General features: G+C 49.4%; 1 non-coding gene across 1 annotated transcript; it reads left to right on the forward strand.

Annotated features, from left to right (window-relative positions):
* The first annotated feature begins 23,345 nt into the window (after window positions 1-23,345).
* Window positions 23,346-23,417, forward strand: Trnat-cgu (transfer RNA threonine (anticodon CGU)). The gene has a single exon. It is a non-coding gene; the product is annotated as a tRNA-Thr (tRNA).
* Window positions 23,418-72,089: the final 48,672 nt, after the last annotated feature.

A 72,089-nucleotide genomic window follows, 5' to 3' on the forward strand; every position in this document is an offset into this window, starting at 1 on the left:
TACACTTTTTTTCATGCATACTAGTTGTGCAGACGGCCCTGTAGCACAACGTGCCAACGATACCGTAATCTGCTGTCCGGCGTACATACTTCCCATTGGGCCCGCCAAGCGACCTCGCAATGAAAAGCGAATTCATTACTCGTCGACAGGATTTTTGGGCGCTCACCAGCCGCTGACATAGATCTCGCATCTTGACGCCTCCTGTGACGAGTGTCAGGTGCAATTGGGCGACCACGTGCATTACGGCGAAGTGGCGACAGAAAGAAATGCAGGGTGCGTTCAGAGGGTCAAATTCAAAAATTATTTTCTTCGACAAAACATAAGGTTCGCCGCTAGAGGTTCGATGACAGTGGACACACTTCTTATGAGCTCCGCCAGATTTCAATGATAGCGGCGAAAATACGCACTTCTGGAGAGTGAAATTATCACCAACGATCTAGGAAGGTCAGCGAGCCTCACAGACACCTACCGTTTATTCAGGTGAGCCATTTTTGGCCGCTAAAGCTACTTTTTGTCGGTGCCACGCCGACGGCAGTGCTAACCCCAACGCACGACTAGGAGACGCCGTTACTCCCGCCGCAACCGTGGTCGGAGCTCAAGCCTCAACGAGGGGAGTGCGCGTCCCCTGACTCGCCTCGCATCTTTACGTGATGGAGGTCGAACAAGTGGAAGGAGAAGACATCTCTGCAAACGAAATTCAAGAAGAACAAGGCTGGAAAACGATACATGCACGTAACAAGAAGAACCAGGCGTCCGACGCGGACATTAAACCAGACAGGCAAGGGGACGCCAAGTCAGCAGACGCGGAGGACCTTAAGACACGAACGTCTAGGAACATACAGAGGATGAACGCGGCACCCAAGAAGCCACACTTGCCAAAAGAAGACATCAAGGTCATTATCCGACCGAAGGACGGCTTTAACACAGCTAGATACAGCGTTGCCCAGATAGGCGACTGCATACTGAGAGCAACTGGGCTGAAGCCCGAAGAAGTGGTGAAGGACTCCATTCGCATCAACTAGAGGCAGAACATCGTTGTAGATACGCCCGTGCTCGAAAGAGCAGATAAATACTGTGCGATGAAGGACTTCCGCATGGGAGACAGAACATACGAAGTCACTGCGTACATGACGGCGCCGGAAAATACGTCGAAAGGAATCATCCGAGGCATACCGGACTACGATACCCCCGAAGACATTGAGAAAAGCCTAGTGAACGAAAGGAACCCCGTCATATGACACGCCAAGAGAATGGGTCGCACAAATCGCGCGATCATTGTGTTCCAGGGCACGTACGTACCGCGTTATGTGTACTACAGGAGTTGTGAGTACCGATGCGTACTGTAAAAGAAGGAATATGAAACGTGTTACGCGTGCGGAGGACTAGGACACAGATCAGACGTCTGCCCACAGCCGCAAATGAAAAGGTGCCGTGGATGTGGCAGCGCCGAGCCCCCCGCCGATCATCGGTGTGAGCCCAAGTGTCTCCTCTGCGGGAGGGACCATCCGACTGGCGACAGGAAATGCAAGGCCAGATTTAAGACCCCGTACTTGGTTAAGAAGCGACAATGGGAGAGAAAACTACAAAAAAACGCCTGGAGCGAACAACGACGCAAGGAGAACGAAAAGCGCGTCGACGACACCACAGCGTTGAACGACAGACGCGAGCATCGGTCTCGCTCGCGTTCCCGCTCCCGGTCGAGAACCCGCAAGCAGAGTGACTCATCCCAGCCGAGGGACAGTTCCGGATCCAGATCCCGGAGCGAGTCGACCTCCAGGACTGGCAACACACCGATGCAGAAAGAGGGAGGCCAGGCCGGCAGCGGACACCCCGGACCGTTCGAGGTGAGCTGGGCAGATACCGTCTCCGGCGGACGCGCGAAGGTCGAGGCTGCTCCCTCCAACGCCAATACCGAGACTAACAGAGAGTTAGCGCAGATTAAGCAAATGCTTATGCAGCTTACTAAGGACAACGCTAAACTTAGGGACGAGATTAATGCTCTTAAGGAAGAAAACGCTAGACTGAAAAACGCAGGCAAAGTCACCAAACACGTAGCACAAATCGCCGAAGTTACAGAAGAAATAATCGAAAGTGGGAAAGAGGAGATTGTACCCACAAAACGAAGGGCTATAGAAGTAGAGTGCAGTGAAAGGAGAACACATAGGCCAGAGAGTAAGACAAAAAGACTGCAGGAAGAGCTACAACTTCGAATGGAAGAAGGTAAGAAAGGACTTGAAAAGAAAATGGAGGACATGTTCCGTCAGATTACTAAATTAATGCAACAGCAGTTCGCCACAATGCAACAGCAGATACAGCAGCAGTTACGCACCATGCAATCGCGTGTGGGTGAGCTTGAAGCGAAGTTATCGATGGCAGTCAGTCTGCCTACCAGAGGCTCGCAAGCAAGCAGTTGCGGTCCCATTAAAACGACTGCAAAACCTTACAGCAGGCCTGCGGTAACAGAGACGACCGAGATCGCCGGAAAACCGTAATACCACCATGGATAGACACAACACATACACTATCTGGCAGTGGAATTGCAGAGGTTACACTAGGAAAAGATGTCATTTACAGCAATACCTGATCAACAAAGAAAATCCAGACATTATAATATTACAAGAAACTAACGGAAAGGCAAAATTATTGGGCTACAGGCCCTACTGTGACGCCACGGGGGAAGCATCGGCCGTTACTACACTGGTCAGACGAAGCCTAACGGCCGTCCAACACGATACAGAAATTAAGGGAATCGAGCACATTTTATTGGAAATCATACCGACTCGGAAGGTAGCTAGCAGCCTTTTTGTTCTCAACGTCTACAGCAGTCCGCGACGCAAACAAAAATTCCGCACGCTAATTCGGAAAACGATCGCCATAGCGGGCGAACGGGCGATCCGCGTTGCTGGGGACTTTTAACGCTCAACACACCGCGTGGGGCTACAAATTCGAAAATGTCAAGGGTAGGAACCTGTGGCTCGACGCGCAGCAAGAAGGGCTTACCCTCATTACCGACCCCTCCTTCCCAACGCGGCGAGGTAACAACGTTAGCGTAGACACCACACCAGACTTAACTTTTACGAAAAACATTGCCGATTCACATTGGACGAACACGCAGCAGGATCTGGGTAGTGATCATTTCATAATAGAGATTAAAGTCAGGGCGGGACCATGCAAGACTAGAGGTAAACAGCTCAAATTGGTCGAGTGGGACAAGTTCACAAACATTAGATAGTCGAAAGGATCGGAGGAAGCAATTAACAATATTAGCGAATGGACCGACTCGTTGAAGCGGGACATTGCCGCGGCGACGCGATTGATCCCGCCGGAGGCGGAACTCGAAGTCGTAGACAGCAGACTCTTACACATGTGGGAGCCAAGCGCAGTTCGCAAGAAAGATGGAAAAAGTCACAGTTTCGCCGCAAGGGCGAAGCAATGAATGCGATAGCAAGAAATTAGTGCTATACGAAGTGAGGCTCGCTAATGGATACTCTCAGTTTGAACAGCACTCCTGTTGCAAAGGCGGCCGAAGCAGCGAAGAAAACTAGCGTGCTTCAAGTGTCGAGCTGTGACACTTGGTAGTTCGCGCTCATCTTCTGTTTGTTCGTTTAGCGGCGTCCCTTGAGCTCGAGTGACTTTCGTACGCTCCGTAACATGAACGCGGACATCACGGTGAAAGCTTGAAACATTACTCTTCCCCTCACCACGAGAAAACCGCGCGAGCAGACAGCGGAAGGGAAAGGTTCTCTCTGCGCAAATATAGGAAGAAGCGAGCGAGCTCGCCGACGACTTTTAAATGCGGCCGTCGCGCTCCTAGCGCCCTCTCGCTGGTAATGAAGAAACGCTTATTATCGCCTGCCGTCTCTGAGTCCGTCCAGCGGTAAAGGGTGTGTATATAACGCTCGCCGTTAGCTACAAGGAGGACCTGCGTTTCGTGGCGTAGTGGATAGCGCCACTCGCTGCGGAGCAAGAGGTCCCTGGTTCGATTCCGCGCTTCGGAAGCATTATTCTGAACTATTTTTCTTTGGGGCTTATATATATATATATATATATATATATATATATATATATATATATATATATATACATACTTATACATATACGGTGCATGACGGCGGCGACGGCGACGGCAAAATCCAGCCGAGACTGTCCATATAATTGCTATCGCAATAAAAGGCAAAGGCACAACAGATCGCTTAGAAAGAAGATAGCAAAGCTAAACAGGGACATTGAGAGTCATGCACAGCATCTGTGCAAGCAACAGTGGGAAAGTACCTGCAGTAACACGGAGAACCAGCTAGGGTTCGCCAAGACGTGGAACTTGCTTAGGTACCTGCTAGATCCGGAGGTGACGAAAACCGCGTACAGACAGAAGGTCAACAGAATCATACATGCGTACAAAGGCTCCGAACAGGACATCTTAAGGGGTATTCAGACGGGGGAGAAATGCTCGGGGGAGACGGGGGGATTGCGGATCACGTGACCGCGACGTCACAGATTAACGAGTGGGCGTGACCCCCCCGCGCCTCCTCGGGAGAGACGGGGACCTTTTCCTCGAAAGGACAAACAATCCCCCAGCGGTGGGGGATATAGCGAAATTTCGGGCTCTTGTTTGGCCACGTTGTTGCACTTGCTCCTGCAGAGAGCGGCAGCGTCGTCTGTAGCTCGTCGTCAGCAGCTCGTCAAACGGGTGGTGCAAGCAAGGAGGTTAAAAAAAATTGCTGGAGGGGCGATTATTGCGCAAGAGTTAAGCCATGCCCACCAAAAGATGGCGGCTGCACCCGCCATCTTAGTAGGGGCACGATAAACCATAGGCGTTTGGCGAAGGAAAGCGCGCGTTTTCCCTCGCACGCGAGACGAGTTTAATATGGCAACTTTTACGGGTCAGATACTCCTCCAAGTGTGTCTTTGTGTTACTAGTTTTCTTAAATGAGCCTCAAAGTCTAGGCAAATTTTATTGGAGGTCAATCGCCAATATTCCTCTCGACGGGTTACTTTTGTCGGCAACAACGATCTTTTATTTTATAATTAACGTAGTATTTACACTAACAGATCAAAGCCTTTTGATCTCTAAGTAGGCACCACCAGAAAAGAGCATGTTTCCGAGCTCTTTGGTGGGCAAAAGCTGGCTTCACTTGTGCTGGCAAGGCGTTGCGATACCTTCCACTCCAGAAACTTTTTTTTAACCTCCTTGGGTGCAAGCCACCAGAGTAGTCTAGTAACACTGGTCTCCCCCTCCGTTCGCCTCGTCCGTGTGAGTGGGGGGCATTTGTGGAGACTTCTGCTCGCGAGCTGACGTCACTAGGCTCCGCCTTCATCCCCCGAGAATTTGTCCCCCGTCTGAATACCCCTTTACGGGAGATCGCGGAACGGTACATTAGTTTTGCCTAATCGGAAATGCATCCTGATTACGGAGGCGCAGTCAACGAAGACCTAGACAGACCGATCGGCGAGTCAGAGATCAGGGCAGTGTTACAGAAGATAAACACTCAATCGGCGCCCGGGTCCGACGGTATCACAAACAAAACACTCAGGAATCTCGACGATAAATCGATAAAGAAAATCACAGAGTACGTCAACGCGTGCTGGGCAACCGGGCGGCTACCACAACAATGAAAGACTGCGCATATCGTGCTGATACCGAAGCCGGGCAAGCGACTGCAGCTAGAGAACCTCAGACCGATCTCGCTGACTTCATGCCTGGGAAAGGTATTGGAGCACGTAGTCCTCACAAGGCTGACCAACTACCTCGATGACCGCGACCTGCTTCCCCACACGATGTTGGGGTTCAAGAGAAACCTCTCTACGCAGGACGCGATGCTACAGATAAAACACCAGGTGATTGATAGCCCAACCAGGACCACCAAGGCCATACTTGGCCTGGACCTGAAGAAGGCCTTTGATAACGTAACGCACGCAACCGTACTGGCCAAAATGCAGGAACGCGGCCTCGGCGAACGAACGTACAACTACGTTCGAGATTTTCTCACGAATAGAAAGGAAGGCCAAGCTCACTTTCGGGGAGCTTACTTCCGAGGAAATAGATTTGGGTAGCGCCGGTACATCACAGGGATCGGTCATATCGCCCATGCTTTTTAACATAGCGCTCGTGGGGTTGCCAGCCAAGCTACAAGAAATCGAAGGGCTCAATCACAGCCTTTACGCCGACGACATTACGTTGTGGGTTACGGAGGGCTGCGACGGGCACATAGAAGAGACGTTACAACGTGCGATCGAGACTGTTGAGCAATGCTTAAAGAACACCGGCCTGAGCTGCTCAGCGGAAAAATCAGAATATTTAGTTTACAAACCCACGCGAAGAGGCCGCAAGCCGAACGGCTCGACGAATGATAAGGATCCCAGTAGCGACATACGACTAAGCACGTCCGACGGGCGACCCGTGCCCAGGGTAGATAACATACGCGTTCTGGGCTTACACATCGCGGCAAACGGCCACAACGGCGAGACCATCAGAAAACTGGAAGGCGCGGTCGCTCATACCATCAGGTTACTGAGACGCATAGCCAACCGACACAGCGGGATGAAAGAGAGCAATATAATCAGGCTAGTTCAGGCCTTCGCATTGAGCCGAATAACGTACGTGGCACCCAACCTCAAGTGGCAGGTCGCGGAGAAGACAAAGATGGAAGGCTTAATCAGGAAGGCTTAGAAACAGGCAATAGGGCTACCGATCAACACGAGCACGAGTAGGTTACTAGATCTGGGTCTCTACAACACGCTGGGAGAATTGATAGAGGCACAGAACGTAGCGCAGTACGAACGCCTTTCCAAGAGCCCGATGGGCAGATACATACTAGAGAGGTTAGGAATAGGGTATCACGCTCAGCACGGTGTCAAAGTCGACGTACCAAGCAACGTCAGGGATAAATTGGTCGTTCTTCCCTTGCCTAAGAACATGCATCCCGAATACCACAGGGGTCGAGGGAAAAGAGAGCACAGGACATACAGAAGAAGTATGGCAACTGTAGAGATGCGGTGTTCGTGGACGCGGCCAGATACGCACGCAGGCGCGGCTTCGTGGCCGTGGTAATAGATCACGAGAACGCTTGCAAGACAAGCGTCAGGGTACGCACTGAGCACGTGGAGACAGCGGAGGAAGTGGCTATCGCGCTCGGCCGAAGTGGTAATTAGCGACTCCCAGACCGCAGTCCGCAACTTTGCCAACGGCCGCGTCTCACCCGAGGCGCTACGAATTCTGCTTGCGGGCACAACCGAGAATAGGGACGTTTAGATCTTATGGGCGCCCGCACACACCACTTCGCTTACGGACCGAGCCGCCACACCGCCGCCGCCTCGGTCGCGACGTCGGGCGTGGAGTGGGAGGATCGCCTCACTATTTTTAGAGGCATAACACAAAATTACAGCACTGTCGAAATTTGGGCTTGTTGGTGCATTGTGACGACTGAAAATAGCGCTAAGAAACGGGGACACAAGAAGAGGACACATGACACAGGCGACATCGTACATGTCATGTGGTGTTATTCTTTTGGCGATATAGGCGAGCGTGCGGTGGTAATAAACATTATGTTGGAAGTTAGCGCCTGTGTCCTCTTCTTGTGTCCCCGTTTCTTAGCGCTATTTTCAGTCGTCACAACATTACAGATTGGCCAGGTGCAAATTTCCGCCACCACACCAAAAACTGAACAAGAAGCAGGCGGTCACGTGGCGACAGCTGCAGACCAGAACGTTTCCGAGCCCAGTGATCTCTGTTACCCAGAGCTTTATTCTGCAAGATGCAAGTTTTGCGAGGCCAGGGCTACCCTGGAACACATGTTATGGGAGTGTGACAGAAGTGGGAATCCAGACGGAGACGCAGCCTCAAACCGAACGCGCTGGGAGACTGCACTGCTCAGCTTCGCCCTCGAGGACCAACTCTTGGCCGTCCAGTGGGCCGAGGCAGCCGCCAGAGCTCAAGGGCTCGTGGCCGACGCCTAGGGGGGGAATATTAGCCCAAACCCCCGAAGAACTCGCCGGACATTTTTTTCTTTAATAAATTTGCTCTCTCTCTAAAACATAAAATGATTTCATTAGACTTTCTTCATTACTTAGCATTTAAGTCTTCTATCAAACGCCGTATCATAAGGATTTTTACTTGGACCACACCAGTACAAAAAACACGGTCAAATATGCAATAAATCACATTTCCTCTGATTTCACAATTTTTTCCCAGAAGATTTGAAGTGTATTTCACCGCTAAATATTTTTGTACAAAAATGCAGTTTCTTGAAAACAGCGCCAGTATTAAGATTGCTTGGGAGCGTTTGAAGATTTTCGTTGTTTTTAAGAACACGTAGCTGGCAGCTAAACACAAAAATTTCGAAATTGTTAAATAGCAAAACTAAACAGAACTTCTGTCGTAGCGCAAGCGCTGTTTCGAAGCTCAATGCACAAAAATAGATTTTATATACCTTTTTTGATTACGCAGAGTTTACCAACTGCAACAAACTTTGAGGGGGCGACGGGGCGTCACGGTCTTGAAAAATTTTTCCAGCAAGAATGTTTTGCCGCAATACTCCATTGGGTATAGGAAATAGGCATAAATTTTATCAGCAAAATCTGCGATATATATATATATATATATATATATATATATATATATATATATATATATATATATATATATATATATATATATATATAGAGAGAGAGAGAGAGAGAGAGAGAGAGAGAGAGAGAGAAAGAGGTCGCCACCCTATGAGGGCCCGCTCTCCGATGAAGGGAGACTTTAAGCCCTGACCGCAACAAGTTTCCATGTCGTAGGAGCACGAGAGAACTGTGCGATCGTGCTTCGAAATGAGTATGATAAAGCAAAATATTTTATTCCTGTGAAACATTATGTTGAAACGAAGGAGTTGTGGAAAATTAGGGTAGCACAGTTGCCATATTTTCTAGTTTTGTTCCAATGCAATTTCATTCTTGTTTGTTGTCATTTGCATGAGTCAGCGGCTCAGGTTCGACACTCATGGGCAGCCTCTGACAAGCCGTTGGAAGCCTGGCTGTCAGTGAAAGAGGACGGCGAAATCTTAAATGCTCAATGACCTTGCAAGGCAGGCATGGGGCAGGCTTGTTCGCTCGTGACGTCTTTCGTGTTCTTGCATTGGTTGACGATGACTTTTGGCATACAAAGGTTCTCATCTCCGGGCTTCTTTCTTGAGTGGTTGTTGCAACCAGACATGGCACAGTTCACCATTGTTAGGGTGGCTTGCCACCCTACCATTGTCGCTCACAGAAACCCTGTACGGACGCGCCTTACATTCCGCGCGAGTACGTTCGTGCGACTGCTTGGCGGGCCGGCCGGGCGAGGGGGAGACCACAAAGATGAACGTGCAGCTTTTCCGACGCTGGCGCCATCTCAGGGGCCCCGCCCCTGTGCAAGCCTCCTATAAATGGCGCGTCCGGGAGCACGGCCGGGCTAGACCGCACGCGCGCTTCTAGCGCGTCTAGAAGCGCGCGTCTAGAAGCACGCATCGAGCCCGGCCGTGCCGGGAGCAACGTTTCTGGAACTACTTCAGTTTGAAAACTCGGCTCTGTTGCACGGCTCCGCCGCAAGCGGAGGCGGCGAGTGGCGCTGTAGTCGCGTCAGGCTTCAGCGAGGTGCGCCGGTGCGGCCGCTGCTACGGCTGCTACTGTATCGGCGCGCCGGATAAGACGCGTGCGTTGTATTGACGAACAGAGATTCCGGATTTTGTAATACGCAGCAAAAGAGATTACACCTATTACGCGTCCACAATGCCGACATGTTTTGTCCCGCGCTGCACCACGGCAATAGGACGAACAAATGACCGTGGCACTCTTGGGCTCAGCGTGGTCAGGCGGGATAAAATGCTGCCAGACAAATCGGAAGTTAATGAACAAACGTGCTGTAGAAGTTCTGATTGCTGGGCCAGTTCTTCAGACTAAACTTGAGAAAACCCGGAAAAGCAGACGCAAAGATTAGGTTAGAGCTAATTTGATGTTTTATCCTTTTCTTCTTTGTGACTTTGCTGAGAGCATAGTGCATGTGTTGGCTGTTTTGGTTCTTTGAGGCGAGTGTGGTTTTCAAGTATGCCAGTTGTAAGTCCAGTGTGGTGTTGTGAATCATTCCTTCGTGTGTACGTCTTTTTTCGCTGGTCTTTCAAATATCAATACTTACGAGCAGTTAATGAAAGCCAGGATCGAAATGGCTCGTTTTTCCTCAAACATCTTCAGATGTTGGTGTGTAATTATCGTAAATACTGAAGTAACCCGCAAACATTTACATTAAGCACGTCATTTATGAGCATTTTTCGACTTGCACTATTGTGCTGTATAAATGTACCACGTACTTATCACTTTCATTAACTGAATTTTTATGATCCTTTTCAGCTAAGTCCTAGTTCGGGAAAGCCGCAGTTGACAACAGGGGCTTGGCCAGAAGTTTAATTCCCGGGGGGAGGGGAGGGTAGAAATATTGACCACACCCCTGGCTACGGCAGTAATTTACAGTCAAGGTACATGTGAGTAATAATTGCGGGAAATGTTTATTCATTGGTTTATGGGGTTTAACGTCCCAACGCTACAGAGGCTATATGAGAAGCACCTTAGTGGAGGGCTCCCGATAACTTAATTCGACAACCTGGGGTTGCTTAACGGGCACCGGAATAGCACAGCACACGGGCACTTAGCATTTCGCCTCTATCGAAATCCGAACCAGGATCCAACCTGCGTCTTTCAGGTAATCAGCCGAACAGCTTTAACCGCCAGGAGCATAGCCAGAATTTTTTTCGGAGGACCGGTTCAATCGTGCTTTATGTATGCGCGTGTATATATACCCAAGCAAACCGGAAAAAATTCGGGGGTCTAAACCGTCCCCCAACGCCGGCTACGCTATTGTTAACCACTCTTATCGCGGCGACTTCATTGGGAGGAAAGGTGAAAAACTGTAGGTCATAACGAAGAACGTGCTTTTCGATGCAGTTAAGCGTACTATGACAAGGAAAAAAAACAACAAAATTAGTTGAAAGGGTGTCGTTTCAAAAGAGTAAAAATCTAATTAAGCTAGAACATAAAGGAGCAATTTTAATGTTTAATGCTTTAAAGAGAATAAAATTGTTTAAAATAAAGGAAGACAATGCACTAAAACTGGAAAATCATTTTTATGAAGGAATAAATTATACGCAACATTCGGCACTTAAGCGCGAATTGCGTCGTGTGAGCTGAGGCCACAATCGTACATGTTAAGGCCACTTTCGATCTGAGTTAGTCACACCGCGCGCATGCGCCGCGGCTCGGCCGCGAAGGCAGCGCCGCTTCTTAACGTGCAGCTCCTTTTACTTCGTAGGCAGCACAGAGCAGAGCGGGGATAGATAATAATATGCATACTCTAACTTTGAGGACGAGTTACGGCGCTCATGACAGCATCAGACTACGTGACTACGTTCAGCAAAGTGACCGCCTTCATATTCTAGCTACAAGGCTCTTCCGCTAGGCTGCGCGACATACCGGTTTTCGTTACTTTTAAGAACGATTAAAAAATATAAATCCAACTCACAACGCGAAAAGCATGCAGGAATCTGTCACTATATTTCACAGTCTTTTCATTTCTACCAGGATCTAATCACACGTTCTGCCCAGTTGTCGGTCCCTTTAAGGCCTAGCCTTGTCGGCGTCCGTCACGCCGCACAAAACCGAAACTGAACAACTGCACAACGAAAAACATCTTGACAAACGCTACGGGCAACGTACGAAAAATGTACGGTACCACCGAAACGTTTTCCGAGCTTCGCCCACTCGTCAGCATTCACTTCGTGGATGTGCGGCGATTTTTTCTTACTCGGGCGCTTTCTTGTGGAATGCTTCCATGTAGTCTCATTGTACGCCGTGAAATGGGGTAAGGAAACGCCCGGAATAACTTTGTTTAGCTGCGTTTCTGTAACCGACAATAAAGTACGAAAAGTTTACCGCCATCAATATGCGTCCGTCCAGGCCTTATTTCATTGTACGCCTTCTGGCATAGCAACGCAACGTAGACGTTGCTGCGCACTTCTGTGTAGTTTGTGATCTAAATGTTGTGCTAGATATTGCGCGATAGCAGCAAAACAGGTAGATATACTCGTATGCTGTTATTGTGCAAATGAATGATAGAAAAATACGAATAGATACTGCTGCAGGCGATGTCCCGAACTGCAATGAATCCGCCGGTTTGCAGCATTTACGCTAGCAGACGACGTTGTCAATACTAGTGTGTTGGTGTGGTTTTCACAAAATTTCTTTACTCTATACTATAGCAAATGCAGTCATTTTGTGCAGTGTGTGTGTGGACAAGGACAACTCTAAACGCAGCGGTGAAGACAGCGACCTGTCTACTAGAAAAAGGCGCAGTGGCGGCGCCTGGTGGCGTCTACACAAACGGGCACGCGCGCTCCTTCTCAGACGCGTCACTAGGAAATTATTCGATAGTCGGTGGCAAGCTAAGAATAAAAAGTAAACTGTACCGCTGTCCATTTGTATTATGCGCGTCCAACTACGGCCGCTCTTTACCTTGAAGTAACGGTTAAGCCGAACGAATAAAAAATGCAACAAGGCGCCGTTTGCGACGAGAGGCGAGGTGACGCTGCTCCGAGAACGGGAGCCGTCAATTCGATTTTCCTGTGGTGCTTGTTTCTTCCAGAAGAAGCTCTTTCCTGCTTTTATCCGCACGTACTCAGCAACGTCCTAGGCGGTCGTCATTCGATGCAGTAGAGGGTTGTGACTGCCGCCTTTGAAGTGCACCGAAGCGGCAGCAGCCCGGAGTGTTTTACAAGGAGATGCTGTGCAGCGCCTGGTCGCGATTATATCGCAGATACGTACGTTCAGAGGGTACAGTAAATGTTGTACAAATATAATTTGTGGGGTGTGAAATCGTGGCCACCTAACACCGAAAAATATTTCCGGAGTGGAAATAAAGGCTGTTTCTCATTGTCGTAGGGGTGACTCTACGACAATCAGAATGTCTGAACAGGCAAAAGTCGAAACCTGCACGAAAGACAAGGACTTCCTCGTCCGATATTTTTCCTCGTCCGATATTTTTCAGTTTTACATGTGTCTATATCCGCGCACTCATACAAACACACGCACGAACACACAGAAAATGAGATTACCCCCCCCCCCCCCGGGCCCGTAGCCTGGAATTTTTTTCGGGGGGGGCGGGGGGCACGGCTCTTGCTGAAAACCTTGACTATTTGAGAAAATCACCTATTTTCATTATTGATTTTTGGTAAAGGCGCATACTTCACCAAAATTTCGTGGGGCGGGGAGTCCGCGCCCCTAGCCCCCCCCCCAACTGCGGACCTCCCCCCTCCCCGAATATAATGCCCGGTCATGCTACTGCCTGCCAACAATGCTCTGCAGTATGTACGCGTGTAAAAAGTTTCCTCGTTCATTTTGCGTACCAAGGATCTCGGTTTGCTTTCACAATGTAATATTTTTTGCGATGCCACCATGTTCGATTTAATTGACCAAATTGCACGTTGCTTGACGTTTTGAAACAATACAAATGCGCATTATCATTTCGTACATTGCAAGGTTTTCGAAAACGTCACATAACGCGAAGTTGCAAAATTATTACGCACGGAATATGCTGTGCTCTTGGCTAGACCACATTTTTTCGTGTTAATGAACGCGCTAGAATTACTGAAATGATATGTGTGCGTCAGTTTTCGCGAAATCTGTGATACGCTTGCCAACCGCGAAAGATTATCGGCGAATAATTCGAGTTTATTGATACAGAAATGTTTGAATCGTACAACAAAATGTTGGACCCGTAAATTTCTCCGCGTTTCAGAGAGGTTATGTAACTCCGAGTTTTCTGCGTTTGAAATTCGTATTTTTGGAGCATTATCAATAGCCAAACTAGTGTGGTCTTAATGAAACGGACATGGAAAGGCGCAGGGCGAAGCGAGCGCGTTGTCATTGCCCAAAACTGACGCCTTGCGAAGCATGTCTGTACAGGTCTTTTCAAGTTCGTGAGCAATATAACGCGCACAAATAAAAGTAATTGTCCAATTAACGTTAGGTAACTGGAGGAAAGACCAAGTTCAGTGTTCGCGCAATTCTCATTCGGCTGTATGCAAAGGCTCATGCGAAGAAGCCCTTCGCGCTAGCAGACGACCCTGGCTCTCCTAGTGCAAAGCGCGACTGCAGCGCTGTGGTGGCGGGTGCGGCGACAGGCCGCCTCCTCCCTACGCGCGCTGCAAGGAGATAGGGAACTGAAAAAGTATCTATAAACGTTGGTGCTGACAAACTTCAGCCACGAATATAGGCACCTCAACATTGGTACGACGGTCGCCTGCATCGACGAATGTGTGGCCGCCAGCAATGCTTTCGCCCTCTTCGATGCTGCCGAACCTGCTTCGACGAATCGAGGTCCCGAACCAGATTTCGATGTCAACCCGAGCCTTTCGAATGTCAAGCAAGACCAGCTCAAAACCCTGCTCCTGCAATACAAAGACTGCTTTTCATCGTCGTCCAGACTTCGGCAGACACCGGTCGCAAGACATCGCATCATAACAGAAGAAAGTACCAGGCCACTTAGAGCCCGTACAGAGTTTCGACGCGAGAACCTGAGGCCATAAAGAAACAAGTCGACGAAATGCTACGCGACGACATCATCCAGCCTTCAAAGAGTCCGTGGGCGTCACCCGTGGTGTTAGTTGTTGTGTAGGGCAGGAGCGCGGCGTAACCCGCGGCGGGCCGACGGAGAGGCCGAACGACGGGAGGGCGCGCGGAGTGACGACGCAGAGACCAAGCTTCGGCGAGACTGACGGGAAACTGCTCTCCCGCGTTTGTTGCAGGCGGTTTTAAGGAGAGAGAAGAAAGGCTATTGGTCAGCGAGGCACGGGTCACATGACCGGCATGACCACGCCGGATTGGTGGTAGCACAGAGGCATGGCAGAGACCCAGCTCCCTCCAGTAGCATGAATAGAAAGCACAACAGCACTGGTGTCTCAGCATGGCACCAGGGGTCGCACGACACAACATCGTCCCGCCCTGGGAAGAATTGCATCACTATACAATTGTAACTGGTACATCAGGAACCACTAAAAAAATTCACATTCAAGTTCTCCTAAAGATGGCACCTGCAATACGCAGAAGTTCAGTCCTAGATGTACATATTACCACCTATGTTACACACACAAAAAAAAAGTCACTTCACCACGCCAACACAAGTGCCAGCTTGCACTATGCACGAAAAGTTCACACAAACACACTAGACCTCTGCGGCTATACTGCGGGCCTCTAAGGCAGTATAGCCCCAGAAGATGCGGACTACTTTAGTCTGTGATGTAGTCCTTCAAGTGGGCTGGGGGCTTACGCGTTCGCTGTGGGCGACGTGACCCACGCCCTCCAGGAAGACTTTGCGTGTGGCGGCTGTCGGGAGCCGACTTCGAAGACCTGTCCCCATCTCTCCAAGAACTTGGCGGATTGCTGCTGCCGTGAGCCGGTTTTGAAAACCCAGTCGCATTACTTCCCTCCCCCGTGTTGGAATTCGGTGCATTTACTGTAGGTGAGGAGGAATATCCAGGACTTTCCTCCTGAAGTCCCAACGGGTGATACTGGGTCTCAGGCAATTGAAGCTGCGCTTCAGCAGATGGAGAGTCGCACTGGACAGCATGGCCACCGCGATTGGCCTGCGCAGGGAACACCTGGTTGCTGATGTCCAATCTCAAATGCGGCCGTCGACCGCGGCCGCCAACGATGACGTCGTCGTCCTGAAGCCGGCGCAGCTCGCTGGCGTCCTGCTGCCGTAGCGCCAGAGGCAGCCGACGCAGCTTGGCAGACACCGGTATGATGTGCTGCCGCCTCTTGGCCCGGTCAGGCAGGTGCTCGAACCCCGGAGGTACACCTGCAGGAAGCTGCGAGGAAACTGGTGTAGCCAGACGACACGTCAACGTTGCGCCGTCGATCAGGAGTCCGAACTGCTGGATGGCGTCGAGCCCCAGTAGTGACGTGCCGTGTGCTGTCACGTAGAAGGTTACAAAGGCGTGCTTGCCACGGCGCTGCAAGTCCGTGCGGAAATAGCCCAGTGCCGGTATGCGATGCTTCGAAAAATCCTGCAGTTGGATGGACATTTGGAGCAGTCGGTGCTTCGAAGCGAAAAGCATGTCGAAGTCCTTCTTGGTCATTAACGATGCAGTGGCTCCGGTGTCCACCAGCAATGACATGTGGCTATGTCCTCCGACGATAACAGGGATGCGCAAGTCCCTTGGGCTAGTCGGCGCAGCTTGCACGGACAGGACTGTGGCAGTGCCGGAGGCACGGTCTTGAACGGGGGCAACTTCCTGTACCGACGCTCGTCGCTTACGGCAGACTGCCGCGAAATGCCCTTTGATGCAGCAAAATTGGCAAATTTTCTTTTTGGCCGGACAATTCCTTGAAGTCGCCAAATGCCCTAACTTGCCGCAGCGAAAACAAGGGCCGACTTGAGGCTTGGGCGCAAGCTGTTGTACTTGCTGGCAGCGAACGCAGCATTGTGCCAGCGCCGTCGAGCCCGCGGAGCCATCTCGGACCCGGCCACCCGTGCCGGGGGGGGGGGAAGCCGCCGCCATGTTGAGTGACATGCGGGACCAGCGAAGCAGCCGACCCGCCATTTTGAGCCGCTGCGACGCACTGAATGCTGCCGCCGTAACCGGAGTGCGAGTCGAGTAGCCGCTCGTTTTCTTCAAACGCTGCGTTGGCTTTCTGTAGCGCCTCCAAGTCGCGTCCAACTTCTTCGGCTTTCTGTAGCGTAAGGGCTTCCCCGTACGACAGTAGTTTGGCCCGTACATGTGCGTTGGCGACCCCATGAATTACTTGGTCCCGGACTCTGTCGTCGTACGTAGCTCCGAACTTGCATGACAGGGCCTTTTCTTTGAGCGCGGTGACGAAGTCAAGAAACGTTTCGCCTGGCAGTTGTTTGCGGCTCGTGAAAAGGTGCCGCTCGACTAGCACGTTCGTTGACTCGGCGAAAAGCCCGTCCAGGAATTGTAGCAACGTGTCGTACTCCGTCGTCGCCGCATCGGTCGACACCGTGCCCGAGTCCGCCGCCGTCGGTGTACTGGCCGTGTGCGTAGCATTTGGGCCGCCGTGTGCTTCGAGCTGCTCCTGCGCCGCGAATTATTTGCGCTGGCCCTCGATACCGAGCACGCTGATAAGTGCTGACGCGCGTCTTTCGTCCTCCCAGCCGCTTCCGCCGGCCGCCTTCAAGTGTACCTGGAAAATCTTTTTCCATAAATGCCAAGGAATGGAAGGCTTGCCGGGAACGTTGAGGAACGGAGGAAGGTTTGCAAAATGGGCCGCCATGTGTGCAGGAGGTAGGCAGTAGGCTCAAGCAGGAAGGTGGCGCCGTAGAGGGAGCCGGAGCGGGAACAAAGAAAAGTCAGGTCGACGCGCTTGTAGCGTGCAGGAAGCAGCACCGACGCGCAGCAGAAAAATGTGACCCGTAGCGTAGTGTCACGTACGTCGTGCTCTTCCTGGCGTCGCCTGTCGTAGTAGCGTAGCGGTTCAACTACCTCGTCGCCATGTGTTGTGTAGCGCAGGAGCGCGGCGTAACCCGCGGCGGGCCGACGGAGAGGCCGAACGACGGGAGGGCGCGCGGAGTGACGACGCAGAGACCAAGCTTCGGCGAGACTGACGGGAAACTGCTCTCCCGCGTTTATTGCAGGCGGTTTTAAGGAGAGAGAAGAAAGGCTATTGGTCAGCGAGGCACGGGTCACATGACCGGCATGACCACGCCGGATTGGTGGTAGCACAGAGGCATGGCAGAGACCCAGCTCCCCCCAGTAGCATGAATAGAAAGCACAACAGCACTGGTGTCTCAGCATGGCACCAGGGGTCGCACGACACAACATTAGTGAAGAAGGATGGGACCATACGTTTCTGCGTCGATTATCGTCGCCTGAACAAAATCACGAAAAAGGACGTGTACCCTCTTCCACGTATAGACGACACCCTAGATCGACTCCACTACGCGAAGTACTTTTCTTCGATGGATTCAAGACCGGCTACTGGCAAATCGAAGTCGACGAGAGAGACCGAGAAAAGACTGCTTTCATAACACTGGACGGCCTGTTCGAGTTCAAGGTCATGCCCTTCGGTCTTTGCTCGGCACCTGCGACTTTCCAACAAGTCATGGATACAGTATTAGCTGGCTTGAAGGTGCAAACTTGCCTTGTTTACTTGGACGACGTCGTTGTGTTTTCCTCGAACTTCGACGAACACTTCGAGCGCATTGAATTCGTACTTCAAACAATCAAGAAGCCCGGGCTCACCCTGAAGCCAGAAAAGTGCCGCTTCGCGTACGAGGAGCTCTTGTTTTTGGCTCACGTGATCAGCAAGACTGGAGTGCGCCCAGACCCGCACAAAACAGCTGCCATCGTCGCTTTCCCGCCGCCCACCGTCAAGAAGGCCGCGCGCCGATTTCTCGGCTTGTGCGCCTATTACAGACGCTTTGTCAAAGAGTTTTCACGGATCGCCTCGCCTCGCCGAGCCACTAACGCAGCTCACGAAGACCGGCGTCGAATTCAGGTGGCAAACAGCGCAAGTCGAAGCATTTCATGAACTGAAACGACGCCTGCAGACGCCTCCGATACTTGCGCATTTCGACGAATACGCCGATACGGAGATTCACAGCGATGCAACAGCGTAGGGCTCGGCGCCGTCCTTGTACAGCGGACGGACGGACTGGAAAGGGTTATCAGTTATGCTAGCCGGTCGTTATCTAAGGCAGAGGCCAACTATTCCACAACAGAAAAGGAGTGCCTCGCCATCATCTGGGCTACGTCAAAGTTTCGCCCCTACCTCTACGGTAGGCCCTTCAAAGTAGTGAGCGACCATCACGCCTTGTGTTGGCTAGCTAACTTGAAGGACCCTACAGGTTGCCTCGCACGGTGGAGCCTACGACTCCAAGAATTCGACATTACGGTCGTGTACAAGTCCGGAAGGAAACACTCCGACGCCGACTACGTCTCGTGCCCCCGTGGACCCACCACCGCCCGACGACCAGGATGATGACAGCTTCTTGGGAGCCATAAGTGCCGACGGCTTCGCCGAACGACAGCGAGCCGACCCAGAACTGAAGGGTCTAGTGGAATATCTGGAGGTATTCTTCGTGGACCATCGTTGTCCCAAAAGTATTCAGGCAAGGATTTGCATCATTTGCCTTGAAAAACAACGTCCTCGTAAACAAGAACATCTCTCCGGCCCGAGCCAGCTACCTCATCGTTGTACGTTCGGGACTGCGACCAGAAATTCTGCATGCCCTGCACGACGACCCGACGGCTGGACACCTTGGACTTTCCCGCACGCACGCACGAGTACAGGAAAAAAAACACGGCCGGAAGCGCACCACGACAGTGTCATGTAAATCATGTCGTACAATATGACATGCATTAAATGATAGTCATGTTACCACCTGTCATTTATGTTCGCCATACAATCCCGTCGCGTAATACCAGTTTTGGTGTATATGAAGCAAGCGAACTGGCCGCGAGCGCACCATGAGTATCGCATGTAAATCATGATTGCCATACATGACATGCACGTCATGGTTTTCATGTTACCACCTGTCACTTATGTTTGTCATACAGTCGCGTCGCGCAATACCAGTTTTGGTGTATATTAATCTAGCGAAACGGCCACGAGTGCGCCATGAGCATGGCATGCAAATCATGTCGTACATGTCATGCATGTCATGATTTTCATGTTACCACCTCTCATTTACGTTCGTCATAGAGTCACGTCGCGCAATACCAATTTCGGTGTATATCAAGCTAGCGGAGCGGCCAGAAATGCATCATGAGCGTGGCATGCAAATCATGACATACATGACATGCATGTCATGGTTTTCATGTTACGAACAGTTATTCATGTTCTTCATACAGTCACATCGCGCAATACCAATTTTGGTGTATATTATGCAGTGTAGTGAAACGGCCGCGAGTGCGCCATGAGCGTGGCATGTAAATCATGTCGTACGTGACATGCATGTCATGATTTTCATCTTACCACATGCCAGCTATGTTCGTCATACAGAAATGTCTCGTCATACCAGTTTTCGTATATATCCATTCATTTACACGGCCGCGAGCGCGCCGAGACCATGTCATGTAAATCATGCTGCACATGACGTGCGTGTCATGATTTGCATGTTAGGACCTGTGATTATGTTCGTAATGAACTCTTGTCACGCCATACCAATTTTGGCATATATGAAATCAACGGAACGGCCGCAAGAGCCCCAATGCCGTGGAATGTAAATCATGCTCTTCATGACATGCATGTCATGATTTTCATGTTATGACTTGTCATTTATGTTCGTGATAAGGTCATGTTATGCCACACTAATTTTGGTATACATCCGATTAACGAAACGGCCAGGAGAGCACAAAGTCATAGGCGGCTAGATAGATAGATAGATAGATAGATAGATAGATAGATAGATAGATAGATAGATAGATAGATAGATAGATAGATAGATAGATAGATAGATAGATAGATACGCTCAAAGTCGCAGAAGTTCGCTAAGAAATGCTTCGCATTTAATACTACTGGCCACGCCTTGCTGCCTACGTCGCCCACTACGTTAAGACTTGCTGAGATTCCAGCGACGGAAGACACCGCCGACTAGGCCAGCGGGACTTCTGCAGCCAATCGAGCCACCTCACGGGCCCTTTCCAGGAAATCGGGATGGACCTACTGGGGCCATTCCCGACGTCGACTTCCGGCAACAGGTGGATCGTCGTAGCAACTGACTACCTTACCCGCTATGCCGAGACGAAGGCCTTGCCCAAAGGCAGTGCCGCCGAGGTAGCCAAGTTCTTCGTAGAGAACATCGTCTTGCGTCATGGCGCCCCAGAGGTCCTCATCACAGACAGAGGTACTGCCTTTACTGCGGACCTAACTCAGGCGATTTTCAAATACAGTGAGACGATCCACCGCCGCACCACCGCCTACCACCCGCAGACCAACGGTCTCACCGAGCGTCTAAATAAGACCATCGCCGACATGCTGGCCATGTACGTCGACGTTGAGCACAAGACGTGGGACGCCGTCTTTCCGTACCTGACCTTCGCTTACAACACGGCCGTCGAAGAAACGACACAGATGACGCCGTACAAGTTGGTCTACGGAAGGAGCCCGGCGACGACGCTCGACGCCATGCTACCTAACGTCACCGACGAAGAAAATCTCGACGCCGCCGCTTACTTACAACGTGCCGAAGAAACTCGACAGCTTGCCCGCCTGCGCATCAAGACCCAGCAGCTCGCCAACAGCCGTCGCTACAATCTTCGACGACGCTTCGTGGAGTACCAGCCCAGCGACCGTGTCTGGGTATGGACGCCAATACGACGACGCGGACTGAGCGAGAAGCTTCTTCGACGATACTTCGGACCGTACAGGGTACTTCGACGTCTCGGCGCACTCGACTACGAGGTTGTCCCCGACGGCATCACGAACTCTCAGAGGCGCTGAGCTCAACCCGAGGTCGTGCATGTAGTGCGCCTTAAACCGTTCTATGCTCGTTAACGTACCTGAGGACTCTAATGTTTGCTTGCTTTATTAGTTTTCTTTAGTAGTGCATGTATTCATGTTCTGTTTTTAAGCATCGGGACGATGCTTTTTCAGAGGGGGGCAATGCCACGTGCGTTTCTTAATATCACTTTTGCTGTATTCGGTTTTCGCTCACAAAGACTGTCAGCAACGCTCAGCGCAAACGGCGCGTCATTGTTCGAGAAGCTTCGTGATTATTGTAGGTCGTTTTGTTAAGATTGCGCGCAAGACGCGAACACTCGAGCTTATTCTGGAGCTTGCGCAACAACAAGCGATAACGCTGGAATATTCGACGTCACATGTATAAATGCCGACGCACTTCACCACTTGTCAGTTGATCGACAGCCGATGCTCTGTTCGCCGCTATCAGTGCATACCCTGTGTATTGCTGTAAATTAACTTTCCGTTTCTTGGCCACAATTTCGGCCAAATAAAGAGTTTCATCTTGGACACGTCGCCTGCGGTCTTCGTCGACGTCACGACCACGTGACAATAAAAGCTGGTGTTTAACGTCCCAAAACCACGATATGATTATGAGGGACGCCGTAGTGGAGGGCTCCGGAAATTTCGACCACTTGGGGTTCTTTAACCTGCACCTGAATCTAAGTGCACGGCCCTCAGACATTTTCGCCTCCATCGAAAATGCAGCCGCCGTGGTCGGGATTCGATACCGTGACCTTCGGGACAGCAATACTGCTTAGCCTTGTCAGATGTAGAGGGTTCGCCCAACACTACGCTATGTAGCTGGGTGGTGTCACTGGTAATAGCCGATTGTAGAGGTGCTGCAATAACCTGCCGTCCTTGCGTCATCTGATTTGAAATAATTTGCACCAAACATTCAGGCAGGCTGGATATCAGTCTATCCATAGCCTTTTCCATAGCAGACTCAATTGCCTGTGATAGATTGGAATCTGTACTGGAATTGTGACGTGCTGCAATACCGGAATATCCAAAAGCCCTGTCTTTAACCATATATAAGTAGCTTCCCTTCGCGAACGGTGGCGGCGGTCAATAATTTATAGTATTTGAACTTCCTGAGCACGCGCAGAGCTCCCTCCACAGAGACAACCCTTTTTGGTGTTGCAGAACATTCGCTTGAGGAATGGTTCTCTCCGTAGGCGCGGCAGCGAAGGTTTGATATGCATCCTCCCGCACTTTGAGCAGTTTGAGCAGTTTTTTCACTGACGAGAAGGATCACCGGCCATAACTTTATTACTGACGCGCATGTTCCCACAAACGACAGACTCGATTGGTATCCTCTCGTCGTTAACAAGGCGATTGCATCGGCAAACGGAAATGACGCCTGCTCCAGAAATAGCGTCTCGACTCGACTTAACTTGGAGTCGACGCACAGTACGAGGCCTTGCGTACACGGAGGCGTGATGAAAGCACTCGCCGGGGTTGACGCAAACGAGGTACATTTAAGCAGGTTTTGAATACTGTGGTCCGGTGTCACGTAGCACGTGATCCTTTTTACGAGCTGGTCAAAGAACAAACGCGGGTTAAGGATATCATAGTTGAAATCAAGAAGAAGAAATGGATATGGGCCGGGCACGTAGCATGTCGGCAGGATAACCGGTGGTCATTAAGGGTAACTGACTGGATTCCAAGAGATGGCAAACGCGTGAGGGGGAGACAGAAAATTAGGTGGGTAGATGAGATTAAGAAGTTTGTAGGTATAACGCGGCAGCAGAAAGCACAGGACCGGGTTGATTGGCGGAACGTGGGAGAGGCCTTTGCCCTGCAGTGGGCGTAGACAGGCTGATGATGATATACCCCGTGAAGTGGACGGGAGGATGACCGCCGCCGTAGCTCAGTGGTAGAGCATCGGACTCGTTATTCGAAGGTCGCAGGTTCGGTCCCTGTCGGCGGCAAGTTATCTTTCACTCTAAGACAAAATCGACTATTTTGGGAGTGTTTCTGCCACATAACAACAATCATCATCCACCTCGAGTGCTTTCCTCGCGTTATCACCGCGGTCGCGGCACTTCCCGGTCACGAACGGCGCGCGCGTTATCAGCGTGACATAGCATTCTTGACAGGAAAGTGACGAGAGCTGGGTTTTCAAGAAAGGAAACGCGAGCAAGCCAGACGACGATTATTGTTGTGTGGCAGAAATACTCCCCAAATACTCGATTTTGTCTTAGAGTGTTTCGTCCACTTTACTTTCTTCACGCTTTATCCTAAATACAATGAAAAACATGCCCTATACTTTCTTTGGCATTATTGTCTGTTAGTTCTCATTAATATTGTGTCTAACAAGAAACGAGCCCTTGGAATATATTGGTTACATTTTAACACATTAAAAAAAAAAGCTTGACAAGTATTTGTTATTGTAGAGATTTAAAGTGCGATACGTTTAGTGGTTTGAATAAAAAAAATTCACCATCGCCCACTAAAGGGAACCATGCGGGGATGCGAAGGAACGCATGGGTCGACTTAAAGTTCCGTTTATCACGGGCACCTTGCCCGATATTAACGCGTCCTTGCATGTGGATCACACCATGGATTCAATGTAGTTGCTGTTGCTGTTACTGGTCCCGAACTCTTGTTGGAGCACGCCACGCGGGTTCATCGCGCGTCTGCAGAATGAGAGAGTGTAAGGGGAAGAGGCCACAGCGTCTTACCCAGCCCAATGCCACCTAGAATATTCTAGAGGGCGCTGCCCAGCCCCTTACACAGGCCCGAACGCGCTAGCACGTGCCAGCGCGTTCTGACTAGGATACAACGCGTTGGTTCATCGCGCGTCGGCAGAATCTCGTTCGCCGACGCCATCACATGATTGCTGGGAGAATGTAAGGGGGAGAGGCCACAGCATCTTACCCAGCCGCTTACGCAGACCCGAACGCGCTAGCGCGTGCCAGCACACGCGGCTTTGTCTGCGTTACGCCAAGCCACGACAGCATACGCCATCCCGAGCCCCTAAAGTGCTCTGCACGTATCATCATCAAGGCGGTCGAAGAACAAGACGAAGAAGACTTCTGCTTGGCGCGAGCGCGCGCTCAATATGTTACAGATGGCTATGGTAGGTTTTAGAAACCGGACGGTCGCCAATGGAACTGCGGACAAAGCCCAGCGCAAAAGCTGCTTCGCATCTAAAAACCGCATTAAATACGTCCCCGTGGCAATGTCCCAAAACTGAGGCGCCGAAGGTTAGCACATTTTCTGCAGTTAAACCTACATTGGAAAACGGAATAATTGCAAGTCTTTTTTCTAAGTATTGAGCATCTGCGACATGATAATACATAATGTTCAATAGTTTCTATTTCTTCGCAGAATGGAAGGAGTGCCAATATAGCCTGACCAGCTCTGTGTGAACATGAATTGAATGGGCGGACACGGCATCGAAATCTAGTAACTAGACAGTTATAGTTTAGCGTTAGCGTGATAGCGGGGGTTAAGGGAATAGCGTTACCGTGGCGCAAACGTTGGTTGCGGAAAGCGTGTTTTAGTTTAGCGGGATAGCGTTTACGTGCCCAAGCCGGGACGGTGGTGCCACCTAGCGAAGGGTGAATGCGTTAAAAATGTGAATGAAAAAAACCGAGAATGCTCGTCTGTATCCCCGCACGCAGCAATATTGCTCCTTTTTTTAGTGAAAATAAAAGTACATAAATATGAACTAAGCACCAAAAGCGAAAATTTTCTTGTTGCAGACTTGTTTACACCGATCTTCTAGATAGGCCTAGGGACGTTCGAAATGGGAAGCGATCTCAAAAACTCCGCTATGTTACTCGTATTACTCGGTCGCCGAAGCTACCTTAAGGCAAGCGGCCTTAAGCACAGCAAATGACTGTGCTAAAGCACAGTCATTTGCTGCGAACGAAGTGAATCTTTCAACAACTACGCCAAATTCAGTTCGAAGCGGGCGTCCGAAACCGCCGCCATGTTTCACGTACACTACGTCAACCACGCAAACACGGTAACGCTAAATCTGAAAAATAGCGTGCGTACGGTAAACGCTACGGGTCACGTACGGTACTGCGCATGCGCATTTCGGTCCCGCTATTCCGGTAAGCCCGCTATTCCGTTAAGCCCGCTAAACTATAACTGTCTATTATAACTGTCTAGACTGACTCTATTGGTGTTTCCATGGAAATTTGAGATGATGATATTCCGTCCATTTTGTTACTGTTTCCATATATCTGCATAAAGTGCTAATTTTCTATATCGGTTATGTATTCTACTTCTGGAAGTACCGAAATTAAGCGCCATCAAGCGATGCTCGTGCTAAGGAATCGGCCAGTTCATTTAACTGTAACCCACAGTGACCTGGAACCCTCGATAATTTTAGGAGCTTTAGCTGTGGCGGTACTAATATGCGGAAAGTCATTAGGGCTATTCATTGCCGAAGCTTCTTCTTGCCACCGTATACTCTGCAAAGTGCTCACCGTAAGTCTTCATCGTCGGCCACATGCAGCATCAACAAAGGTGGCTACCTCGCTTATCCGCAGAAAGACGAATAATGGCATAGTGGGTGGTGCTTGGCAAAAATTACGCATGCTTCAGATCGCATTGGGCAAGCATGTGCGCGCTTCCGGACACTGAGGTCAGTATTTTGGGTTCAAGCTCCAGCCCCAAATAATGTTTCGTTTTGTTTATTACTTCTTTGGGGCGCTGTGGGTGAGCAGGGTTTTTGTGTGAGCGCGTCACGTGTTTTTCCGCGGCGATGGGCTTTTTGGACCATGACGGCGTACATGACAGCGCGTGAAAAAGGGACAGAGTAGGAGAAAAGCGCCGACTGGTCTTTATTTTGCACAAGACCACGATGTGCACAAAAGGATAAAAGCAAGCGTAATCTACAGTCACGTGACCGGCCAGGTAATCACGCTCAAGCCGTGCTTACGCAGCTGTCGTCTACTTAGTGTATATCTTTTCCGCTTCTGTAATCTCTCGGGTTAGCTGCGACCCCGCCACTAGCGCACACTGATGGGGGCTGCAACCGCAGTTACGGCAACGAATGCCAAGGTTCCCCTGCACCCCACGTTATTTCGGCTTCAATCGATACAAGCTCCGCTTGAAGAGACGCGGCATTGCGTGCTACAATCGCACTGTGTGAATTGCATCACGAGTCACGAGTGGTGTCATTACAAAGCGCTCAGCCATAATCATCATAAGCAACAGACGCGCAATGGGTACTTCGCAAAACTTGGCAACTGTGCTTGCAGGGCGCTGGGAGAGCGGCGAATGTCAGCTCAGGCGTCCACCGAGATGGCAAACGAAGGCGGTGCTACTATTCCACCCTTGAGCATATGTATGCTGCGACATTTAAAAAATCTGTTGTTATTTTTTATAATCAGTATTAGCGTTTCGCCACCAGATCCAACCGACGATTTAGTGGGTACACGGCAATGAATTCGACGTCGTCAGCATCTTGGCAATGTTGTACGTTATAAAAAATAAGTTTGATGGTATGTTTTCATCTCTAGATTTTTGATTGGCCTGTTAGAAGACAACTTACTGCGATTGGGCATTCGTAATGCAACCACCACTGATGATTCAGTTTGTGATGACAGAACGGGGGTGGGTATTTTCTAAGAGTCTTTATTTTGGTTGTACATAGTACGCCTGCCGAATAATTAGTACTCCCATATACTCGGCAGTACTAATATAAATTATTTTAGCTCATCACTCACTCCATATTCAGATTTCTGAATACGTGGCAAGCGAGATGACTGACACACCTTTGATGTCCGTTATGCCAATTGCGGCTTATGTCACTGCGACTATAGGGAACGTGCACTGAGCTGGTGGCGCCGCTATGCGGGAGTGAACGAAACGAATTGGCGTGCTACGTGCAGCAGCCGCTGCACGAGCCGTGTCACGCCGTTGGAGGAGTTTTGCAATGTCGCGCATGAATTGCTGCGTCGTCAACTGCGCTAATAGATATAAGAAATGCGCTCCTGGAACAAAGTTCTTCCGTTTTCCGGGACGAGAAAGCCTCCTAGACCAGCGGGAACGGTGGATTCGCAGCGTACGGCGTGTGAAGTAAGTGATCCTGTGCATGGTCATGAAGTACACGTTGTAGCTAGTTCGCTGTGAATTTATGCTTCACACAAGTGGACCGGTATTTTTACAGTGCAAACGGAACCGAGTGGCTGCCGGCAAGGTTGTCTCGGGTCTGCAGTGTACATTTTGTTGGCGGAAAGTCATCGACGGATCCGGCTTCTCCCTCGTACGCTCCTGCTGTTTTTCCGCCGACGTGCTGCAAAACTTCGACGACAGCTGAAGTTTTGCTGACTCTTCACTGTTGACAAAAGCTACAACTGCTGCTGCGTGCTTGCAGTGGCTTTCAACACCACCCCTACAGTTGCAGTGAGCTCTGGTGATCAGCCTATAGTTGCATCAAGCTGGAAAAGAGAATACTCAAGTTACACCCGGCCTCTGGGCGGTGCAATTGAAAAAGCGTGTTTTTGGTGTTGATAGTCTAAAGTAATTAATGCTGAAAAGTACACATGCATATTACAGAGCGCGTGCACTTAAAGTTACGTACATCAGCCAAGAGTTATCTAGCAGTTCACGGCGATGACCATATTGTCAAATTACTGGACGTCGTCGCTTAGCTGTACGTGCGTTATTGTTACGCGGACCGCAGTTCAGACAATTTCATAGGCACATAAAGGAGAGCATCATTCAGTCATGCTCATTTGCAGGTAAAAAATGTTATTCGTACGCCCTACGTATAAGCAGACAGCGCAGTTCGTAAACGGGAACCGTAAGAAACAAGAGCCCGATGAGTGGCACAATGCATCGGGGACCGCGAGAATTACACCTGTATTGCATTTGCCCCTTGACAGCGCTGCGCATGCAAGCGGTGCCGCGCCACGCTGTTTTTATGCTACGTGACGGCTAAGATATCGCTTGCAATGATTACACGTAACAGATTTACCCAAGCACTCATGCAGCCCGAGCAACGTCCACAAACGGAACTGCAGTATAGAAAGCTTCGGAGGCGATCGTACGTACTACTTGCGCCGATCGCACTCGGTTGCCCTCAAGACAACATCTCGCTACAGCACATGTTTGACGTTAATGTCATTGTTTACTCAGTAATAAGCAGGTAAAATGATGAAAAAGCGTGCGCACAAACCTCGATGATGACGGCATATGCTTCCTGGTTCACGTTGGCCTGTTGCACGCATCTCCCTTCTATATTACTCTGTCCGACCGTGCTGTCTTCCGTCACGTCGAAAACGTGCCTGCTGCGGCATAATTTGTGCTCCTCCTCTTCGTTGGAGGCTCTAAAAAACCCTGCGCTGTTTGCGTTCTTGAAGCCGGCGCACTTTATAACACCAGTCGCCATCGCGCACACGCACGTCCACAAAACGCGGGCGCAGCAGGAGAGACGAGATTACATAGCACGACACTTGACAACTGAGTGGCCACTCGCGGCGCTGACGGCGCGCTGGCGCACTGCATTGTCGCGCCACCTGTAGGTGCCGCACGTTTCCCATAGGTTCAAGAGTCAATACCATAAAAAAATCCGGCAGATCCCACACACTGTGGGAATCGATGTAATGCGACGCAGCCAGCAAAGAGCTGCACACATCGCTTTGTTTGTCTTTGAGCGAAATGCAGTCATTCATGCCATGTCATCTAGTTCACCATATATCGCATATTTGCTATGCACGCATGCATGTACAATCTGGTTTATACCACGTCAATGAAACGTATATCCTGGTGTATACAATGCATGACCTGTCATTTATGTTCATCACGCACTCGTGTCGTGCCACACCAAATTTTGGTATATATCCCGTTAACAAAACGGCCGGAAGCGCACCACGACAGTGTCATGTAAATCATGTCGTACAATATAACATGCATGTCATCATAGTCATGTTACCACCTCTAATTTATGTTCGCCATACAGTCCCGTCGCGTAATACCAATTTTGGTGTATATGAAGCAAGCGAACCGGCCGCGAGCGCACCATGAGTATCGCATGCAAATCATGATTGCCATAGATGACATGCGCATCATGGTTTTCATGTTACCACCTGTCACTTATGTTTGTCATGCAGTCGCGTCGCACAATACCATTTTTGATGTATATCATGCTAGCGAAACGGCCGCGAATGCACCATGAGCGTGGTATGTAAATCATCACATATATGACATGCATGTCATGGTTTTCACGTTACCACCTGTTATCCATGTTCGTCATACAGTCGCGTCGCGCAATACCAATTTTGGTGTATATCATGCTAGCGAAAGGGCCGCGAATGCATCATGAGCGTGGCATGTAAATGTTGTCGTACATGACTTGCATGTCATGATTTTCATGTTACCACCTCTCATTTACGTTCGTCATACAGTCACAACGCGCAATACCAATTTTGGTGTATATTAATCTAGCGAAACGGCCGCGAATGCACCATGAGCGTGGTATGTAAATCATCACATATATGACATGCATGTCATGGTTTTCATGTTACCACCTCTCATCTACGTTCGTCATAGAGTCGCGTCGCGCAATACCAATTTCGGTGTATATCAAGCTAGCGGAGTGGCCGCGAATGCATCATGAGCGTGGCATGCAAATCATGACATACATGACATGCATGTCATGGTTTTCATGTTACGAACTGTTATTCATGTTGTTCATACAGTCACATCGCGCAATACCAATTTTGGTGTATATTATGCAGTCTAATGAAACGGCCGCGAGTGCGCCATGAGCGTGGCATGTAAATCATGTCGTACGTGACATGGATGTCATGATTTTCATCTTACCACATGTCAGTTATGTTCGTCATACAGAAATGTCTCGCCATACCAGTTTTCGTATATATCCATTCATTTACACGGCCGCGAGCGCGCCGAGACCATGTCATGTAAATCATGCTGCACATGACGTGCGTGTCATGATTTGCACGTTAGGACCTGTCATTATGTTCGTCATGAACTCTTGTCACGCAGGGGCGTAGCCAAGGGGGGGAGGGGGTTGGGGGGGTTCAAACCCCCCCGCCCGAAATTTTTCAATTTTGCTTGCGCATATATACACGCACACATACAAACGCACGCACGAACATACATAAAGTATGGTTGAACCCCCCTCCCCCCCCCCGAAAAAAATTGCTGGCTACGCCCCTGTTGTCACGCCATACCAATTTTGGCATATATGAAATTAACGGAATGGCCGCAAGAGCCCCAATGCCGTGGAATGTAAATCATGCTCTTCATGACATGCATATCATGATTTTCATGTTATGACTTGTCATTTATGTTCGTAATAAGGTCATGTGATGCCACACCAATTTTGGTATACATCCGATTAACGAAACGGCCAGGAGAGCACAAAGTCATAGGCGGCTAGATAGATAGATAGATAGATAGATAGATAGATAGATAGATAGATAGATAGATAGATAGATAGATAGATAGATAGATAGATAGATAGATAGATAGATAGATACGCTCAAACTCGCCGAAGTTATCTAAGAAATGCTTCGCATTTAAAAGATTTAGATATTTGCATCTCGCATGTAACAATGAATGATATCCCACTAGAAATATTTCTCACAAGATTACAATGCCTATCTTAGCGTTTAATTTTTATCAGTACGGTACTCGTCTGGTGTCATCTCCTCGTGTCATAACTATTGGCCTCGAGATCATGGAGTGGCGCCCTCTCGCGTGTGACGTCAGAGCGGGGACTCCGCTCTCAACCGCGCTGCAGCAGCCGCTGCTCCTGTATGCGGATCGTCTGCTTCAGGCGGGAACTTTGTCGAACGAACAGCCTCGCGACGGTCAACTAACGCCTGCAACGAATGTTTTCGAGTGTAATCTTAAACTTGTTTTAGTTGCGGCCGAATCGACAGGGCCAATATCCCCCGGATGGCCGACGTGTGCGCCGATACCACCGACCGCATTGCTGGCAAGAGAGTGAAACTATGTGTGAGTGTTCTCGCTCGTTATCTTGTTTCCGCCGTACGATACTAATTAGTTTGGGTTAGTTTGGGTGTTTCTTGCGATATTTCAGTAAGCGTGCCGTTCTCCAGCGTCTACAAGTATGTAGATAAAGCTTGTTAAAGGTCGCGGTGCCTCATCGAGGGCGAGGCGGTGTACGACGCAGGCCACGTTGTCGAATGCGCGGTCGAGGCCGTCAACGGAGATCGCATCACCGTCGCAGCTCTCGTCCTGCAAACAAGTGCGCAAGTGCCGCCTTGTTGCACACCCCCCTGCCGATGCCCATGATCGCAGTTCGTCCCGTATTGTTGGTTCAGTGAGAACGATATTACGTCGTAGTTCATATTAACACCGCACAGGGCCGTCGCATGGGTATTTGAATATAACAAATAGTTAATCGCTGATTATACCACGCACAGGGCCGCAGATATTAACGTGGCAAAGGCAAGCTGGGTCGAGTTTCACGCCACGCAGCCTAACGAAAAGCTTAAAGAGCTCCGCTTTTAAAAAAAGTGTCTGTACTGCCTCAGGTGAAAACTTTTAGAGAATGTGCACTAAACAGCGGCAACAGGTTTCGCTTATGAATTTATGATAAGCAGTCTGCTAGGCGCGCGCTTGCCTTCATAAGTAAAATACGTATGTACACCATCCAAATGCAGCCGTAGTCTCAGATATCCTGCGCCGCTCAGCTGAGCTCACGAGGCGCGCTTTCCTGCGAGGCGATTCGGAGGCCGTGTCGTCGGCTCCTTGTCTAGGGGCTTTCGCGGTTGTGGGACAGCACCGCACCTGGTGTAAGTCGCCTATGCTTATAGCCTGCGTGCAATAAACGGCTTAATCATTGGCGAGGCGCTTAAACACAGTCACAAGCTTACCTAAGAGTGAAGCGTACAGTGGGTAGCAGAAGTCACTGTCCACGAAGTGCTTGCTGCACACGGTCGATGGAGGCGTGGGGCGCTTTCCCATTCTGAGCTTGACTATCCACTTCTTCAGCTTCGGGTCCTTAGGATAGTTGTGAAGGTCTTTTTCACGAGCGGACGAAGTACACTGAGGCACAGAATAGTACTTCACCAATGCGCAGCACTCGCCGCGGAGACACGCGGCCGCAGTTCTAAGAAAGCAAGAGCTGTGGTTCTAAATGAACGTTAAAAGCAGTCCCACGGTTGTTCGAACAGCGTCAGTAGCCACCATACGCAAGATAACCAAGATTTACCACAACGGTGGTTTCAACACGGCGCTGGGCCTACGTAGCAGACGAAAGCGCGTGAATCCCCGCTCTGACGTCATACAGGCGCCGTTCGCAGCGCCGCCATCGGTCGTACACCAGGCCAATACGGAACCCATCGACCATTTTTTATAACCAGCAATCGAGCCAAAGGAAAAAAAAAAGTATTGGGAAAATGAGGAATCGCACTAAGTACACCTTCGGGGCTTCTTCATTGGGCAACAAGAACGCCTGCATGGTCATTTGCCGATTCCTGCGCCATTAGAGGATGACAGCTTGCTTATTAACTTGGATCATTGCTAGGTATACGTAATACCACCAACTTGTTGATCACATGTTCTAAGTTATTTTATTGACGCCAACCTTTCTTCCTACGAACGAAAGCATTTGGAAAACCTCTTCGACATGATTCTCATCCTTTTCTGAACCACAGGCCGTAGTGGGTATCGGCACCAAGGGCGGAGGAGCAAGCAAGCAAGTGAAGCCCATGAGACCGGCTCAAGGTACCGAACATTTAATTTTTCCTTCGATCCCGATGAAGCAGCATCTGCGTCGCTTAATGATGGCATGCTCGAAAAAAATGCAAGCTTTGATCCAATAGGTCGTTGATATGGATGGTGCACTTTGTGCAAGCGCCATTTCGCGTGGTATGCGAGGGCCAACCGACTAGCCTTACCGAGCGCAGTGAACACTTGAGTCGGCCATAGGTGCAGCGTCTACCATCTCGGAACTGGCAATGGGAAGACTCCACCTGCCAGGTTGGTGCCTCGATGCAACCTGCGCTTTGTAGGGTGCCGATTCGATGTGCTACAGTGTGTCTGCGCATCGAAACGACTACTGCGATGACGCCACCGAAGGGGCATTATGCAGGGAAATTATACTTTTACTGAACACAGCGGTCTCGTAACGCCATTGAAATAGATGCAGAAAACATGGTTTATCCCTGCGTCATAGGAATCGGTATAACACAAAAGTGTCCTCGCAGAAGTAGTTGAATGCTTATTATACAATGATGTACGAGAGCTTGGGCAATGTCTATTGGTGTTTGGGAGCCGTTTAACGTGGACGTACCCACATTGACTAGTGGTGGCACATCGCCATTCCAACGACTAACGTCCATGATCAGTGATTCAACCTTGTGGTAGCTGTAGTAGTTAACGGTGAGAGCGTAATCGGAGAAAGCGGTGTGACAGCCAGAAGAGCGTCGCTGAGAAGCCGGACCGCGCTTTTTCTTGGAACCGAGACAGGACCTCCTACAACAAATTAACGAATAGGAGATTGTACCCCATACCGCACAGCAACCTTACGAGAGCTGTCAGAATTGGGCCTGTTGGTTGCTCATCTTAAACACTTCGCAGCGCAGGAAACACAAAACGACACCAGACAACATACGAGCGCTACGCTTACGAGAGCGCAGGCCACAGTCCTCCGCTGGATTCAAACTAACCCACTCCTCAACGTTTAGCAGTCTTCACAGGCAGAGAGGTTGACTCAGTATGCAAGGATTGCGATAAAAATGTCATAGCAAACCAAAGTCACATCCTCTGGAAATGTGAGGGTCTTCGCCCATCCCTCAGATGCGACATGGGAGACCTTAATACGGTCCCCCGACGAAATGCTGCAAGACGCAGTCATTGCATGGGCAGAAGAGGTCGCCGCAGACAAGCGGCCAGCTCGAAACCCCTGAACTTTTGTTTTAGGAGCTTGCTCGCCAAGCTTCTTATGCTCGCGGCTTGTCCTCACACTGCGTGACCGTCGGTGGCGCACACCACGCTCGGCGCAGCTGCGCTCTCTCCGGTGATTTCAAGAATGCTCACTAGATGGCGCCGCCGCTCAAGGCGGCACACACCACGCTCGGCGCAAGCGCTAGTTAGGTGACTGCTCGAGGGCCGCACCTCTCGTTTGGCTCGCTTCCTTTCTCTTCGCCGGGAGCTTGAACACTCTTCGTTGCCGCTCCGCAGCATGAACGGCAGCAGCGCGACGGGCTCGCAACGCAGGAGCAGCTCGGGAAGATCTCGCCTTGGCGATAACCAGCCGACACATGATGTCACGTTACGCTCTCCGATGCGTATCGTACGACTGCAAACGTCCCACCGCCATCAGGGGCACCTGTATCGATGTTGCCTTCTCGAACTTTCCATTGTGTCCCATCATCGATGATCCCTTGGCAACATACTTTACTGATCATAAAGCAATCATCTTTAAAGGGAAACGAGTCCCCAAGCTCATCGAGGGACGCCCTTCTTGTGCTTTGTAAAAGAACATCTCTTGTGTATATGTAATGCATATAGTTCATCCATCATAAAGCAATCATCTTTAAACGGAAACCAGTCCCCGAACTCATCGAGGGACGCCCTTCTTGAACTTTGTAAAACAACATCTCTTGTGTATATATAATGTTTATAGTTCATCGAAATGTATATATACTTCATCAAAATGTATATAGAGCATCCAGCCTTACATTAATAAACATTGTGTATGTAATGCATGCATAACAACGTTGTCACGTCTATATATGATGGTAGAGGAATGTGCACGGAGCATTCGCGGTTACCCGATCATCTCCGAGCAAGCTCCTCTAACATCATTCACTTCGTGGATATGGCGGTGAATTTTTTGAGAAAGTTGTATCCTCCTCCTGGACGCAGAACTTTAGGGATCTAACAAGACCGAAAGCCGGTCATGTAGGCTCCCTACAGAACTTGGGCTAAGGTCGCTATCCCGCGGCTTGTTAACGAGTTAACAGAATACTGCGGTCGGACTAGAGGGAATCGCAACGCGCGTCGTGTCTCCCCTCTAGCCCGGCCGCGATTTCTGTCGGAGGACGCGGTTTTACAGCTAGGCCAGGTAGGCCAGCGTCGCAAAGCTATTTTTAATATGGATAGATGCTGTGAGCGAAGCCGAGGCTTGTGCTGAGGTTGCCCTCGCAGTGCGTTAAGGCGTTAACAAAATTGCACTTACCTTATTCGAAACGCCGAATGGGACGGACGCGTAGCAACGACGCGTTGAATGAGCTAATCGCGGAGACTACGATCATGGTGCGTTACTTCACATTACCGCTCCCAGAAGGCGACACCAACCCGCCGCCCAAGAGCTCTGCGACATGAAAGTTTGAGATATAAAAGGCGCGTTTGTGAAGCCTTCAGAGTGTGTGACAGTGGCGCAGTGGACAGCGTGCCCGCCATCTGTTGTCGTGGACCGAGAGTTCGTTGGTTCGAGTCCCGTTGAGTAAACTTTCTCGAAACTTTTCTTTTCCATTTGACTGCGCATTTTTCGATGTCATATCCGTGACAGAAATACGTCGCTGAAGTCTTGGTCGACCCCGGCATAGAACACTTTCGTGTTAAAAAAAACAACGTATGTCAGCTCCACTACTAGGAAGTGCGCAGCACGGGCACGCAGCGATTCCCGTTTGTAGACTTCCCACTGCTCCATTTACCAAAACGTCGATGACGCCGATTTTTGAGGTAAGCATGTAGGGTTTCCCCGGCACTAGTAGAATCTTGTTAGGGAGCTTCGCAAACTCGGTGTGCAACATGTGCGCTGCTTTTTGCTGCGCTTTATTGACTTCCTGCTCGTTGCGGCAGTTGGCAAACGCGTCGTCTGCAGCGAGTTCCGTCACGTTGTTTCCCCGATCAGATGTAGCCACGCAGCGCCGGCGAAGCGTAGGGCGAGGGGTGTTCGCTGGCTAGGCTCTCTCTTGCACGGCCCCGGAGTCAGCCGCAGGTTTCGGGAACGTCTATGGCGATTTTTAGTTACTCATTGCGATTACTTCTTGGTTATTTCTTTTAAGTATATTATTTTAGACCTTGTTCCCTCATTTTAACCTGGTTTTAAGCATTGCTAGCCTTGTTATGACCTGTATTGAGCGCTTTACTGCAAGCGTGATCACGCTGGATGGATGTCCGGACGACAACCCGGGCGCCTAAAGTGCTCCACACCTAATAAGCACCGCGAACCAGGGCTTAGTCTCCCTTGATCGGAGGGGGGGGGGGGCTCATAAAGCGGCGACCTACACACACACACACACACACAGATATATATATATATATATATATACATATATATATATATATATATATATATATATATATATATATATATATATATATATATATATATATATATATATATATATATATATGTGACGAACCACACGAGAACGGTGTGGTGCGGTAGTAGAGAGAGAGGAAGACGAAGTGTTTAATAAACATGGATCTTCGTACAGCCATCATGTCTCCTGCGTTACATATATATATATATATATATATATATATATATATATATATAGTGTAAGCACATGTAACGTACTTCATCGTTCTCACTTGTACATAGCCATCATCATTGCTATGCTTCTTCTGGGTGTTGTGTGCCGAGGCAGACACTGCGGATAAAACGGTTCTGCTGGCGTCATCTGGTCTGGTCGTTCTGCGTCTTTCACAATATATATATATATATATATATATATATATATATATATATATGTGTGTGTGTGTGTGTGTGTGTGTGTGTGTGTGTGTGTGTGTCTGTGTGTGTGAAGGGTTATTCTGGGCGAAAGTAAATTTCGTCACAACTCTCGCAGACCACAGAATTAGGTTTTGTTTGGCACAGTCACATTGTAGTGAAGCCAACTGTCTCTAAAATTGAACGAATGCTTATGAGTGTTACACAAAGAAATATATCATTCAGAGTCTATTTTGCGTGTTTGCTCAATGTGCCTATCCAATCAACCACTAAAAAGAGGGCATTTTAGAAATAATTTTTCAAAATTAACTTGGGATGGATAACGATATGCGAACTCAAAGCAAATAAGTCTAGCTGCACTGACAACCTCAGGCACGGCATAGCTATATTTTATTTTGCACGTTCTTGCCTAAAAAGTAGGCAAAATACATGCGTCTTTCGCACTGCAACATACTGGTAATACGCCACTAAACGAATGAAGATTGACTGTTGGCCTAAAAAGACGAAGGTCAACTTTCACTGATTGATGAACACGAAGCCTCACGCACAGATGCCTCTTTGAGAAGTGTGTTGTGCCAAGAAGCTCAGTCGAACATGGTGGTGACCCATGGTGAATCATAGTGTGCAGCGTCTCTAGCAATTGCATCGAGAAGTACGATGAAACCTCTTCCTTTTTTTGATGAAGCCGTATCAGCCGAATAATTGTGATTAAATCATTATTCAATATAATCGAGAGCTGTAATACACGTCCACAAAGCACTACAGCATAAAAAAAATCAACTCCAGTGCTTGTCAAATGGGTGCCGCAGTGCTACAGTTGACCTGCCGAGGGGGGCCGAGCCCCTCCTAAAAAATGGAGGGGGGGCCAGGCCCTTTGGGCCCTCCTGACTTTAAGCCCTGCCGCGAAAAATTAGTATTTGTAATTGCAGTAGATGAAGCTGCGTCATTTGAGATGCGTGCTTACTGTTTCGATTGCAGAATGGGAAATAAAAGTTCCGATCCGATCGGGAAAATGGGGGCTTCGCGTACCTGACCTACGATTAAGTGCGAATAATTTCTTAGCGAACCGAAGCCACTTTGACCATTTCTATCTTGTGGGAATAGAGCGCGTCCTCCCTTCTGGTTCCTCGTTCCGCAGCTAGCGCATGTGCTGGCCCCGCGCGGCTCGAGCGCAGAGAACCGCCGTTAATCGGCGACATGGCTAGCGTGGCTACGCCGCCAGGCCTTTTAGGGGCGAAGCTCCTTAAAGCGGCACCCGTTCGTCCCTCGTAGTTGTCGTAGTCGTAGTGCGTAACCAGTCGTAACGCTAGTACCAGATCTTGACCTCCAAGGTGGTGCCGGTGGGAGATTTTTCCTGTGCGTTGTTGAACAATAAAAAATTCGCAGCGTGCGCGTTAACTAAAAGCCGAATTCTTCTGTCTCTCATTCCCCATTAGCAGCCATTGGCATGTTCCAGTAGGAAACGTTAGTAGAAGTAGAAGTGTAAGTGTTAGCTAAAAGCAGACTTCTTCTGTCTCTCATTCCCATTAGCAGCCATTGTTTACCTCCAAGGTAGTGCCTGGTGAGATTTCTCCTGTGCGTGATTAAACAATAAAAATTTTGTTCAAAACGCCGTTGATTGACGAAATAAACCAACGAAAGACGCCAGATATTTTCTAAAAGCAAAACGAAAGAACGCCAGATGTTTCTAAAGCAAAACGAAAAGACGCCAGCTGCTTAACGAAAGACGCCAGATGTTTTCTAAAGCAATGGTTTTCTAAACAATGAAAATTCACAGCGTACATGTAAAATTAAAGTGAGATGCAAGTCGTGATAACTCATCGAACCTTTAGTATAAACGCGCCAGATCTCGCGTCGGTGATGATGTACTGGGCAGAATTCACGGAAGATTCACGGTTTACCGATGAACCTCCGCAGCTTCGCCCACTCATCATCATTCACTCCGTGGATATGCTGTGATTTTTTTTTTGCCTGGTGCTAGCCATGCGTCAGTCTTCCCCGCACGGCGCCATGTGTCCGGACATGTCCGGACAATGCTCACAGCACACGACGCTAGCCTACGTCACTGAGCTTTGCCTGTCCTCATTGGCCGCCAGTGACAACTCCCTCTCCCATGAGCTCGCTTCTTTCTGGCTCTGGCTTGCCGCGTCAGATGCTCTCAGGCCCGCACGAGAGGTTGACGCGCTGCTCTGGCAGGCGGCTTCCCATTCGTGCGCTCGACTACTGCCCTTTGTGTGATAGTCGTACCGCCGCTGGCAAGCGTACTAGACCGGTCTTGCAGAGTTTCTCTACACGGCCTGCAAGCCCGTGATTGTCGCACTGTGCTGCATATTGGGTTCAGAAACCCGTGTTTATCGACAACCTGCCTCTAGTGCCTTTTCTGCGCCGTGTCAGAGAGTCAACGAACCTGGCCGTAGCGCCTTTGTGCACTGCGGCAGTGGAGTCCCTTCCCGGGGTAAGCTTCTCGCAGACCTATCTCCACAATCTGTCTAACCGCCCTCGTCTTGAGGAACTCGTGGTCGTCTCCTTAGGTTGGTGAATATGAAAATTGGCATGAAAACGTGATTGTATAACGATTGCGATTCGCAGGTCATGACATGAATAACATGATTTCCCTGTTATGTAAGTCACGAAATCTTTCCGCCAGGCACATGCGGCTCATAACCAAAAACCACGGCCGGTGGAATGCGCATATGCGTCACAGGTGATTAACTGTCTGTGTCAATTGTCAACCAAGGAACGGCGAGAATAGACATAGGAAATCTTAACGCGAGCCTGTGTCAAAAAAATTCGGGCGTCGGCGGCGTTACGGGTGATCGAACACAGACATTCTGCGTGGTCGTCAAACCACAGAGCCACGCCAGAGCTTGAAAGTGCTTAGGAAAAGGACCCTATATAGGCGTCATGTCGCGCGAACGTCAAATATGGTTGGAGTGCTATTATAAGAATGTTGTAAACATTACATATTGCCACGCGCGTTTCTTTTTATATTTTTATGTAACCGTTTCGTTACAGGCATAACCGTTGCCTTGCGCAAACCTCACCAGAGTGTCTCGGAATCTCCCGATAAGCTTGAGTGCGCAACGAGAACAGTTTACTCTGGAACTAATGCGACCACCAACGATAAGGCTGGAATCCTCTAGGGGAGACGCAGGCGGCGCCGACCAGTGCAGACGCGAGAAGATCGGCTACCGTTTCTGTAAATGTTTTCGTTTGGATTTTTGTGCTTGCTGTGGTCAAGCTGCATTTCATTCGATGCCGTTTCTTCTGAGGATCACGTGGATACCGGACTTCTTTCATTGAGTGGTCCTTTTGCCGAATAGCAACTTTTCGTGTGGAACGCTGCTCGGCTAACCCAACCGGGCTCAGCGTCGACGGCGAGGCGTGGGAGGGAGCCCGAGATGGTGGAAGGAGAGGACATCTCTCACGAAGAAGCGAATCGCCAGGGTTGGACGACAGCACTGGGCAGGAACAAGAAAGCTCGTGCAGCAACGCATCAAATGTCGGCTTTAAAGGAGACCGCCGCACGACAGCCCCGCAAAGTGCAATGACGCGCCTCGCAGCTGCATCGATGCTCCCTCCGTTGCCGAGGGGACCACATACGAATTATCGTCAGGCCGAGGGATGGACTTGACGCCAGAAAAGTAAGCCAAATTAGGCTCGCACAGGCTATTGCCATGGCGGCTGCTTTTGCCCCGCCAGAGACCGAGGAGGACATCGTTTCCCCAAACATCGTCCAGAACATTCTCGTAGTTTCCACACCCGAGAAGAAGAACGCAACCGCCTACGCGGCGATCCAACAGATTCGGAGGACCACATACCACGGTGGACAGAATGTGCAAAGAACGCTTTCAAGTTCCTTACGTCGTGCGACGGAGAAGGTGACGGCGCGCTTTTGGCGCCGCCGTCTTCTCCGTCGCACGACGTAAGGATGTAAGAGCACGACGTAATGTCTCAGCAAACGGTGATGTTATGTTTGGGTTCAGGATTCGCTCCAGGAAGAATGACGCAGCACGCAGGGGGACAAGCACACGCAAGACGTCTTTACACACTCAAAAGGACTGAACGAATATAGAAAACAGTTACATGCGACATGATGGCTGCTACGCGAAACAGTCAAGCCGTGGCGTACAGCTTGCCGTCGGAGCCGATGAAGTTGCCGAGTTGAAGGCGTCGTGCGTAGACCGCGTCGATGCCGTAGCTCGGTGCTGGTCTGGCCGCGTGAAGTCACGGGGTCTACTCCGCGGCCGTTGATGCCGGAACTCTGCGCCCAAGGGACCCGCTCCACTGTTGACGGCCTCTGCCTATGCGTGGTCGTGGGCCGAACCCTGAGTGTGCCCGTCTGCACACGGCGTCGAGGCTTGGCCCGGCCTCGTACACGGTCCCTGGCTCGATCTTCCCGTAGCGGGAACGCTCCGTTACGTCGAGGCACCAGGATGTAGGACTGTGGTTTCTCCCATGGACCGGACGCCCAGCGAAGGAGATCCCAGCCTTGGAATGCGACTCTCGAGCACGGCCCACGTACTGCTCACGCTGTCCCGAGGCACGCCGCGTACACGATCGCCGTCCTCTTCGCCACCGCACGGCACATACGCGATTCGCCCCCGCACGGCGCACACATTCAACGGGCCACAAAAGTGGTAACACAAGTCGCCACCGCACGGCGCACTGTTTTGTTTTTGCCTATTGGAAACCCGCGCGCACCATATATTATTACACAAACAACTGGCCGAGGAGGACGGGTCAAGGGATTCCAGCGTGGCAAGTGCTCTCAGGCGGGGCCGTTCTGTCACGCCAACTGGCCGCCGGCGCTGCCGCTCGGCTGCGCTCGCACCAGAGGGCGCTCTTGCTCCCCGGTGCGAATCCAAGAAGTACCTACCTGGGCGGAACGAGCCAAGCCGAAGCCAGCGGCGCCGCCACCAGAGGTAACGTAGGTACCATTGCCAGAGCATAGGGAAGACCCCAGGGTAGCTAAGTTGATCCAAGATAATGCTTGCCTTAAGAGAGATTCAACAGCTGAGGGCTGACCTTGAGTCGTTCCGCAAATCTTACTCCTCGCAGGGTGAGGACAGCAGATGCCCCCACCAGGGGACGCGCAGGCGCGCTCGGGTAAACTTAGGACCTCACCCACCCCAAGAGGAGTGGGACGTTATGGAGTCCGTTATGGGCCCTTAGGGTACTTGAATAAATAAATAACTAAATAAATAAATCAGCAAGGCTCTGGAAAGCATGCAGCAATCGATTAAACAACTGGCTGATAGTATGACTACCTATGGGGTGTCGTCTCTTGAAAGTACACAGGCATCGCTAGCTATGGGTAGCTCGCCTCCGAAAGGCCCGAACACTGCCCGAACAGGACACAGTCGCCTGCAGGCGCGGTAACAGTCAACCCGACAAGGGATTGGCTAACTCAGAACTGTAATCATGGCGGGCAACATTAATGAACTGGTCGTGTGGCAGTGGAACTGTGCTAGTTTCAAAAGGCGCAGGGCTCCACTGCTGCACTTTGTTGCTTCTCAGGCGGTCAAACCGCACATAATTATGTTACAGCAAACTCTCGGTGATGCGCTAACTTTTACGGGCTATCGAGTCGTCTCGGTGACCGAGCAAGGGAAGCAGGGTTTGGCAACCTTGGCCGCAAAAAAAATGCTCCTTTCATGAACACAAACTTCAGCTTGGCAAAACCAAGGCTGAGGGGATTATGCTCCAAATAATCCCCAACAGCTGGCTCAGAAACAGCGTATTCCTCCTAAATGTTTACAGCTCGCCGTCGGATACCGGCAGGAGTTCGCTTCGATCATGGCAATAGCGATGGCTCTCTGGCCAGGGGCCCCCCGTCGTGGTAGCGCGAGACTTTAATGCTCCGCACGACGCTTGGGGCTACCCTAGGCAATCCCGCAACGGCAACAGTCTCCTAAAGGCTGTATCGGACTGTTGTCTGGAATTGCCCGACGAGAACTGGCACATTGGTGGTCCGTGACACAACTCAGGACTTGCCGTTCGTCAAGAACGTCGCCGGAGCGGGGTGGCGGAATTTACAAGAGAATCTTCGCAGCGACCACATCATAGTGGCTATTACCCTAGCAGATAATGCAGCTCCCCTCAGGGAATTTAAAGTAACGGACTAAGATGCCTTTCGTAAATTGCGGAAGGAGGAACAAGATGAGTACGACAGCTTAGACAGACTCTTTGCAAGGCTCAAGGAGGATGCTAATGCTGCGACCAAGGTTGTCAGAACGGATCTGAGAGTTGATCGGATGGATGCACGTCTCCCGCATCTCTTAGAGGCCAATAATTCCATCCTGGCCCGATGGAGGACGCAAAGGCTCAGTCGCGAGATCGAAGCCTACTTTATTCAACTGTACAAACAGCAGTGGAATGAAGTATCTTCTTCGGTTGACGGACAGATGAGAGTGAGGGGGGGCAAATGGAACCTCCTCAAACTATTACTTGATGGGTGAAAGTCCAAGGGAAATCAGAGATTGGATATTGAAAGAATCGGGCGTAGCCAGAAATTTTTTTTCGAGGGCGGGGGTTTAGTCATACTTTATATGTGTTCGTCCGTGCGTTTATACGTGTGCGTGTATATATACGCAAGCAAAATTGAAAATTTTCCGGGGGGGGGGTTGGAACCCCCCCCCTGACCCCCCCCTCTGGCTACGCCCCTGAGCAAAATCGTTCGCAACCAGAAAGCGAAGGGGGTGTCGGCAAAGGCCCTCCTGCAGAGGTTAGCGGACAGCTATCTTCCGCTGGGCCCTTTCGGCGATGCGGACTATCCGCGTTACAGGGGTGGAACGGTGGAGGGGATGGAGGCACCTTTCACTGAACCACAGATTTTGGAGGTCCTCCACGAGCTCAACGGGCGCTCTGTATTGGGCCCAGATGGAATCTCAAATAAGCTCTTACGTAACTTGAACGGCAAATCCACCGAGAAGCTCACCGAGGAGCTCACCGAGGAAGTCAACGAAATCTGGGAGACATGGCTCGTCCCCGAATCCTGGAAGACGGCTTCGGTAGCGCTCATCCCAAAGCCAGGCAAACCTCTAGCGCCGGAGAACATGCGACACAGCTCGCTTAGTGCTGCGTGGGCAAGGTGGCCGATTCACCATCGGTTATACCAGTGCATAGAAAGCAAATAGCTATTTTCACACAATATGGTAGGATTCAGACCTGCACTATCTACACAGGACGTCATGCTCCTTATTAAGAGACAAATTATTGACAACAACATCAAGGATACTAGAAGCATACTAGCTCTAGACCTGGCCAAAGCTTTTGATAATATCTCGCACAAGTTTGTGCTTGAGGCGATTTCGGATATGGGTCTGGGACGACGCATACATTTTCAGGCATACGTTAGCTCCTTTCTCAGAGATCGCAGGGCTACCATTAAGATCGGTCAAATCAAATTCGCGGAGTTTACCTTAGGAGCGAGAGGCACCCCACAGGGGGAAGTAATCTCTCTTCTACTCTTGAATATTGCCATGAAGGGCCTCTCGGAACGACTCGCTACGGTTCGCGGGGTTAACCATGCTCTCTACGCGGACGATGTCACCGTGTGGTGCTTGGGAGGGTCTGACGCCGGGGTAGAGTAGGCGCTTCAAGAGGCCATCAGGACTCCATCATGGTCCTCGGATTCCTGCTGGAGTCCAAGGGGGGCAACTCACGGACTATAGCCCACATAGCCTCCAAGACGGAGAACATGCTTAGGCTCATAATGAGGGTCTCGAATCGCAGGGGTGGGCTGAGCGAGAGCAATCTCCTTCGGCGCTATCATGCATTTCTCATGAGCCACATTAGTTATGTCGCTTCGGCGTTGCACTGGTCCAAAAGTGAAGAGACAAAAATTGATACACTAATGCGCCAAAGCATAAAGCGAGTTTTTGGCTTGCCTACGCACACCAGCACCGAGAAGCTTCCACAAGTGGGCATGCATAACTCCCTCTCGGAGGTGATCGAGGCCGAGCAGATGACTCAGGCCGTGCGACTATCGTCCTCGCGGGCTGGTAAGCGCATATCCATAGGCTGCGGTCCTACGGAGACTCGTAAAGTGACTCTACCACCCTCGATCAGAGGCACGTTTGCGGTAGCTCCACTTCCAAGCAATGTCCAGCCACAATACAATGTAGCGCGCCGCATAGCTCGTGCCCGTCCTTTATTAAAATCTGTTGCAAACAGTCCGGATCCCGCGACCTTTCTAGATGCAGCCCGGTACGGGCTGCATCTCGTACAGGCGTTCGGATCGCTTCGGAGTGGTGTCGGTCGATCATAGTGGCACACTTCTATGCTCTGCGTCGGTTAGAAAGGTTTAGGCAACAGTGGCTCAGCAAATCGCCATAGGAATGAAGGCCCCATCGCGTCTAAATGTCTTTACAGACTCGCGTTCCGCAGCTAGGGCTTTCGCCTCGGGCTCGATCTCGCGGGAGGCAGCGGCCATCCTCGGCTACGAGGGGGCTGCCGGGTTTCATACCATAACATGGTTCCCGGCCCCCCCAACGCCAATGAGTTTGCCCGTGACCGTGCGTGAGCTCTCGCTCACCGCGGCGGTCCCGGCGGACAGGGACTGGCTACTCACTTTCCACGAGATCATGACTCATTATCGTCTCTCTCGAAGGGCTTTTCCACTTCCTAAACTTACTCGACCGCAATCATCGGCCTTCAGAATGCTCCAAACGGCGTCTTTCCATACGAGGGACAGGTTCAATCACTTCTCGCCCAACATCGGAGTGCATTGTCCGGACTGCAGAGAGGCGCCTTGCTCATTACCTCATATGCTCTGGCAATGTCCTGCGTTACGTGATGCGGAGTTCAACAAAGAACAGGGCTGGAAGGACCCAATGGGCAACCAATAACTTTGGGACGTCTATCGGACCACTTTACCGGACATTACGTACATCCGGCGGATGCACGACAAATACCGTGGGACGTTCAACGGGACGTCCGCAGGACTATATGGCGCAAAGGAATTGAACATCCCGAGTTAATCCCACCGGGCGTCAAAACCGGATATTCGGACGTGCTTGGACGTATGCAAATTCAGTAAAAATCTTACTCGACGTCCAGAAAATGTCCGTAGAATGACCCATATGCTGGACACAGTGAGGCTTTTGGTCATTATCACGTGCAGAGCTGGACTTTCTGTGTATTTTTGGCACCTTCAGGATATCACATCCTGAAGGTGCCCAAAAATCCACAGAAAGTACAGCTCTGGACGTGATAATGACCAAAAGCCTCACTATATCCAGCGGGGCACCAATGGGCTCATTGTAAATACAGCTCAAAAATCGAGACGCAGACAATTAAAGTAAGGACACAAACAAGCGTTTCTTTGTGTCCTTACTTTTCTTCTACACACCACTTATATCCAATTTCCATGTAGAATTCACATCGGTTTACTACTGAACAAATAATAAATCTGAACATGCAGAGGATGAACACGTACTTCATAAATGACGTTTAGTGTATGGCGCACAAATAAGCATGCTTATCAGAAACAATAAATTATCCAATGATCTTGTAAAAGCGGCTTTATTAATGAATAAAGCGCACCGAATGTGGCACAAAATACGACAGAAGGTGACCGCACAAGGTGAAGCTGATTGACGCGCTGATTGACGCAGCAGCAACATAAATTCAAGTTCTGCAAGAATGCACTCCAGGTCCCGTCAAAGAAACTGCGCTGGCTTTCACACAAGCTGGCGTGGTCTCGGGCCTCATGTCTTGTACAAACAGCGGTGAAGAAAAGCTGCATACAAGAAGAAGCAAGTAAGCTAGGTATAATTTACAACAAATAATTGAGCATCAAGTCATTCTAAAGACAGATTTCCAATTACAGATGTGCACAAATGCTGTCATGTATTTATTAACGACAATCATAACTACTCACAAAGCGAGGCACCTGTTGTAGAATCGTTGCACTATTTGTCAGCGACAGGCCGGCATGGTTGTAAGCAAGCAAGCAAGCAAGCAAACACTCGCTCGCACGCATACACCCACCCACACACGAGCTGTATGTAACCCGCAGAAGAACAAGATAACCGACCTGGAATAGGGCGAGTAAGTCTGGCTTACGATTCGCAACGGCGCGTCCTCCGTATATAGTTTCGCGTTCGACCAAGATTCAACCACCAGCAAAGAACTGTCAAAAGTTCTAGCAGTACTGACGAAAAGTCAGGCACACTTAATTTCACTTACCGAAAGAAGTAGGTTATCCGAATAGCTGCTTGCTAGCTGCAACGAAGGTGGCGAGCAGATCAGGCCATTGTTGTAACGGACCGTCGGCGAAAACACACAGTAGAGCTTGTTTCACGAATCACTGATGGAAAATATGCGGCAAATGGCATGAGCACAGTTACTTCATGCCAGATAACAGCCATTGAACCGTACAGAAAAGCCGGCACGCTACACAAAATGCGAAACGATGACAGCCGAGCTGCTGCCAACGCAAAACGACGCGACGACGCCGACGACGCCAACGGTGTCTCCGCAGTCGCCGGTGCACAGCACGATCGCGAAGGACACGTTTCAACATGAGTGCCGCCGAAGCTGATTGCACGGTGCGCCGCATGGTGCGCCGGGTGCGCTGCGTGCGTGCCTGCGTTTTGCCGGTTTTACTACTGTTGTCAGTCGCTGCTGTGCGAGCGTGCTGTTAGAGGCATCGTTGTGAAACAAATTATTTTGGGGGTATGGTTGTCTGCGTCATTTGTTTGAGTAAAACCGACGGTAACCGCTCTTTTGACATGCCGTTTTTGTATATTGGCCCTTCTCGAGAAAACATTCGAAGAATCATTGAGATAGTCGTTCTGCACTCGTACTTTCAGACAAAATGTCTGAAAAATGTCTCGAACTAGGCGTTATGAACTTCTTTGGCAAAATAGACTCTGGGTATGCCGTAGCTGTTGAAAATGCTAATAAAGAGTATGCAAGCATATTTGAGGGGCGAATTAATGCTATATTTAAAAAATGCATATATTTTTGGTCTTCTCGTAAACTAAGACGTTTTTTAGAGGTTTGGTGTTTCGTGGGAAGAAACTGCAGTCACGTTTACGTATGTGCGTCACCCATTCACCTTTCTCCTAAGCACGTAAATAATCGCGAGAAATGCCACGAATGCAATGCATACATGCTCGCACAATTATCCATGAATTATTTCCTCAATCACATATTTTCCGAAAGATAAAAATTAGCGGCGGTTTCCATATGTTGCAAAATCAGTTTCACGCATTGTCAGATGAACTAGCGTGTAGCGGTTTGCATCCAAATTAACAGCTTTGAAATGTCCGCACGGCCACCTCCTGTCGACGTCCTCTTGATATCCACGCCTGGATTATTGAAAACGTCCACGTGCTATATATTCTTGGACGTCTGTCGGAAGACCTTTTTTGGACATCCAAAACGCGACGTCCGCTGCACGCTCCGTGAACCGCCGTTCTGGGACGCGGACGTTAGGCTCTTCTTCGGACGTCGCCAGGATATTCGTTGTCCATTGGGGAAGCCCTTAACAGCGGCGACCGCTCGGTTCAACTTCGGGCTGTACAAAGGGCCTGCGAAAGGGCCACGGTCTTCCGGTCCCTATGGCCCGTGATTGCTATGCATTCCCCCAAAAGGGGGCGCCACGACGCAGTTCCTCAGGACCTGAATAAAGTTCTCTGTTTGTCGGTCCGTCCGTCCGTCCGTGCGTCTGTCTGTCTGTCTGTCTGTCTGTCTGTCTGTCTGTCTGTCTGTCTGTCTGTCTGTCTGTCTGGAATCTTCGATTTTATCACATTACTCGTTGGTCGACGACTGTTTTCGCCGCTGTCAGTGTACAGTGTGAATCGCTAGTACCTTGATTTTTCATTTTCCGGACACGAGTACTCTAAATGAAGAGTTCCGCATTTCGGCGAACGAGCTTTTCCGACTGTGGAAACAAAAAAAGAAGGCTTGCGCTCCGATCGCTGTGAGCCATCGTCTTCGTCGCGAATGCGCGTTTGTGTCATCGTCAATGTTAATGACGAGAACGTGTCGGCGCTGCAGTAGGAATTCGTCAGAGTGGTCGAGGCGTTTCCAGGCAGGGACGGCATCAACAGGTATTTCGAACACGCCCACCCGAACGGCTAGCAAAGCAAGTCCGGCGCACTTCTTGGAAGCAAGCGATCACGCCGCGGCCTTGGGAGGACATTAGAGGATTTTAGTCTGTCCGGCACACCGCTATACGCAAAATGCTTTGCGTGTACCGGAATACCGGGTGTGAACAACGCATGCGCACGCCCGGCAAACATGGCCGCGCCGCCGAAAGCGATTGCCGTCCGCTTCGAATCTATCAAGGGGGCGTCGCGCGCGCTGTCGCTCGTTATTTCCGAACTGATGCTTTTATTTGCTTTATATTCACGTCCTTAAGCTTCGACAGCAAAGTATTCGTGCCGATTCGGCACCGTCTTGGAGAGCCATACTCAAATAATCAACGTGTAGGCTTAGCGAGTGACAATCCCATAATCTCGAAGGACATACATTATGTGTGTTAGTTGTTTTTCTCCTCCATAGCTGGCGCCACTTGACGTAGCGGCAGCTACGGCACACGCTATCCGGTATTAGGGCGTTACCGGAATACCGGACAGACTAAAATCCTCTATTGAATCTACCGCGGGCACAACGTTGGTGGGAAACGTTGGCGGGAAACGCCATGCCGCGCACAAGGCGCGCGAAAAAGCGGGCGTAAGGCGGCGCTGCTCGTGAGCACGGAATAAAAGAAAATTATGTGTTCAACCAGGGCAACACGGGTGTCGGTCTCTTCTTTGTCGCTATAGTGATAATTAGTTGAGTACTTGTCGATTTACAAGTATAACTATAATTAATTATCATTACCAAAAATTAGTAGTGGCTGCTCAAGTGTACTAGGAAATATGTACTACGTTTGCTTCGCGTAACGACGTTCCTCTTTTTTTTAGATATCTGCGTGATACTTGGGGCACCCTGTATAGGGACGTCACAAGAACACAGGTGGCTCCTCCAGTGGGCGGTAAATAATGCTGACTACGAAATGAGAAGCAGCGTATGCGAGCTTTCTGGTCAGATGACTGTGAATCGGCATAATCGTATAACAGGCATATGCTACAAGTATACGCCACCACGGGGATGATTTTGTGCACAACGAAGCAAAGGACGCTTTTAGTATATGTGGCATTTCTTTTTCACGATTAAGTGTGAAATCTTTTGCTGCAATTTTCGCGTTGAATAACGGATCTGACAACATCGGTACACGAAAGACGCTTTCATTGACTTTCTGCATTGTGCGCTTAGTCTAATCCCGTACTGCCACGTATACGGCTGCAAGCCGCGCTACCCACGTTCACTTTTGCGCGAGCCTTCTTGAGTTGTCAAAGTGTGCCTGAACACTCGACACGTGTTTTCGCTAGCCGGTTTCACGCCACACTTACTAAATATGGCAGACTGTAAGCACAATGGGCTGTCGTTAAGTCGTGTGGCAATGAATTTCACACATTCCATCATCCCAAACAGTGCTTTCCCAGTGATGGAACTTGTGTGAAAAGCGTTCCAGTTCAACTTATTTGATTTCATTAGAAAGCCAAGCTATAAAAAGCACTAAGTTGTGTGAGTTTTTGGTGCTGCCGACTCAGCTATTTACGGAACAGGAACGATATTGCAAGCAGCGAGCGTGCGTACGCATGAGCTGCAGATATGTGAAAAAATTGTTCCCGTGGCAATGCACTTTCGCATGTATCTGCAACCCGCTGTGGTGGTCTGCTTATGATGCTGACCAGCGGGATCGAAACCCGGCCGCAGTGGAGGCGAAATTATGTGCACGTTAAAGAACCTTGTAAATTTCCGAAGCCCTACACTAGGCACACCCCATGACCATATCGTGTTTTTGGGACGTGGAACCCACACAGTTATTATTACACGCGTATTTGCATGTATACAATTCGAGGGGAGCTAGAAGGCGTCAATGCACTCACGGCTTCCGATGTCGCTGGAAAGTTTTTCCTTCGGCTCAGAATAACGACGCTTTTCACATCACCGCCTACTTACAGGCGAATGGAAAGAAACTGTTTTCATCACGCTCTGACCTTAGTGGCTACAACAAGATGCTAGAATGGCTCTTTATCTGCCAGCGGTTGTTGGTTGGTTGACCTAGAGGACTATAGGTTGAACCCCATAGTTCCCAACAGTCAATCTTACGCGGTAACATGAATAATGGTCTCAAATAACAGCCGGGAGCGAAACTTGAGGCTAAATAGCGTTCATATAAGCGCCATTTTTTTAAAATAGGCATTTATAGGCATATGTAAGCATTGAGGCACGAACGCCAAAAATAGGCATTTATAGGCACTATAAAAGCCCTTCTTAACCTCTAATTCATGCTCATATATCAAAATGGCGCGATAGGAGCGCAAGGAACAAAATAGGCATTTGCCTAAAATCCGGTCTCTAGTGATTAGGCAGAAGATGAATCGAGCACGTTGCGCATGCGTTGGCGAGAAGTGGATTTATATTAGCTTGTATTCCTCAAGGAATAAACAGTTGCAAGTGAGCGCCCGTCCTGCCTATGTGTTTCTTCGTATCTCAGTGGGGTCCTGGTTTTGGCTAGAAATTGACTATTGATTCCAGAAGAAATGAAATGCCTTAACAGTTATCTTTCGCGTAGGCCCCCACTCGTGCCGGATTGATAGGTTCGCCTATTACCTGGGCATGCGAGCCTTCTTTCTTTTCCGCCACTTTGCGCATCTTGTGTTGTTAGTCGGCGTTTGTGGTGTTGTGACTTTTCTTGTGTCCGTGTTTGCACGCCTTGTCTTTTAAAATGAATACTCCCCAACTAGCTCAGCTCTCTGTTATTGTTATTCTGAAGATCTAAAATAGAATTCGCCGAACTAACGGAGCTGATCAACAAGATTAAAGTCAGTGACAGGAGGAACTACAACGCCGAAGCGACAGATGTAGCAGTAAAGAAAGGCACCAGCATCAGAACGTCAAAAAGGAGACTCTGCTTAGGAAGGAATAAAATGCGCGCTCTGAAAGACAAGCAGGGAAATATTATCAACAATTTCATTAACATAACTCAGGTGGCAGAGGAATTGTACTGTGAGCTGTATAGTTCGAAAATATGCCATGCATCCTCGAGCGGAAGTAGTGAGGAAATTTATTTGGAAGCAACTTGCTGCACTCAGTGCACAACGGAAGTTGTCTTTTCGTCCGTGTGTATCGAACCTATGGCAATGCACTTAAAGCAGTACAATTAACGTCGTCCCCTGTGCCTTCCTTGGCTTCGTTATCTGCCGCTTTTCATTAAGGTTGCGTCAAACGAAGAGGCGAGTCCTCAAAGATTCCCTTCCTTCATTAAAGAATTATAGGCCCATCAGCTTACTTTCGCTGATGTACAAAATATTTACGAAGGTAATTTCAAACAGGATATAAGAGAAACACTTGACTTCAACCAACCTAGAGAACAAGCCGCGTTCAGAAAAGGCTACTCTGCGATGGATCGCAGTCGTGTGATCTATAAGGTAATGAAGAAAGCTGCTGAATACAACAAGCCCCCTTATTTAGCTTTCATCAAAGACTACAACAGGGCATTCAACTCAGTAGAGATACCGGTAGTCGTAAAAGCACTAAGTCGACAAGGAGTACCTGATGCGTACGTCAATACCTTAGCCGACATCTACAAAGACTCTACAGCTACCTTACTTCAACGCACAAAACAAAGTTCGGGAAGTTTGCACTAATTTGCGCAAAGATGGCACAGCGAAGCGTGGACCCGTCGGCGCTCGTACAGTTTTTTGCAAACAACATTTACCCTATAAATAGATATAAGTTGGCTTCTTTTCAATGATCGTGACCACTGATTTGCAATAGTCCTACTTGTGAAGAAAATTCACAAAGAAAACCGGTTCTTAGTGGGTCTTCAGAACAAGGCTATCTTGATTCATAAAATACTTGTAATGAGAGCCACGTTAAGAAAACTTGATGCTAAAGAAAAACATGCACACGTGAATACTGAACACAAGTACAAGACTGGAGAAAAATATGTCTTCTGTACTGACGTGACCCGACAAATACATAGAAAGAGTAGCATCTAGTATACAAGTATACATACTTAGCTTCAGCAGGTTAGTACATAAAGAACTTAATCATGTACAATGTGAACAAATTATATAAAAAAATAAATTACAAAAAATGTTGAGCGAAACCTTCTGCAGCAAGAAAAGTTGCACAACACAGCAGCATGACAGCTTCCCACCAATATTGACAGTGTTGAATAAAAAACTGTTATTAAACAGGAGGCATGGCTGTAAGGCATTAACATTAAGGCGCAGCACTAAATAATGGCATGGCGAGATATAAGCGGCCACAATAGGGAAGGAAAACAAAGCTTGAGGAAATGTACTATAATGAAAAACGACGACAAAATACCTAGAACATGGCACCAATGACATGTGAAGTACTCCTGCAGAAACATCGTGCAAAAGCTGTTGTAGTTGGGTAGCAAGGTTAAAATAAGTGGCATATCTAAAAATCTTAAACAAGTGAGTGAAAGTGCATGCTATGGCTTACCAAGCAGTCACAGATATTGTAAACAGAAATAACTAGGTAGCAGACAAACAATATAGCAGGAGCCTACATTGCAAAATACAGTTTGCTTTTTGGGCAATATGGATTTCTTCATAAAAATCCTGTAACAATAAGGTTCCTGTTGTTTTTCCACACGAACTCCACGTCAAGGCTGAAATACTTTGCCACAGCGAAAATGACACTTCTGTGACTAACAATGATTGACTTGAGGGCAGTTGTTAACATTAAAAAGTTTTAGTGTATGACAATATATGGCATACCCTTTTTTAGAAATCACAAAAGTTGCACATATCAGGTACTCATAATTGAATTGTAAGGGTAATGCCGAAACTTATTGCATCCAGCGTGCAGGAAATGTGACCGCTTTTTTGTGTCAGAACGAAACTACCAGTGACAAGGCTGTGACGAAACTTGAATGAAGGCGTATCATGGCCGTATCTTTTCGTGAAAAGCGACAAATCATTACACTTGCCTCAGTGGATGACTTCACCTTTGCAAGCAGCGTTTGGTGCTTTTCTGTTTATTTCGAGCTGTGTGCAAGAAAAACGTAATATCAACCTTTGTCTGTGAAACATAACATTCGGGCAGCCATTGTGGCGCTTCTGCTCACGGACAAGCGAAATAGCTTTCGCGCCTGTTTATAGTTTCAAAAGAAACAGATTAACATCGCACATCGCACCCGAAAATAAGCTGCCCACTTGAGTATTTCAGAATGCATGCCGATTTTCGTGACCACATTCTGATCCAGCACGCCTTGATTCAAATTTCGTCACTTCTTTGTCACATGTAGTTCCGGTCTTATGCAACAGAACATTTCCTGTGCGTTAGTTGCGATCAGTTTCGATTTCACACTTAATGTTGGATATGAATATGTCGAACTACGTGCATCTTTTGTGATTTCTAAAAAAGTGTGTATGTCATAAATTGGGATGCACTACAACTTTCTAATATAAAATACTGCCCCGAAGGGAATAATGAAAAAGTTAAATAACGACTTTTTGTTAATTAGTCGCGCCGATATAATTTGGGCTGCTGAAAAGTATTTCCGTCTCGACATAGAGTTCGTGTGCGACAACAACACGAGTGCAACTGTCCCAGAAATTTTATCAATGATCCGTATTGCTTTAAAAAACACTTTATATTTAACCAAGTAAGACTAGGAAGCTAAAAAGTGTGACTAAAATGATTTCTATGATCTCACAAGTTTGGCAGCTGCTCCAAAAGTTCACTGAATCCAGAAATTTCTGAGGTGTTACGTGCCAAAATCACGATGATGATGAGGCATTCTATAATGGAGGGCTCCGGCAATTTCAAACATCAGGGGTTTCTTAACGTGCACTGACATCACACAGTACAGTGGCCTCCAGCATTTTCACCTCCATCAAAAGTGCGACTGCCACGTCCAGTAACAACAATCACTGTACTAACAGATCAGTGTGACATATTAAGTAAAATAGGTAAACCATTCACAATGCGCAAATAAAGATACGACACGAGAAAAGGGCAAAAGGAGAAAAAACACAGATGATGCCCAGTGAGGTGGTCATTTACCTAAACCTCAGGGTCATAACCATCAATTCTCAAAGGTCTTGAAGTTGAATGAGGGAAGCACTGGCTGAAATGAACTGGTTATGTAGTGGTCGTTGAATTAATATGGCATCCTTTCGGCAACAACAAATCACAAATGTCTTTCAAAAACACCAGCTGACATTAGGGTATCAGTTCATGTTGCAATGACAGTCACTCACTGCAGGTGCAGCTCTTTGTGAATGCTTGCTTGTTTCCATAAGATGAAATACCATAGCCTGATGGTGTACGGTGCATTCATGTGCTTCTTCTTATTCAAACACTGCATTTTACTCCCCTATGATACTCACTTGCTGCAGTTTAAGGCATCCAAGGATGCTAGAGAGCTTTTGCGAGATGCCAGTAGACAAGATGCCCACAACGAAATTCGGCGTGCCTGGTCAGTGCATAGGCAGTCTGTGCTCCATCCGATGATGCTACTTGTTGCCATTCCCTCTGTGATCGATGGAACTCAGTCACTGCAGGTGCTCGCTCTCACGGGTGACTAAGAGTTCACGGAGCAGTGACCACCTTCACCCTGCACAGTTTAAAGATAGCAGATTACATATAAACACGAAAGTGTTTTATGCCGGGGTCCACCAAGACTTTCATGACGTATTTCCGTCACGGAAGTAGGTCAGCAAAATGAATGCCATCAGATGGCAAAAAAAAAACTATAAGAAATACCAACTGTTATTCATGTTTTTCATACAGTCACTTCTCGCAATACCAATTTTGGTGTATATCAATCTACTGAAACGGCCGCTAGCACACCATGAGCGTGGCATGTAAATCTGGTTGTACATGACTTGCGTGTCATGATTTTCATGTTACCACCTCTCACTTACGTTCGTCATACGGTCGTGTCGCGCAATACCAATTTTGGTGTATATCATGCAAGCGGAACGGCCGCAAATGCATTATGAGCGTGGCATGTAAATCATGACATACATGTCATGGATGTCATGGTTTTCATGCTACCACCTGTTATTCATGTTCTTCATGCTGTCACATAGTACAATACCAATTTTGGTGTATATCAATCTAGCGAAACGACCGCGAGTGCGCCATGAGCGTGGCATGTAAATCATGTCGTACATGACTTGCATGTCATGATTTTCATGTTACCACCTCTCACTTACGTTCGTCATACAGTCGCTGCGCGCAATCCCAATTTTGGTGTACATCGAGCTAGCGAAGCGGCCGCGAATGCATCGGGAGCGTGGCATGTAAATCATGACATACATGACATGCACGTCATGGTTTTTATCTTACCAGCTGTTATTCATGTTCTTCATACAGTCACTTCGCGCAATACCAATTTTGGTGTATATCAATCTAGCGAAACGACCGCGAGTGCGCCATGAGCGTGGCATGTAAATCATGTCATACATGACATGCATGTCATGATTTTCATGGTACCAGGTGTCATTTATGTTCGTCATACAGAAATGTCTCGTCATACCAGTTTTCGTATATATTCCTTCATTTAAACGGCCGCGAGCGCCCAGAGACCATGTCATGTAAATCATGCTGCACATGACATGCGCGTCATGATTTGCATGTTAGGACTTGTCATTATGTTCGTCATGAATTCTTGTCACGCCGTACCAATTTTGGTGTATATGAAATTAACGGAACGGCCGCAAGAGCCTAAGGTCTTGGAATGTAAATCATGCTGTTCATGACATGCGTGTCATGATATTCATGATATGACCTGTCATTTATGTTCGTAATAAGGCCATGTTATGACACACCGATTTTGATATACATCCGATTAACGAAACGGCCAGGAGAGCACAAAGTCGTAGGCGGCTAGATAGATAGATAGATACGCTCAAAGTCGCAGAAGTTCGCTAAGAAATGCTTCGCATTTAAAAGTTCCGATAACGGGAATCGAACCCATGACCTCTCGGTCCGCGTCGATTGCTGGCTGGCGTTTAGCCCACTGAGCTACCGCCAAACACATTACGGAGGCGGCATGAACGCGCCTTTTATCTTTCAAACTTGCGTCTGGCAGTGATCATGGATGGATGGATGCTATGAACGTCCCCTTTATAATGGGACGGTGACATCTGTGCCACCAGGCTCGAAAAAAAAAAAAAAAAACTCGCTGTTGCAACGACCGTCCCATTCGGCGCGTTTCCAATACAAGTTTAATTTCGTCAACGCTTTAACACACCGTGTGGTGGAGGTTTTAGCGCAAGCCTCGCTCATAGCATCCATCCATATCGACAAATAGCTCTCCGACGCTCGCCTGGCTGTCGCTCCTAAAGGGACTTTAGTCGCTCCGCGTTCCCTGCGCTCCCTGTGAGAAGTAACGTGCAGGCTAGAGGGAAGACACGACGCGCGTAGCGTTTCTCTTCGCATTTCGCGACGCTTTGAAAGAGTGCATATCGAGCATTAGTGTTTATTGTGTGCTTCTTGATGCCATCTGTGCGCGGGTTTCACCATATGCGGAGTCCACGTATACGTTAAGAACTTCAGCTACCACAAGGGTTAAATCAGGATCATGGGCGTTTGTCGTCGTTAGGGAGATGTGCCACTAGGCGTCAACGTGAGTGAGATGCGTCCACATCAACCGGTGCTATATCTACCAAACAACAGTAGACATTGTACAAGCTCTCATATACCAATGCACTATAAATAATAAACTACTTCTGTGACGACACGTTTCACTTTCGTGTTATACCGATTCCTATGACGGAAGGATCAACCAACCATTTTTTTCTGAAATAAGAGATGTCCTATGCCTGCATTATGCAATTTAGCTCTTGTTAGTACAGCACCTAGAGTCACTGAACCATAAAGCGCACAAGGCAAGGACAAGCAGAAAACATGAAACACGCTGGTGGCAATTAAGAAGCTTATATTTAAGAGTGCACGAAAAATACATGCAATACATATTATTGCGATAGCAATTATATGAACAGTCTAGACGAGTTTTTTCCGTCGCCGTTGCCGTCGCCGTCATGTCCTTCCGGTATGAAGTCCAAATTGATAAGATCCCCCCGCGCATTCTATGTTCTACCGCGGGTATAAGCGCGCGAGTGGGGGCGACGAACGCGGCCGAAGCAGAGTTCAAACAAGCCGGCCCATCGCTCGTAGGGTGCGTGCCATAACATCACCCCGCTCGGGAGGCCTGTCATCGAATCAGACAGGAAATGCCCCGCCCGTCTTTAACGAGCCTTAGAAGACGCGATGGGGGGGGGGGGGGGGGGGAGTGTCGCGTCGCGCGAGGAGCGACTTTGAACTTTGAATCTAAGGGCGTGGTGGCGATCGCTGCTGGCGCGCGCGCTGTCTCGAAAGACATCACAGCGGGCGGCTCGTCTACCCTTCTAAGTGCTGCGCTCTCAACGCGAAGTAACTATGCGGAGAGCATCTCTCCCTGGAGCGGCCATATTCTCTTACACCAGCGTTTTGTAGTTACGCGAGATCGGATACAAAACAGTTGGCTGCCAACCTCACCTCGTGTAACACTACAATTTGTTGTTATCGCATTCATTGCTTCGCCCTTGCGGTGAAACTGTTACTTTTTTCTAGATGACGCATGCGCAGCCTTCTCCAGATTTATGTGAAATAACAGGTACGAAAGCTTGTTGCGAGACAGAGACTGTATTTACACACAGGTATCACCCAAATAGATCGATTCCACATCAATAATTTTTTAAGTCAGTCAACTGCTGTACATGCTAAAAATTGCACGGGCTCGATAAAGCTCATTCCGTTCTGCAATGCTTTCATTGTTTTTATTTATAACAGCGCGCATCAAGAAACCCTTATTGCAGCTACTGTCGTGCTATTCTAGTGTTTTTGGAAGTAATCACTTGGAGACCTTCTGCATACACCAGCATAGCGTCCAATGCATGTTAAAGACAACTGACTCTGCAGAGTCAACTAATTAACTGGCTGGTGTTTCTTTTTGCAAGTGTGCTTCTTCGTGCTGCATTGTCTCGCATATTCCTGTTTACTTAGCTTTTATAATTATTAACAAAAGCAGCAGCCACTGATCTATGAAATTATTGAGGCAGAACTGATAGTTTAGGCAATAGCTTTACACAGCATGCTTCCGTATCTCTATCTCATACCATAGTCCCTCAATACTTTTTGAGGGACTATGCTCATACTATTACTTGCAATATGACAAAACTTTTCTCCATGCTGCACAAATGTGTTGTAAATTATGTTTTGCTTATATGTTGGGTCTCAAGGTTTGAAAAACTGTTGTAGGCATAATATTAATGAGAACTAACAGACAATAATGCCAAGTAAAATATAAAGGGGGGGGGGGGTATTTGACGCAATTAGGATATAAATGTTAAGAAAGTAAAGTGGACCAAAAGATAACTTGCCGCCGGCAGGGACCGAGCCTGCGACCTTCTAACAATGCGTCCGATGCACTACCACTACGCTACAGCGGCGGTCATCCCCCGGTGCACTTTATGGGGTATATATGTGCGTTTAAACCTAGGGATGTTAGCGCTAATCGCAGCCATGGAGGCGAGTGTAGAACACTCTTTTTCTGCCTTTCGGCGTCACGTAGCACCTGATCGTTTTACGACCTGAAAGCTGACCAATAATCCCTCGGCATGTGTCTTGTGCACTGTAAGCTTCAACCATGTCAAACAGGGCGAGGTCTGAATTTATTTGACAATGCATACAAAAACGAATCAAAGTTTTAAGGCAAAGTGCGCAAAATGAGAAACTTAATGATAAACTGTGAAAATTGAAATTAGGCGAACTGGAAGCAGACAGATGTACATATTCCGAAGTATCCTTTTCAGAAAATAATACTACAGTGGTAATGACAAGCTAAGGCAAATGTGTCGTGCCTGCAGACAATCTGGCACATTCCCTTGGATATGTATGTGAGGGGAGTAAATCTGCTATATCATTCACGCTGTCCGTCAGAATCACTGCTTTAACCATTTCAGAAAGCGCAGTACATACAGTATGTCTATGCTAAATTGAATAATGTTGTTCTTGTTTAAAGTATGTTACAAGTTAAATTTGGAAATAGAAACATTTCACATGGTGTTTGCAAGCAGAAAAATATCCTCCAATTTCGTTGTGCCGTACAACATGACTCAAATGAGGCCATGTGTCATGCACCCACACATTTCCCTTTCGTAATGATGGTAGAGGGCCTCCAAGTAATGGTAGTACTCGTATAACTAAGTTACGACGCCCTTTCAGACACAGAGCGAATTCAACATTGCAACTATCCGTTGCTTATGACTTCTAAGCCCTGTGAAATGGAGCAAAAAAAAATATACCAACTTTCATATTACAGTTGAGCGGCATTCCTCGATAGGTCCTATTTGGTCATAAGCGTCCAAGGTAGAAAGCGCCTTCCAAAAGTCACAATAGCGTGTTTTGGAACATGATAACTCAGGCTGCTGCGCAGACCCTCCGAACAAGCCCAAAGCGCTACATTCTCATATATGACTCTCTTTCGAACTGAACGACCTCGCCTCGCCTTTACCGTCACAATAAGCAATTAATGAAAATTTCTGAGGCTTTACGTGCCAAAAACTTGAGGCATGCCATAGTGGAGGGCTCCGGAAATTTCGACCGCCTAGGGTTAACGTGCACTGACATCGCACAGTACACGAGCCTGCAGCATTTCACCTCCATCGAAATGCGACCACCACAGCCGGGATCGACAAACTGCTTTCAAGCAATTACTTAGGTTTCATAAGCGTGCAAGCAATCGAATTCAAAACTACAGGACTACCACCGTTACAGTGAAGTTCCAACGGCGTCGTACACAAGCGAGCTAATCATACGCCTTAAACCCATAACTGAAATTGGCAAACACACTACAGCGCATAATCTACCATTACAGATGGCCCAACGCGTAATAAGACCTATAGACGAGCATAAACTATAGCGGGCGAAGATTATGTCGAATATATCGAGCAGAGAACGGGGCCTATATATACGCATGCTGTGTGGCGAAGCGAAGCCACAGGCCCTGCACTTTGTTGCAAAAGAACGCTGCAGAGAGGAATACAATCAAGAAAACCTAAAGAACGGCAAAAAGACACGAGAAACCCACTCCTGCGAACCACGTTTCGAGCGTTGAAGCGCTGCAACGAGCGTAATACTTTCTGCCTGTCCCGCTCTCTCTGTTATATCAAGGGAGTGGTCATCAGAATGTCTAGTCCCTAAGTGCATAATCAAAAGGCATGCCAACAAAATGCGGCGAGCGCAATTTACCCGCCGTGTCACAGACCGGTAGGGCAAGCAAAACGAAAGCCGCCGTCAGACACACGTGAAACATACGTACACAGTTCCTCGAGGTATTTGCAGGCACGTGAAAGAAGGTAATTACTAGCACTGAACACTGTGCGCAAAACGCAGCATGAAGCGTGGACAGAAAACACAGCAACGACATAAGCAGCCCGCCAAAAGCGATAGCTGCGACAGCAGCGCCAATACCGGTGAACACGCCTAATGCGACTAACATGCAAACTAGAAATATTGTTTCAAACATATTGTAGATTGTATGAGCGGAAAACAGCAGGAATAGAAGGAAAGAACTTGACAGGGCAGACGCTCAACTTACAACTGCAGTTTATAGAAGTTTTTCTCACACGAGAACACGGAATCGCTCATGTGCAACCACCTATATCAAGAAAGACAAGGCCAACAGGAAGGTTACTTATCCGAACTGATATGTTCCTCGCTTTAACTATTTAGAAAGCCTATTTCTCTATCATTCAACGCTACCAAGGGAACAGTGATGCACGTGGTTCAGTTTGCTTTAATCTGTCCAGCTTCCGTGATCCCCTTGGCCAGTCTGTGTTTTGATTTACGATGACCATTAGTGCTCGCAAACTGCGGATTGCACCCGCAATCTTTGCAGTGCAGAGACAGGTGCGTGCCACCTGCGAGAACCTTCAATGACGATGCACGTTCTCTGAGTCTGTCATTTGGACATCGGCCCGCCTGGCCGATGTACACTTTTCCGCAGCTCAACAGAATTCTGTACACAACCTGCCCGGTACAGGAGATAAAATGCACGGCATGTTCTTTTGTGCAACCTTTCTCGTTCGCCTTTCCCTTCCCGTGATTTTTAACCATGCAGCACAGCTTGGCCTCTTCGCAGGGGGCTGTGAGCACGACGTCAACCCCGTGCTTGCGACCAATCTTCTTCAATTTGTGCCCCGCAGAATGCACATACGACATGACCACAATCTTTTCTGTTTTCCTTTTATCCTGGGCGTTGGTAGCGCTTGTCCTCTTTAACTTCTTTAACAACGTGCCACCCACCGGAACTAGCAGACTGTCAGGGTAACCCGAGCTGAGCAGGCGATTCACTTGCTTGGTTGCAAGAAAGGTTGCACAGAAAAACACGCCATGCATTTTGTCCCCTGTACCGGGGAGGTTCTGTACAGAAATCCGTTGAGCATCAGAAAAGTGTACATCGGCCAGACGGGCCGATGTCTAAATCACAGACTCAGAGAACGTGCATCGTCATTGAAGGTTCTCGCAGGTGGCACGCACCTGTCTCTGCACTGCAAAGATTGCGGGTGCAATCCGCAGTTTGCGAGCACTAATGGTCATCGTAAATCAAAACACAGACTGGCCAAGGGGATCACGGAAGCTGGACAGATTAAAGCAAACTGAACCACGTGCATCACTGTTCCCTTGGTAGCGTTGAATGATAGAGAAATAGGCTTTCTAAATAGTTAAAGCGCGGAACATATCAGTTTGGATAAGTAAGCTTCCTGATGGCCTTGTCTTTCTTGTGGTAGGTGGTTGCACATGCGCGTTTCCGTGCTCTCGTGTGAGAAAAATTTCCTATAAACAGCAGTTGTAAGTTGAGCGTCTCTCCTGTCATATTCTTTCCTTCTATTCCTGCTGTTTTCCGCTGATACAATGTACACTATGTTGCACCAACTGGCCCAGCACACCACCCTATTGTTTCAAACATGGCGGCCGTACCGCTGCTGAAAACATTAACGTAACTAGAATAAAAAAGTCACAGTTTCGCCGCAAGGGCGAAGCAATGAATGCGATAGCAAGAAGCTGTAATGCTATACGAAGTGAGGCTCGCAGCTTCAGGAGCAATATGAATTGTAGCAAACATGCACTTGCTAAGTGAGCAAGTTTCTTGCGGCGTGGCCAGAGTGGACGACCACGACAAGGCGCGTGCGGAGCGACGGCGTTGATCAGAACGCCTCCCACGGGCAGCGCGTGCTGGTACGAAGGGCTCTCTAGGTTGTGTGTCACAAAGCTACACATACAAAGCTAGGGGCAGCTTTGTATGTGTACATCACGTACGTATGTGTAGATCACAGGCCCTCCCTCGGGCGTGTTCAAATTGACAGTAATGCAAGAATCACAAGGCTAAATTAATGACGTGTTTAATTACGTGCATCAACGAAAGGAAGGAGATATAGTACTTGATCGAAACGCAGGTGAAGATAAATCAAACAGAGTTCACTCGACGACCGCGACAACCGCTTTGTGGTCACTGAAGTACGTTGGCAATGGCACGCAGTGCACACGTGACCCGAACACAATATCTAGACAGGTGTTGTTGCGTGTAGTTGGCTGTGTGACGTCAGACAGGAGGTGGAGTCCAAGTTCAGCACCGAGAAACGCCACAAGCCACTCATTGTCACGTCGAAGTACATTCACATTAAAGTCTCCAGTGACAATCACCGGCACATCCTGTTGGCACACCGCACTGAAGTTGTGCAGCAAGAAGTTCATGATGTCTTTCCGCGATGTTGCCGGCGAAATGTAGACTGCTGCGACGACGAAGCCGTGTGATGTTTTCACGGCACATGCATCACCACAACTCATCTGGGGCAGCGAGATGAGTTGGTATGGAACGCTGCGCGGTAAAAGTGTGGTTTCGGCGAAGCGTTCGTAAACGGCGACTCCAGCAGCTCGGTGATTTTGTCGTTTTGCGAGGCTCACGCACTTGTATCCTTGCAGTTCGACGGCAGTGTCCATCCAGGTTTCCGTGAAGCACAGTAGAGGTACCTCGCGGATGACGTGATCCTGCTAGACATCGACGGCGTGCGCGGGCAACGAGCGTGCGTTCATGTTGCAAATTTCAAGTGTTTGCTGTGACTGGAGGACGGCGAGGCACTTGGCGGTGATTGTGTTAAGTCGATGACTTTCCAATCGACGAAATTCGTCCGACAAGGCCCGATCGGGATTTTCTCTACCATGGTAAAACGTGAAGTCCTGTTCTGCGTTTGTTAAGAAAAGTCCGTCCAGTGTGGTGGCTCGACTTAAAGCAACGTAGACGAGCTTCTGAGGATGGCGCTTGTGATACTCGTACACCACCTGGCTGTATGTTCCCTCCTGAGATTTGTGTATGCTGACAGCACTCGCTTGCATTACGGGGAATGGCTTGCGACGGCAAGAAACACCCGTTTCTTTGTCCAAAGTGATGGTGGCGATGCGCAGTTCGATGGGCACGGAATCGACAGGCACGACAGGGCCCGCAACTTCGCGAATAGTCTTCGACTTGACTCGAGCAGTGTTGCCTGTTGCTTTAGAAGGAAAGTGGAGCCACAGGCGTTTGGGGAGGCCCAGTTCATCCAACTGTACGTGCTTGAGTTGACCCACCGATCCGTTAACCAAGCCGTCAGACACGTCAATGTTGAGGGTAAGCATGTATGGCTTTCCTGAACATAGCACAAGTTTTCGCGGCAGGTTGCCAACCTCAGAAGTGGTAAGGGAGTGTAACCGACGCTTCGCACTCTCACAGTCGGCATCACTGCGGTAGCCGACAATGGTGTCGTCTGCATTAGCCTCGTAAATAGCGTGCACGTCCTGGACGGCGTCCTGCGTGTTGTATGCCTCGGCTTCCTTGTTGGAATAGAACAGCCTGACGCCGTGAGGACAGTGGAGCTTCGCGTCGTCCTTGGAGACGAAGCGGGCTTGAAGCATGTCGACTTCCTCCTTTTCGAGCGCACGACCATCGCCGATCTTAGACAAGGCGGTGGAAAACTTGGCGTCGCTCTGGCGGACGACTTGCGTAAGTGGAAAGTAGGAGAGGTGATGCCAAGTGACGTGGGTGTTAAAGATGTTGTCCCGTGTCCTACTGCGTTTGTACACCTCGCTTGCGCGAACGGGGGGCAACTGGCGCAAGTCACCGCACAGGATGAAGTCCAAGCCACCGAAAGATCCATCGTAGTTTGCAGTTATCTGTCGCAGACGGTTGTCCACAGGCGCGAGAGTGTCGCTGCTCATCATGCTGCATTCGTCCAAAATGACGCACTTGATGTTGGTGAACGCTGAACGGAAGGAGTTGAGGTCTCCATCGCGCAAGCCCCCGTCAGTGCGCATACTCAGCTTGAACACGGCGTGCACGGTGAGTCCGCCGATGTCAACCGCTGCCTTGCCTGTTGTGGCGCACGAGACGTACGCGGTGTGCTTGCACATGGAGGCGGTGTTGGTGTAGCGGTTGTAGGCGTCCATAATAAGGCGCAGAACGAACGTCTTGCCACAACCTGCCACGCCAGTCGGGAAAATTCTGAGCGGGTCGGAGGCCGGGCACGTTAGGTGGTGGATGACTTCCCGAATACCTTCGAACTGCTCCTTGTTGGTGAGCCGCATCATTTCCCTGTAGGCGTCACCGGTCATGACGTCCTGACGTGCGCAGACGGCAGCGCAATGAGATTTTGCCGCTACTAAGTTGGCATCAGGGGCTCCAAGCAAATCGTCGTCGTCGTTCTGGTCGACCAAACGAGCGTGCTGTGGGTCAATTTCATTGCGCAGTTCGGTATCATAAGCGTCGTCTGCGCACATCCGGAGGCATATGTCATGCAGCTGGTGCATGTCGAACTTGATGTCATATTCAGATCGCTTCAGAAGCAAGGCGTCTACGTTTTCGGCTTAAATATGTTCAAAAGCATTACCATCAAGAATGTCCACTTCCCGGTGGAAAGAAAGGAACAGTGTAACCGCTTCTCGCTTGTAGTTTAGTGAGTCGTCGATGGAGTAGCAGCGGTAACGAATGACGGCTGGATCGCGGCGCTTTTGGTAGGAGTGGACATTGTAAAGCGCTGCAAAGTCTGCCAAGCACACGTGTTCCAAGTTGTCGGGGCGGTCTTCGTATCTCCGCAACACCCCAAATTTCCACACATCCGTTGACGCCGCGTCGAGTCGAGCTGCTTCCATCTGCGCGCGCGTTTTATGAACGCGTGTGCGCTCTTCCGGGAGGCATGTGGCAATATACAAGATCCGTCTACTTGACTCTGACGTATCCTGTCGGAGCAGTGTCCAAGCAGCTTCCTGAGCACTCATCTCACCAGCCTTGAGCATCTTAACGCCAAGTACACGAAGCGCCTGGCCATAAGGTATGTTTGGAGTGTTGCCAAAATGTCCGAGACAGCTTTGTGTAGATATGAGACTCCGCGATTCGGCTTATTGACGTAATCTGCGACATAAGTCGCACACGAGTACGTGTCCAGGATCACCCGAAGGTCCATGTTTGAGTCTAGCATAGAGGCGACCCACGGGTTGAATGCGTTGATCCACTTTTGCTGCACTGTTCGTTAGATAAACAAGGTCGGGCGCGTAATGCCAGCGTGGAGCACGGAGACGTACTCTTCATGGGATGTGACTGCGTGGTGTTGAAGGAATTGACTGATATTGTCGTAGTATGTACTTTCCAGAGCGGCGTGCATCTGAAAGAAGCGTTCTTTAAGTGTCACGCGCCGCGCGGCTTCGGCATCGTCTTCTGTGGGCGGATAGGGAAGGAGCACCATGGAGTTTTCAGTGGGCCAAAAAGGAGCGCCAAAACGGCAACGAGCGTTTCCGCGCTTGTAACAAGAGTGCGTGCGTTGGTGCACTTGAGTACGAAGGCGCGGCAAGAAAGAGGTTTCGAGTGACACGAGGTGCGTTGCGAGGCGCATCGTTTCTGGCAAGTCAGGGGAGACGGTTTTGTCAGGTGCGTTCTCCAGCCAAAGCAAGATGTGAGCGTGTGGACTGCCTCGGTGCTGGGACTCAATTCGCTGTAGTGAACAATACAGACGACGACGAAGCAGCCAAGAAAGCAAACCACATCGTGAGTGGTAGCCACGCGACCCGAGCTTGCGCTTGCTTGGATTTTGGACCCTCGACGTTCCTCGTCGTTCCTTCACGTTTGTACGTGAATAAACCACGTGACATTTGCCCCCGGTGGATAGCGTAGTCATCCTGGCGACCTAAGGCGTTGTCAGTGTGGCGGGATCATAATAGGGCTTGAGGCGACTCACGTGGACGATTTCCCTACCACGACGACGTAAGTCTTGGGACGGTGTCAAAGGCTCGACCTCATAATTGACTGGGGACGTACGAGTGAGAATGCGGTAGGGCCCGTGATATCGGGCAAGTAATTTCGACGAAAGGCCAAGAGTGTTCGGTGGGATCCAAAGCCAAACCAGGGCACCTGTCGTAAAAGTAGGGAGAGGTCGATCGGTGTCGTGCCTTAGCTTCTGACGGCCTTGGTCCTCGGTTGTCAGCGAACGGGCCAATCGTCGGCAATCTTCGGCGTATCTGGCAATGTCAGAAATTGCAGTGTACTCAGATGAGTCAGGCGTGTAGGGAAGCACAGTGTCAAGCGTGCATGATGGATCGCGTCCGTACAAGAGAAAGAAAGGCGAAAAACCTGTGGTCGCATGCGTAGCGGTGTTGTACGCGTACGTGACAAACGGAAGGACGGTGTCCCAATTGGTCTGGTCTGATGCGGTGTACATTGTTAGCATATCGCCAAGAGAGCGATTAAATCGTTCAGTGAGGCCATTCGTTTGCGGGTGATATGCGGTCGTCATGCGATGAATGATGTCGCACTGAGCGAGCAATGCTTGAATAGCGTCAGACAGAAAAACACGCCCTCTGTCGCTCAAAAGTTCACGGGGAACACCATGGCGAAGGACAAAGTTGCGTAAGATGAAAAACGCAACTTCTCTTGCTGTTGCTGTGGGCAGGGCTGCAGTTTCCGCGTAACGTGTGAGGTGGTCTACGCCGACAATTATCCACCTATTTCCAGAAGAAGTCGAGGGAAGCGATCCGTATAAGTCGATACCGACGCGATCAAATGGACGCGCCGGACAAGGCAGAGGCTGAAGTGTACCGGCTGGGCGTTCAGGTGGAGCTTTACGGCGCTCACAAGCAGTACAAGCACGTACGTACTTGCGCACAAAAGTATACATGCCGCGCGAGTAGTATCGCTGACGCAGGCGGTTGTAGGTCTTGAGAGCGCCGGCGTGAGCACTTTGCGGGTCGTTGTGGAAAGCAGTACAGATTTCCGTGCGCATGTGACGTGGTATCACTAGCAGCCACCTCCGACCGTCAGACGCGTAATTCCGCCGATAGAGGAGGTCGTCTCGAATAGTGAAATGCGTGGCTTGATGACGGATAGTTCTTGAGGCTGGATGTGCTAATGGGTCAGTCAGAAAGTCGAGAAGATGGGAAATCCACGCATCCTTGCGTTGCTCCAACGGCATGTCTGCGAAGTCAACAGGCGTCAAGACAGCTGAAGAAGCTGACGACGAAGCTGTGTCAGCCGGTAGCGGCGAGCGGGATAGGGCATCAGCGTCCGAGTGTTTGCGGCCGGATCGGTACACAACACGAATGTCGTATTCCTGTAGGCGAAGCGCCCAACGACCGAGGCGTCCCGACGGATCCTTCAGGAATGACAGCCAACATAGGGCATGGTGGTCCGTCACTACTTCGAAAGGGCGGCCATAAAGATACGGGCGGAACTTGGCCAAAGCCCAGATAATGGCGAGGCACTCTTTCTCTGTGACGGAATAATTACACTCGGCTTTCTTGAGGGTTCGACTCGCGTAAGCAACGACGTATTCTTCAGATCCTTGTTTTCGTTGAGCCAGTACTGCGCCAAGACCGACCCTGCTGGCGTCGGTATGGATCTCCGTAGGCGCATTAGGATCAAAGTGACGAAGTATCGGAGTCGACGTTAATAAGCGCCGTAGCGTCATAAAAGACTCGTCACACTCCTGTGACCAAGCAGACAGGCCGTTGGAGGCTGTCAGTAGATTGGTAAGAGGCGCGATAGTAGAAGCGAAGTCGCGCACAAATCGACGAAAATACGAGCACAGCCCAATAAAACTTCGAAGCGTCTTCATAGAGTTGGGCTTCGGATATTCGGCCACGGCGCGCAGTTTCGCGGGGTCCGGAAGAACGCCTTCCTTGCAGATGACGTGGTCTAGTATTGTGAGCTGGCGCGCCGCAAAATGGCATTTCTTGATGTTAACTTGAAGGCCAGCAGAGGTGAGACACGTGAGAATTCCACGAAGGCGAGTAAGGTGAGTCGGAAAATCGCGAGAAAAAACGACAATGTCGTCAAGGTAGCAGAGGCAGGTTTTCCACTTGTAGCCGCGAAGGATGTTGTCCATCATCCGTTCGAAGGTAGCTGGGGCGTTGCAGAGTCCGAACGGCATGACGTTAAATTCATGCAGCCGGTCAGGAGTGACGAATGCAGTCTTCGATCGGTCAGGGTCGGCCATCGGAACTTGCCAATAACCCGAGCGTAAATCCAACGACGAGAAATATTCTGCTCCTTGCAAGCAATCGAGAGCATCGTCGATGCGTGGCAACGGGTATACATCCTTCCGAGTTATTTTATTGAGGCGGCGGTAGTCGACAAATAATCTAATTGATCCATCCTTTTTGCGCACAAGCACAACAGGGGACGACCAGGGGCGTGTTGTAGGTCCGGAGCCAAAGCCTGCGCAGGCTCGTGCGTGAGCGGCAGTAATGATAGCTGGCGCGCTACCTCCTCGCGGATGAAGTCCTTGATCGTGGACAAAAGCGGCTGCTGATCGGCAGGACGGGCAGCTAGCTGCAAGCTTGAGAGCGTGTCGGGCGTCGTGAGGGCTTGACGGGCGATCGCGCGCTGTCTACGCAACTCGTCGAAGCTCTGACAGAGTGAGACGAGTGCCGCGATCGTGGTAGGGTTTTTCGCGAGGAGCATCTGAAAGGCGCCGTCCTCGATGCCCTTCAGGATGTGCCTGATTTTGTCCTCCTCGGTCATGGCGGAGTTCACGCGGTTACACAGATTCAGGACATCCTCGATGTAGCCCGTGTAGTTCTCGCCCGGTTGCTGCGCACGTTGACGCAAGCGCAAGCTCGGGTCGCGTGGCTACCACTCACGATGTGGCTTGCTTTCTTGGCTGCTTCGTCGTCGTCTGTATTGTTCACTACATCGCTTGAAGTAGTCCACGACGCGGTAAGGCTTGAAAGGAGAGTGAGTGCGGCTACACAGGATGTTTAGGATGACGCACACGAGCCTGTGAAAGTAAATGGCGCACACTACGGGGTCACTGTTGACGAGCTGGGCACGGTAGATTGGTGTCATTTCCGACACGTGCACTTCTAAGCCAGGATCTTGATGGCGCAACCGTTCAAGCAGAGTGAGTAATCGCGGCCAGTGCATCTCTGAGGCTGACAGGGTGAGAAATGCAGTCGGCTTGCCAAGCTGCCGTATCATAGCGAAAACATCTTTCTTTCGCTGCTGCCAGTAGTGGACGGTGTTGGGAACGCCCTTCATAAATGCCATTTCTTGGTCAATAGAATCCTGAATGAAGTGTTCGTCTTCAAGCATTTGGCGCGTGATTTTCTCGGTGTCGTCGTTGACACCAAAAGTGACGGCCAGGCTGCGACTAACTCTAAATCGGAGCACCTTCATTGCCATGAACAGTATGTGGTGAGGCGAAACACCGCGACGGTCTTTGCGACGTATCTCATTGGTAGCATACGTAAAGTGTGTGGGATGCGCTTCTGGTTTAACTCGCCGGGGCTCCCCAAGGTATATTTGTGGGAAGGACAGTTCTTCCGCTCTTTCGTCGTACAATATGCTGAGAGGCTGTTTGTGTTCACCAGGAGCTATGGCCAGGTAGCGCTCTTCGTCCCATACCACAGACTGTTCGAATGCATTAAGCGCCACACATGCATCAACAGGATTTTCTACATCGGGACACTGGGGCAAGCTTTCGACGGAATCCTCAAGCATTTGGAATGCATCGTCGTCGGGAAGAGCATCTAAAGCAGAAGCGTCCAGAGTGATACCAAAGTACTTGTACAATGTACTCCGACACAACACATCGAGCCAGGGTTTCAACTGGGATTTTTCACAAGACCAGACAGGTATGTTGTCTTGTTTAAAAGCTTTCGCTTAATGTGAACATTGATGACATGGTCTTCGTGGACATTTCGCGGTAACAATTTAACCATTGTATCTACTTCGACGGGAACGTTAACGATGGGGCCCACGATGCCATACTGTCCTCCACCGTACATAAGGCGACGAACTTGCATGAATGGTAGACGAGGAGCGATCAAACGCTCACTCACCAAGTTCAGTGGAGGAAGCTCAGCGGGAATGGCCAAGTAAACGTAGCCGTTACTCCGAGAGAGGGCTGGTATTGCTTTCCTTTGCAGTGCCCCGCGGCATGTTGAACACAGTATGAAGGAATGGACGTCTTCGTTCGGAAACTCGGTAGCGAGCAGGGGCACATGACCTACGCGGATGGGCGAGAGCTCAGCTTTAAACCAAATGCGATCACAAACATCACATGCATATCCAAATGGGTCATTGAACTGTTTTTCGAAATGTGCGGTGGCTGCTGTCAAATGTGATGCCTGTGGGCAAGACGCGGTTACTTGGGGCAAGCGCCGCTGTCGCCTTGACTCGGTTTCGCGTTCTCGCACATCTGCATCGTCACGCCGAGCTCGATGCGCAGCCGCTTCCTGCGCTCGAACTGCAGGGTCCTGTCGGCGTTGCTTCCTCGCCTCGGCCTCGCGTTCCCGCACTGAGGCATCTTGACGACGGGCACGATGTGCT

Source organism: Rhipicephalus sanguineus, chromosome 4 (genome assembly GCF_013339695.2).
Source record: "Rhipicephalus sanguineus isolate Rsan-2018 chromosome 4, BIME_Rsan_1.4, whole genome shotgun sequence".
Taxonomy (NCBI): Eukaryota; Metazoa; Arthropoda; class Arachnida; order Ixodida; family Ixodidae; genus Rhipicephalus; species Rhipicephalus sanguineus.